General features: G+C 35.7%; 2 protein-coding genes across 2 annotated transcripts; one reads left to right on the forward strand and one right to left on the reverse strand.

The window, feature by feature from the left end:
- The first annotated feature begins 21244 nt into the window (after window positions 1–21244).
- Window positions 21245–23310, forward strand: LOC131151937 (probable N-acetyltransferase HLS1). Its single transcript, XM_058103442.1, has 3 exons — window positions 21245–21427; window positions 21716–21849; window positions 22455–23310. Exons 1-3 carry the CDS (start codon window positions 21245–21247, stop codon window positions 23308–23310), a joined length of 1173 nt encoding a protein of 390 aa, XP_057959425.1.
- Window positions 23311–24050: 740 nt separating this feature from the next.
- Window positions 24051–31757, reverse strand: LOC131151938 (protein high chlorophyll fluorescent 107). The gene is made up of 8 exons (XM_058103443.1): window positions 31167–31757; window positions 30830–30973; window positions 29664–29969; window positions 29489–29548; window positions 29112–29357; window positions 25592–25702; window positions 25199–25375; window positions 24051–24739 (listed from the first exon to the last, which is right to left on the reverse strand). The coding sequence occupies exons 1-8, from the start codon at window positions 31707–31709 to the stop codon at window positions 24386–24388; spliced, it is 1941 nt and encodes a 646-aa protein (XP_057959426.1). The 5' UTR covers window positions 31710–31757; the 3' UTR covers window positions 24051–24385.
- Between the last annotated feature and the right edge of the window lie 39865 nt (window positions 31758–71622).

The following is a 71622-nucleotide window of genomic DNA, read 5'->3' on the forward strand; positions in this document are numbered from 1 at the left end:
CAGTTTACCCGTCGAGGTTCGAGTGGCTGAACCGTGGTTCGGTCGCCCAAACAGACACAATTATAAATGTCCTTTAAATTAGTTCGGGAGCCTGAGTGTAGGTTCGGTAGCCCAAACAAAAGTCAGAAACATTTGTTCGTAGGTTCGGGTGCCTAGTCCTAAGTTCGATTAACCGAACTAGCCAATTCAGTCCCCTGAGCCCTATTTTGAATATGATCGTGCGGGCACCCGAGTAGTTGAAAAGGAACCTGACACAGGTTCGGGTGCCCGAGGGAGATATGCTCAAAATATGTTCGTTCGCCTGAAGCATGGTCAAACTGTTGGTTTCTCAACAGTTCGGAAGCCCAAGGTGATTTGTTCACCTAGGGTTCAGTCGCCCGAGCTCTCTCATACTTTCCCTATTTTGTCCAATTTTATTTAATTTTTTCCCTGATAATGTAAGTGATTATGGGGACTTTGTGCACAATATGTAAGAATGTAGGGTCTTTTCAAGTACGCCCAAAAACCTGGCATCGGTCGACCGGTGCCCTAAGATCATTCAGCCCCTATGGTCATTCTACGGTCATTTTGAGCTTACAATTACCTACATGCATGATATGCACAGATTATTACAGACCAATATCCTAATTACTATTACAAACCCATAATATAACATGAATTATAATATAAAATAGATCTTCTGGGTCTTTATTCTTCAAGCTTTCACGTGCCATCAAATGATCAAACTAATATGAACCTGCACACAAACTTGATAGACATTAAATACCAGAGTATTTGTCATAATCAAAATAGGGTATGACCCATAAGGTCAACATTCTCCCCCTTTTTGATGATGACAAATACACCATGCAAAAAGTGGGTATATCCTTGAAAGGCTCCCCCTGACAATATGCATAATGTTAAAGATTTGTCAATGCAAACATTTTTCAATTTTCAAGTACCCGATTTTTGCCTCTTCTTTCCCTTTTGGCAACAGTAAAAAAAGATATGAAATAAATAGCCATAAGCATTGGGTACGATACATTAGTATACAAGATAAGTTTGGGAAATTTTAGAAATTTTGGCAGCATGCCATTTGAAAATAGGACATTTCCCAAAAATTCCTGCATAAAAATGACCTGTTTTGAGTTTTAATATCTAACAGTTTATCCACAAAGATAACCTCAGCAATTAAGCACACAGACAATATAACTAGTCATTTAAAGATTTAAATGACATGAAAACTAAATTAAACCATAAATATGCACAAAGCATGGCAATTGAAACATATCATTAGACCCGTGAAAGATTTGAGTTTAAAACACACGGCATATGATACCAAAAAGAAGATTTGAGCATAAAAACAGTCTAACTAGTTCGCATGCATTTTCATGTTTAATTACTGAAACAGTTATGCTACTTTAAAACACACACACACACACACACACATATATATATAGTAATAATGAGGCAAGAGAAAATGTTTTAGTTTTGAAATTAGTTCTTGCCATAAAGTATTACAATATATATATATATATATATATATATAAATATATATCCCCCTTATGATGTTTGCTTAAAATACTAGGGGTTGCTTGCCAAAAAAAAAATTTGAAGATCATGTAAGCAAGTCTTGTTTGTTAATTAAGCACACAAACTGAAATATAATCAGAAAACCAAAATCATAATGATCCTAAAAATTCAACAATAATGATCTTAAAAATTCAACAATCACATGCAAGATCATATGGCAAATCAAATTACTGTGGCAAATCAACATAATTCAACTCAAGGTTTTCAATATAATCATTTTATTTAAGCACAAGCCACATTTGATTCAAAACAGATCTAAGCAAAAAGTATTTAAGAGCATAACAAGATGAATATTTAATTTTAGATGCTCCCCCTATCATTTGGAATTCATGCTTAGATACAATAAGCTACTTATACTAGTTAAAGACTATTTTCAATATGCTTAGTAGTATAAGCCATCAATCCAAATCTTTAAAATCAACTATACTAAATATTAATCAACTCTATTTATCCCTATTAGTATAGTTGTCCCTATAGACCATAGATGCATCAGAGAATATATATTAAGGCATACAATAGAGTTCATGACCCACAAACATTCCTTATCAAATCATAAAACCTCAAGTGCAGGATATATTGTTTAGGGATTTCATAAGAGCCTCAATATTTCAATAAACAAAAGTGATGCATATGGATCATTTATGTGCTTCCTATAAGGATGGATCTGACCCTTTCTAAATGGTTGATGATTATGCTAGGATGAAGTCTGATTATCTATTTGGTTTCACTCATCCTTTCAAAAATATTTTAATGTTAATTTTATCATAATCATTTTTAATACAAGGTTTTATATGGAAAAATCCTGGTGAAATTTCGGCCGCATGCCGTTTGTATATAGGACAATTTCCCATAAAACCAGTACCTGATAGTGGGTTGTTTTCAATAGATAAACCATGTAAAGCAAGCAACAACCTAATATCCACAACTAGCATGCAAATTATATCACTGCAACCGCAATGCAGGAGCCTTTTAATACAAGCATGCAATCCAGTAGTAGTCAACAATTCATTAAATATAATCTATCCATTAAGGAAATTCAATCATTCATTACAATATGGATAGTGGACAACAATGTTGATTTCATAAAGGCATAAAAGCATAAAAGGTATAATATCAAGAGAGCATTTCAATATATATAATTATGAAGACTAAAAGCTCCCCCTGAGTTATACACTCAACTCATTTAAATGCCTTCTTCATTTTCTAATTCTTTAGCCAAAAGATATAAGATTTTCAATAATTTATGCTTGGCTTTGGATGAATAGGCTTTGATGGACCAAAAAGTCATAATGAATATTTGTTAAAGTAATAAGTCTATGTCTGCCTCTTTTCTTATGATTTCAATACGTGTGAGAGCCATGAGTTAGAATGACTTTTAAATTTAACTGATCATGCATGGGTTTCTTTCAATCTTCATTTCATAATCTAGATCTGAAACCTAGTGCAAATAATTTTAGCCATTCAACACATATCTAGGTATATAAAGCTCTAATAGATTTGATTTTAACTTGAGAGCTTATGAAAATGATTCAAATGAATACTCTTAATAATTGAATTATCATTAAGTTCAGAGGAGTATTCAGAAATGAGCACATGTGGACAGTATTAAAATAGTTTTATGATGGTGCATATGTCCAAACTATTTTGACAAAGAGCTACAAGGAAAATATGATTTTTGAACATTGCTCTTCGGTGATTGGAAGTATCCTTTAAATACGATAATAGTTTGAAACAAGGATACAAACCAAGAAAAGGATGAATTTTTACCTAGTGTGATTATGATATGGTAAAGATTTCCTATGGAAGAAGTGAACCAAGATTAAAGGATTTACAATCTAAACTTAAAGAGGAACCCTCCCCTGATGGATGCCTCTCATTTTGATTACAAGGAGGATGGCTTTTTATTAGCACTTGATAGATATGAAATTTATTATCATTGGTGCTTATACCTAGAGTGATGACTCCAACTTGTTCAAGACTTTTAATTTCAAGGATGGGTTTAGGATTATGTGATATATAGTGTGAAATTCCCCAAACCACAAGGCTGTGCAATGGACAATATATGCTTAACTTAAGAATTGTACATTCAAGTATGGATTAAGCATTTGAAAATATTTACCTAACAATGATGCCTAGTCCATCTAGAAGTGAAGATTATTCAATTTCTTAGTATGGGAAAAGTATGTAGTGAATACATATACTAAAAATTTTCATTTTAAGCACAAACCACTTCCTAAGCCGACGGTCATCGAAATCCCTAAACCTAGGAACTAAGGGAAGATTAAAATATTTATACAATTTCTATTGGAATTCGATCTTCCTTAGATCCTGAGAGATTCACCATCATGATAATCCAATTCATTTTCTTATCTAGGCCTCTGGCACAACTAGATGGACATGAAGATAGAATGTGCCATTTTCTTTTACAGTGTAAGCAGGTTTTGTAAATACGTGAAAGATTATGCTTACATACCCTATTTTTACTAGATGAGGCATGAAAAAATTTATGATGATAGGATTTATGAAGTGACCCCTTTTTGAAAAGATTTTTCTTTTTACGACCTGAGGATTTATCATCTCCCATTTCTTCCTCCTGGTATATTATTTTCAATATTTTCTTTATGCTTTTCTTCTCTAACGTGGCATGATAATTTCTCAGATCTCTTAATTGATTTGCCAATCTTTTATTTTCATTTTTCACCCCAATTTCCTGCTTAGATAATCTAACTAGAAAGTTATGAAATTTAAATGAAGCCTTTTCTAGTTCCCCATATGAGGGCATGCTTTTAACATTTAGTTCATTGCATGATTCATCATAAGATATATCATAGTAATTATATGAAACATTGCATGTAGTAATATCATCAGAAACAATAGATGATTCATCATAAGTTATATCACAACATTTTTCATATGAATCATCACATACATTAACAACAGAACTATCATGAATTTCAACAGATGATTCATCATATGACACAACATAACATTCTGCACAAGAATCATCAATCGAGCTAGAGTGAGAATCATATACCTTATCCCTAATTACTAGCTCATGATTTACCTCCTTTTCCTGGGTCTCTCTATATTTGTTTTCCAGCTCAACCCAGATCTCCTGTGCACTACCACAAGCCATAATCTCATGAAGAATATTAGTATCTAAAGCACAGTATAGTAGATCCATGGCATATGAATTTGCATGCATAAAATTAATATCATTTTCTTTACCTGGCATACAAATTCCATTCACAATCACCTATCAGGCCCTCCAGTTCATAGATTTTATAAACATGCTCATTCAAATTTTCCAGTGTGTGTAGTTAACACCACAAAACAATGGAGGACTGGTGGGTGACTGTCCCTCACCAAATGGGGATACACCAAATTGAGCCATTGGGATCTTTTTGCAAAAACGTTTAAACAACGAGGCTCTGATACCAATTGATAGACTTGGTGTATTCCCAAGAGGGGGGTGAATTGGAATTTAAAAATTTTTCTCCTAGGTTAAACTAGTTTAGCAACAGTACATTCACAACCTAGGTCTGTCTTCCCAAATGCGTAGATAAGTATAATATGTAGAATCTAAATCATGTACATCATTCACACAATAACATACACGTGTGGTAAATATAAAGTGCGAAAATATAAACAGACACACGATATGTTATCGGGGTTCGGCCAAGTGTGCCTACGTCCCCGCCTCTAACTCGCAAGCCCGAGGATTCCACTAATGGCTCACTTAACGGGTGGAGTAGCACCTAATACAACCAAGTCAATTAGCACGGGGCTGACCTAAACCTTTACAAACTCTCCTTGCGGGGCGGAGAAGGCCCTAGGTCAAATTCACAGGGCTGACCCCAACCTGATCCTTCCGGGCTAGATCAAACCCCCTCAGGCCATGCCTGGAAATACGATTGTATTTTCACTCAAATGGTATAGTGATTATACTTTCATGTAAAACAGATATGTACCCAATACACACAATCACATACACATCAACAATGTAGGTAAATGTAAGTTCAGTTATGTGTATTTTTGTGCAGGCTACACTCAACAAGATATGATCTGTTGGCCTTACAAGGCTTAAAATCTTGTTATCTTGTTTTGATGCTAACAAACAAGTGAAATTTAATGTATTTGTGTGAGTAATGATATTCCAGGGCTTATATATGAGAAAGCAAAGGTCAAAGTGTTCAAGAGGATCAAATGAAGCTTAAAAGAGTCCAAGCATGGATTTAAAGATGATATATTAAATCTTGAAGAATATGAAGACATGAATGAGTTTTTGAAAGCCAAAGAATACTAAAAGATCCAAAAAAAGGCAAAGTGATAAAGCTCAAAGAAGATGGAAGCTTAAAGAAACAAAACATGAAGACTTAAGAATGAGAAAAGTTTTAGAAGTTTTCATGTAAGTACTTTAAATGTTTAAAATATCATTTGCAATATTTTGAAGCTCTTAGGTTAACTTCTTGGACCTAAATACCTTTTAAAATATCTGTAAAATAATTTTATAAAGTCAAAAATTATTTTAAAAGGGTTAGAATCATTTTTGGAATAAAAAGCACCAAAAAGGGTTTTTCTGTTTGCTGTCAGCTTTTATATAGCCGTATTCAGGTGTATTGTTTACTATCAAAAGTTCATTATTTTAAAAATTAATTAACATAAAAGTTTTAGGATTTTCTCTTAGCTTTCTTTTGACACCAAGAACACCTAATTTGGAATTATACATAAAAGGTTATGGCTAAAACACTGAAGCGGGATCACTGCTATCAGTCAACTAAACACTGTTCACGGGAGGGACTTCAGATGACTGAACAGATGACTTCGGTCGACTGAAGAATAAGTTCAGCTAACTGAAGTATTTCTAGAACAGGCAGAAAGTTGCAGCAGTGAGTTCAGTCGACTGAACTTATGACTTCAGTCAACTGAACTTGCGACATCAGTCAACTAAATCCTACTTCAGATGACTGACCCTGTATCCAGCTCTATTTTAAAGGGGTTTAAGGAACTTCAATTGACTGACCACGACACTTCAGTCAACTGAACTCTGTTCAACGGGAAAATTTTTTAAATTCTAATATTTTAAAATATAGCCGTTTGAGCTCCAAACTTTCTATAATATTGGAAAACACTTAAAGGAAACTTTTGCAACATGGAAACAAGTTTGAAAGCCTATAAATACATGGTTTTGCAAATCAAAACACATCCAAGAATTGAAAAATCTTCTTGTAAAGCTTAAAGCACTCTTGTTTTTCCAAAAGCTCTCTTGCTCACTCATTGCAAATCTATTTTGCTGAGAAATTCTAAAGTGCTAATTCTTCCTCCTTTGAATTTCTATTTCTAATCCTTATCTAAGATGGATATTGGTGAATTTTACACTTGATCTTCATTGTATTTCATATTGATATTTTACATTCAAAGTATATAGTGCTGAAATTGTACTAACTTGCTCTTTGAGAGAGTATATTTGTATGCAAATCTTATCTTGTGTTTCTTATAGTTCTTTAACGTTCCAAGGGTCGTTTGGATCGTTGGCTAAGCAAGGGGAAATTGCTTAGGGAGGCGGATTCTAGCCTATGTAAGGAGGGACCGAACGAGGGAATATCGTTTGGAGAAAGCGGACTCTAGCCTTAACCAAGGAGTGTTGTAATCGGCGTTGTTTCACTCGTCAACGAAACTGAACTAGTGAATCCTTTGGTGGTTTGCCAAAGGCGAGGATGTAGGCTGGGTATAAGCTGAACCTCATAAAAATCTCCGTTTCATTCTCTCCTTCCCTTACTCTTTATTTTCAACATATTTAAATTGTGTGGATGGTTTAAAATTTGGGAATCATAGAAACTACATATATTTGGAAAATCAAACAAACTTAAGGTTTAATTTTGATTTGGGTTGCGGAAACCGAAAGGGAATACGTTGGGACACCATATCTTGCGGAAACCTTACGGGAGTACGTTACTTGATTAACATCCCAAAGATAAATTTACCAAGAGTTTATTTGAGTTCTAAATATTTGGAAAGAGTGATTTGATTCATCTATACAGGGCTTTACATCAGCAAGCATAAATTTTCATTCATTACAGGGCTTGGTTCAAATTTGGCAAATATAAACAAACAGCCATCTTGAGTTGTTATATTACCAAAGTGCTGAATACTTTATATCTTGGTTTGATTGTTTGTTGTTTGAGTTATACTTGGAAAATAAATTAATTGTTTGGTCTGAAGATTGCGTTTAATTGATTGGTTGTTTAACTAAGTTGTTGTGTGATTGGTGAAATTAAACAAATAAGTTAAAGAATTGGTTAAGTGTTTAAAGAAGTTAAGGATTCTTAAAAGAAGTTAAAAGAAAGTTTTAAAAGCCAATTCACCCCCCCCCCCTCTTGGGAAGCTATTCCTAATTTCATGATCGTTAATATGCTCAAAAGTTTTCTAATCAAGCTATTTCTTTGAAACAGTATATATCAAATCTCAATAATAATCAGGGCTTCAAAGATGCTGCAAATACTCAGAACAACTCAAAAATATTTTCTTCAATGAAATGTGCTCAAGAGTTGTTTGAAAGAATAATATAGCTTGTAGAAAAATATTTTTGCACAATAAAATCAAGCTATAGGAATCTTTGCAATGACAATGCAAAGATTCTTAAGCTAATGAGTTTTTCCCAACACTAGATTTATTAAATAAAAATTTGTGGGAAAACTCTTGCTTGACTCCCCAAAAATAGATCAATCAATCAAATAAGAACAATGGGAGTATTACAAATCTAATATACACTAGCACAATCAACATACTCTCACAAAACTATTATGTATCAAGGGAATAGAAATTTGAGAGTATTTGGACAAAAAAAGTATTTGAGATAGAGAGAATTTTTACTAATGATTTTGGCTAATCTCTCACTAATCCTCACAAATGAACCCATATTTATAGACAGGGGTAAAATTAACTGTTTGGGATTTGTTGGGAATTATTAGAAAAGATTCAAAATGTTAAAACACACTTAACCCAACTTAACCCAATTTTACCACAGTTAAAACAGTTTAACCCGCCGAGGTTCAGGTGGCTGAACCGTGGTTTGGTCGCCCAAACAGATACAGTTATAAATATCCTTTAAATTAGTTCGGTAGCCTAAGTGTAGGTTCGGTAGCCCAAACAAAAGTCAGAAACATTTGTTCGTAGGTTCGGGTGCCCGATCCTAGGTTCGGTTAACCGAACTAGCCAATTCGGTCCCCCAAGCCCTATTTTGAACGTGATCATTTGGGCGCTCAAGTAGTTGAAAAGGAACCTGACACAGGTTCGAGTGCCCGAGGGAGATATGCTCAAAATATGTTCGGTCGCCCGAAGCATGGTCAAACTGTTGACTTCTCAACAGTTCGGGCGCCCGTGATTTGTTCACCTAGGGTTCAGTCGCCCGAGCTCTCTCATACTTTCCCTATTTTGTTCAATTTTATTTCAATTTTTTCCTTGATAATGTAAGTTATTATGGGGACTTTGTGCACAATGTGTAGAAACTTAGGGTCTTTTCAAGTACGCCCAAAAACCTGGCATCTGTCAACCGGTGCCCTAAGATCATTCAGCCCCTATGGCCATTCTACGATCATTTTGAGCTTACAATTACCTACATGCATGACATGCAGAGATTATTACAGACTGATATCCTAATTACTATTACAGACCCATAATATAACATGAATTACAATATAAAATAGATCGTCTGGGTCTTCAGTCTTCAAGCTTTCACGTGCCATCAAATGATCAAGCTAATATGAACCTGCACACAAACTTGATAGACATTAAGTATTTGTCATAATCAAAATAGGGTATGACCCATAAGGTCAACACTAACTCATGCATTCACTAACTCATGCTAACTCTCATATACTAACTCATATGCTAACTTATTTACTAATTCATTTACTAATTTGTATACAAACTCATTTACCACCTTGCATACTAACTCATGCTAACTTGTTTACTAACTCTTACTAACTTGTATACTAACCCATTTACTTACGTGTATACTAACTCTTACCAACTTGTATGCTAATCCATTTACTTACTTGTATACTAACTCTTACTAACTTGTATACTAACCCATTTACTTACTTGTATACTTACTCTTACTAACTCGTATACTAACCTATTTACTAATTTGTGTACTAACTCGTTTACTTACTTGTACACACATTCATGCACACACTTACACATTCTCATGCACATGCCAGCCTTTACACATATCATGCACACACTTCTATACACACTCATGCACACACCGGTCTTTACACACATTCATGCACACACTTCTATACACACCAGCCTTTACACACATTCATGCACACACTTCTATACACACATTCATACACACCCTTGCACACACTCATGCACACACACTGGTATTTACACACATTTATGCACACACTTCTATACACACTTTTGCACACACTCTTACACACACATTAACACACACCACCACACAGCTACATGTGCCGAGATTAGGGCGATCAATGCCCTTGATCTTGGCTCATCAAAACGGTCATAGCTAAATTGACACCGAAAGGTTAATTGGGTGTTCACCGTGAGATCTTACGATTTCCATTGGGGAGTCCCCCCCCCCCCCAAAGCCTCTCACGTACACTTTTATTTATCATTTTCCTTCTTTGTTTATATTTTTGCTTATGGATGTTCCGGTGCTGGTTAAACATTTCTTCAGCACCTGACATGATCGTAAGCTATATTAACAGTGACCATCCTCCCTATAACACAACACATAATCGCAAACACTTTCACGGTGGAGCCACTAGACAGGTTTCAAACTGATTTTTCTTATTGTATTTATTTATTCATTTTTGTATTTTTTTTTTTTTTTATTGATTTGCTCAAAAACTTCAAATAAATATGAAAAATCACAAAAATTCAAAAAAAATAAAAATTAGAAAAAATGTTTTGGAGGTCCAGAAAATTGATTTTGCAAACTTTTCATCCCAAATGGGTTTAAAAACCTCCTAGAAAAATTTGAAAAATACTATTTGATGCTTTGAAAAATTTTATGGAGTTTGTGAAACAATTCTGGGAGTTATTGTTGTAATATATTTTCTTGATTTTCCTTCCCTATGATTGCAACGAAAGGGTATGAGCTTTTCAAATTTCGTGTACCCTGGTTTTGAGGGAATATGTACATATTGTATATTTGTATGATTCATTTATTCGAATTTTTGTTCATTTATTTGCATTTTGTAAAATTCACAAGAGGAGTAAAATAAAAGGCTTTTTGAATTAAATTTGGGATAATTTTCGATTAATTAGGTATCGTCTATAAAACGGGCGTGTAGGGGGTGTTAATACCTTCCCCTCGCGTAACCAAACTCCTAATCCCGACTCTGGTAACCCAGATCGATTCTACCCTTAATTGGGTAGTGATCAAGTATTTTAACCACGCTCCAAAAGGTTAGTGGCAACTTCATTACACCTTGTTTTACAAGAAAATATTTTCAAAACCACCTTGTCCAAGTTCGCCTCGAGAACGTTGCGACAATAATAAATATACTCTCTCAACTTACAGGACACTGCACATGTAAGCTAGTTGTCTTGCATCATTACAAATTAAAGACAGATAATAAACAAAAGGGAGGCCCAATCTGTGTAGGGTCTAGAGGATCCGTGTGGGGTCCAATGGATCTATGTGGGGCCCATAAAGGGTCTTGAGCTCGGACTGGCAATGACACATCACTCGGTCTTTTTATGCTGAAAATCTTCAAGATTCTTCTACGTGTTCTTGCCAAAACTACCGACCATTGTGGACATCCGGGGGCTATCCACATGTCACCATGTCGGCGAACGAAAGAGGTAATGGTTGTCGATCCCCATCACAGTTTCTACTCAGCAAACTCTCGATGCTTCTCGGTGCACCATCGTGAGTTTGAAGGGGGATGTTAGATAATATATATTTAACTAGGGGCATTTTAGTCTTTGTACATTTATTAGGTTTAGGTTTATTTTATTAGGCATGATTGTATTTTATTGTTCAGAGAGCTATTGGCTGAGAGTTGGCCTGCGTGCGGCTTCTCTCCCTCCCCTCTTTGCAATCTCCTTCTCCCTCTTTTTGTATTTTGGATCTTGAATGTTTACAATCCTATCGTTTGATATTTGCTATTTAGTTTATTTTCATTCACTATGAGAGTATGATAAGAGGATCACGTTGAAGGACTTAATTTTTTTTCCTTACAATGCAGTTTTGATAAATTAAGAATTACATTTATAATATCTTGAGTTTTGGAGCTAATTTTAATAAATTCGAAGGTCGTAATCACATCAACAATCACATCACAGATGGCTATATGACCAAATTTCCTTTATTTGCAATATTTAAATTGGCTTGAAATTGGAGAACAAACATCTCAAGGTGTAGTGGGGATAGGCAAGAAAATATGACTATCAATATACTGTAAGTTGTTGTATGCACAAAGCAATCACTCAACTTGGAAAGCTCATTTTTGCAAGCTGAGTAGCTCTTGCTCAATCAAGTATAACCATTATACCTATCTATTTCACGCATGCAAACCACTTAGTTACCTTGCAACAAATAAGATAATGTTTCCATGAATTTCACTTGACCGTTCTCAAGAAGTTTAAGAGGTTTGCATCTTTTGAATTGGGAAATATCTACAAGGTTAAAGAAAATGGGAGGCTTGGGATTCGATGTGCTCAATAGATTAGTACTGTATTGAAAAATATATATATCATGGAACATTTTTTTCAATGTTAAGAAACCCTAGGTGAATTTAATAAAATCCAAATATTAGAAGGATGAGCAGCTCCTCTATCATACACCTCTAACACACTTTTCTCAAGTGTAGTGTTCAATAGTTAAAAGCTTTTTTTTTCGAAGTTATAGTTAAAAACTTTACTCTTCACAATTTGTCTCTATGGTATGATGCTTGGTCAGAAGGTGAGCCTTTAGCCAACAGCATAGAAATTCATGAGAATGAGAAACATTTAAAAGTGAGGGACATTATCTATAATGAGGAGGCCAGAATGAGATCTTGGAAATATCTCTTCTATTCTCCAACTAAATTTCCAAACAAAACATTAATAAGTGAGTATTCTCTTCTAATCTACAAGTTGAAGAGTTGATCTTTTATTATTAGAATTCCACTTGTGAGATTGTCCCACAATGGAAAATTAAAGTGAATGATGGGTGTTTATATACATGGATGGACCCAAGACCCAATTAGCTTGAGCTTTTGGGTCAAATTGGTCAAGCCCACCCATGGGCTCCTCTGGTCCTAACAAGTGGTATCAGAGCCCGGTTGGAGCAGAAAAGCCAGATTGGAAGTGATCTCGAAATTCAGAACTTTGTCTAGTTGATCAAAACTGCATTTTGAGGCCACCATCACATTCAGCTCACCGAGACGAAGAGAACCGTGCCAGTCGAAGCTCTAATGGAGCTCAGAAGAATGTTCATGCGCCCACACACGTTTTGCCTGAGCAAGATGCCTCTCCACACACCGGCGACACGCCGCACGCGTCTTCTTCCCCCGTTCCGTCTCGACCTGACCCAGAAGGTGTCTCAGGCCAGGGCTAACCCGAGATCCGATCCTTGACCCAGATCCGACCCACCGCTCAGAACCAGCCACATCAGCACTGTAGCGTCAGTTAACACGCCAGCCAGGCCACATCAGCAAAAGTGTGCCACGTTAGCAGGTTCTACCACTTCAGTGGCCACGGCGTCATGAGGGCCCCACCTTTGCCACGTCAGCAGGTGCACACGTCAGCACGCCACGTTAGCCTGCCACGTTAGCAAATTTGACCAGGTTTGACTGAGCTTTTCGGAGTTGTTTTGGCTCCGTTTTTCGAGCGACTTAAACCATTTCTAGGGTTTTCCATTGTTATGGATCCAACCGCACTATCCATTTGAGCTAATTCCATCTCTAGATCAACGAATCGAGATGTCAAATGAAAAGAGCTCAAAAATCGAAATGTTCAACAAAAACAATTTTGATTTTTAGAAGATGCAGATAGAAGATTATTTGTTTGGGAAGGAATTACACTTACCATTGAAGGGTAAGCCAACATCCATGAATGAGGATGAGTGGGAGTTGCTAGATCGAAAAGCCCTCGAAGCCATCAGAATGACGTTGTTGAAATTTGTGGCATTCAATATCAAGCATATAACATCCACCAAGTCTCTGATGGATGTGCTCTCTAATATGTACGAGCATCTTTCAGCCGCAAACAAGGTACATCTCATGAAAAGACTATTTACGATGAACATGTCTGCAGGTGAGAGTTTCAGCAAGCATTTGAATAACTTCAATGAGTTTTCTAATCAACTCGCCTCAGTCGGGATAACGTTTGATAATGAGATTCGGGTTCCACTAATTCTTAGTCAGTTTCTTGAAAATTGGAATGGTGTCGTCACTGCTATCAGTAGCTCCGCTGGAAAATCGAAGCTTGTATACGATGAGGTCATCAGCATGATTTTGATAGAGGAAATAAGAATGCAGTCGAACCATAGCTCCAATTCGAGTTCAGCCTTGAACATGGAGAGTTGAGGCAAAGGAAACAGGCAAGGACGATCAAACAATCGCCGCAGATCTAGGCCTAGGCGGTCTAAATCTGAAAATCCCAGAGGTACTTAGGACACAGGTTCCCAGAGCACAAAAGTTATTGAGTACTGGAACTATGGAAAGACTGGTCATTATAGGAACTAGTGCAAGAGTCAGAAGAAAGAATTTGAGACGAAGGCAAAGACAGAAGCAAATATAGCTTCCAAGAATGATGAAATGTTGATATGCTCTTGGGAAAGCAAGCAGGAGTCTTGGATCTTAGACTCCGAAGCCTCATTTCATGCCATATGCTGCAGAGATTGCTTAGAGGAGTACACACCAGGTAATTTTGGTAAGGCGTACCTTGGCAACGATCAACCTTGCGACATAACCGGAAAGGGAGTTGTGAAGATCAATATAAACGAGTCAATATGGAAACTGAAGGATGTCAGGTATATTCCAGACTTGAGAAAGAATTTGATCTTAGTTGGTTAGCTGGAAGATGAGGGATACACGACAAAATTCATCGGTGATGAATGGAAAGTTTCAAAGGGTGTACTAACAATTGCGCGAGGTAAGAAAAGTGGAACACTTTTTCTAACCTCAAATTCCTCCATGTCTATTTCAGTTACTGCAGGAAATGACGACAGCAACATCTAGCACCAACAACTTGGTCACATGAGCGAGAAAGGACTCAGGGTGATGCACTCAAAGGAAAATTTGAGTGGTCTACAGTCAGCGTAGGTTGACATGTGTGAGGATTGTATAGTCAGGAAACAGAAGAGGGTTAGTTTCCAGATAAACACTCATGCCCCAAAGAAGAAGGGACTAGAACTGGTCCATTCAAAATGTGTTGGGCAAAATATCGAGAATCCTCAGCTGGAGGAACCTGTGGAGCAGATCGTCGCACCACTGTCTCCTATTCCAGATCTGGAGCTTAGGAGATATACTCAGTCCCATATACTAGACAGAAGGTATATTGATTACTTACTTCTTACACATGGAGGAGAGCCCGAATGCTATGATGAAGCATGTTAGGTGGCAGATACGAGCAAGTGGGAGCTTGCGATGAAGGATGAGATGAAGTCCCTCGCCTCCAACAGAATGTGGAAGTTGCCCAAAGGCCTTCACAACAAGTGGGTGTACAAAATCGAAGAGAAGCATGACGGCTCTAGAAGGTACAAGCCTCAGTTGGTAGTCAAAGGCTTTGAGTAGAAGGAAGGGATTAACGACACCGGCATTTTTACACCAGATGTGAAGATGACAGCCATCAGATTAGTCCGCAGAAATCAAGCAGACAAGAAGATGGTGACTACAGAGAAACTGAAGTTGTGTTCAACTTCAGTTGGTCTTCATGCTTGAAGACACATATTATAAGCACATCATGTATTCATGATACTCTGGTTGAGGAGGCGTCTCTGTCTCCAAGTGGGAGATTGTTAGAGATGGAGCCAGAAGACAGCCAAAAGTTGAGTTGGAGACGCATATCATTCATGGAGATGAGTTGGAAAAACACGTTGAAATTAAGTGCAATTTATCTCTCCATTATTAACCCCATTGTAACTCTCATTCTTGATTAATTTTTATCTTAATTGTAATTTAATCCAAGCCCAATAAATAGAGGGTTGTGGAAGATGTAAGATACAACAACACAGAGAGAGTGCAGAGAGAAGCGTGAGAAGCTCAGAGAGAGCTGAGAGGAAGAAGGGAGGAAGAGAGAGAGAGAGAGAGAGAGAGAGAATTGTAATATTTTCCGGCGAGATAGTGAATTATGGTGTGTGCTCCGTGGACGTAAGTCGTTATTGACCGAACCATGTAAAATCTTGGTGTCACTTTAATCTGGATGCTCATAGGTTCCTAACAATATTGTTAGAGATGGAGCCAGAAGACAGCCAGGAGCTGAGTTGGAGACGCGTATCATTCATGGAGATGAGATGGAAAAACGCATTGAAATTAAGTGCAATTTATCTCTCCATTATCCACCCCATTGTAACTCTCATTCTTGATTAATTTTTATTTTAATTATAATTTAATCCAAGCCCTAGAAATAGAGGGTTGTGGAAGATGTAAGATACAATAGTGCAGAGAGAAGGGTGAGAAGCCCAGAGAGAGCTGAGAGAGAGAGAGAGAGAGAGAGAGAGAGAGAGAGAGAGAGAGAAAGAATTGTAATATTTTCCGGCGAGATAGTGAATTTTGGTGTGTGCTCCGTGGACGTAGGTCGTTATTGACTGAACCATGTAAAATCTTGGTGTCACTTTGATCTGGATGCTCACAGGTTCCTAACAAGTGGTATCAGAGACGACGGTTCGTAACTCTGGGTGAGAGACATCGTAAAAAGTCGAGACGGAAAGCTAATTCTCCTGACGTGCTAATAGTTGGAGGACCAAGTGTGTGGCTGAGGCCAATAGGTTGCGGATGGATCCGAATAGGGTCAAGACGTGGGAGGTAGGATTGGTTTGAAGGCACGTGGAATGCAATCTAAGGCACGTAAGACGCCAGTGGTAAGGCCCACTTGAGCAACTGTTGGAGAATTGTCCCAGAAGGGAGACGATTTCCATTCAAGGGGGAGCAGGAACTCACAAGTGAGGGGGAGATTGTTGAGAATTCCACTTGTAGCTTGTCCCACATTGGAAAATTAAAGTGAATGATGGGTGTTTATATACATGGATGGACCCAAGACCCAATTAGCTTGATCTTTTGGGTCAAATTGGTGTTCACCCATGTGTATCAAGCCCACCCATGGGCTCCTCCAGTCCTAACATTTGGTCCACTACTAGCACGAGGATATACAACCCAAGGACGTGTATCAATGGCTTCATAAATTCCCTTGCAATCTAGATGTGAAGGAATGTTTGTGAATTTGGAAACAAAAACTTCCTAGAAATTTTCAGCCTTTATTTGTCTAGCATATCGCAATTGGCTTCTCGCGATTAGAACCACACAAATTAAAAGTGAGACTCACTGATTTCAAGATGTTGTACGTGTTCAATGTATAAAAAGAATAGCTGCCCAAAAGTGAAGATATTTGGCTTGCATCATCTATCAATTTAACTAATAATTTATTCACCTAACAACTTGAGACTTCTAGGTTAAAAGGCAAAGTGCCTCTTTTCCTGGAGCAATATTATGTGTTGCAACCAAAAATTGAACGATCTTTACGATCTCTAATCACGACCACCTGAATACACTCTGGAGTACATCCCGAGTCCTCCAAGTCTTACCTTATTTATCTCTTTTCAGGTGGTCGTGATTAGAAATGGTGAAGGTCGTTCAATTTTTTACTGCAACATTATGACTCCAAAAACTCAAGAACCTTTGTCATTGTTTGTTGGGTAATATAGAGCACAATTATTAATTGGAGCATTAGGACTACCCCAAGCATGCATGAGTTGGACGAAAGTTAATGTTGATGGTAGTTTAGTAGGCAAACCAGGAAATATTGGTGTGAGTGAGCTCATTCGTGATTGTTTTGGCGAGTAGAAGAATAGATTTCAAGATCAAACGGAGTGGCATTGAATATGACAAACTAAGTTATTTGTCATAAGATATGATCTTCAGTTGGCTTGGAGATAGGATTTCTTAAAACCACTTCCTAAAACCACATCACAAGTAATTAGCATCGATATTGCAGTTGCGATTAGGGAATATATACCAACAGTTTCCACAACTGCTGGCAAAGACTTTAACTATGGTACACAAAAAATCGAATGTAATGGATGGAATTTGTATCTATATTTTTACGTACGCATTTTCTATACAATCTTTTATTTCATTTCACTCTCAAAATATTCCATTCTATTAGACATCTTGCGATGAGTGAGTTTTAAATACTACATGAAAGAATTGTTATCTGTAAGCATTTTTATTTGGGATGATTGACAAGTGATGGAAGGCTCTACGCAATGCTCTCATATATAGGAAATTCCAAGGGAGGTAAATATGCAATAATATAGGACAAGAGTTACAGTTGGAACTAGGACAAACCAAATTCAATGAACAAGGCACCAAAATATTAAGGTGTATATGATAAGCCAAGGACAACATCATGATTTTATATAATAACTATTCCAGTCCTATCTTATTTTATTTCGCGACCTATATGTAATATTAGTTTTCCTTCATGCGATTTTTGTATGACATGAATTCCTTTTTAACTTCCATCTTGAAACCCAAGGTTATCATGAATATTTTCTTAACATGAATAATGGTTTTCTTCATGCAATTTTCTTGAAACCCAAGATTATAGGCATGAAAATTGCAAATGATGCCTTTTCAAACAAACACTGTCATTTAAAGAGTTATATCTATTAATGACAATTAATTTTGATAGTTGGCAGTTATTTTTCAACAACCATGTTACCTAAATTAAATTACTAAATTTTGAAAAATAATTTCAAATAAAGGTCTTCATTAATTCCACAAGCATGCAAAATATAGCCGATAAACAGTATGCTCAAGCATCCAAACATTTAAGATGAAAGTATCTTAGAAAAAAGCTTTATCACCAGAGTGCATGACTAGTCAAGTTCTAAAGCCATAATATTATTCAAAATACTTGCAGATTGATTTAAAAGAAAAGTGCATTGACTGAACCATGTGTAGTTTGACTAGGAGCCAAGGTTGTACATGTCGAAGTTGTTTAGATTGTAACATAAGTAGTAAAACATAAACTTTTGTCCCACATCGGAAGTTTTGAAAGAATCGGGTTTGGTTTTTAAAGCACTTTCCATCCCAGTAGTGAAAATTGAATTTGAAGGCAAAGTCCGCCAAACTACACATAAGCAAAGAAATTTAACACATATTTGTAATATTTAAGCTCCATTGTTTGGTACAAGTAGCCACCCTCACAGTATTGCCTTTTAATAACCTAAATCAAACTTCTTTTTATTTTCTTGCAAGTAGACCTATCTCAGTTTTAATAGACACATACACAACCACCACTAGCCTCTTATATTTTACATTTCCCAGATGCTTTTTCCTTAAAATTCTATGAGGGCTCTCAGCTCTGTTTTCAAGCAGGGGTGCATGTGCATACAGGAGGACTGTTCCCCACCTAGCCAGTTGGGCATATATCATGAAACAGCTGATGCAGTACTCCTACATAATTTCAGAACAAATCTTAGAGAGTTAAAAGTAAAACAAGAATTACAGAAGTCTCCAGACACACACACACTTGTCTATCATTGTACGAAGAGAGACACCTGTTGATCAAATTGAAGGTGAAATTCTAAAACAATGATTCCTTCCAACAGTGATCGATTGATGTCAGACAATTAAATTCAAACAATTTTTTCTTCTTCTTTTCCTTTGAAAAAATTGCTTAAAATTATTGCCCTGCTGCCCCATGTATATGTGTTGCATCACAATAATCCAAAACTTGCAATTTAAATCCTAACATGTTGAAAGGAACAGAACATAGTGGATGCATGCAGCTAGGGTTAAAGGACAAAAGGCAATTATAAATTGGATGACTAAGTTACTGGAAAAGCCAAGATGTGATTGGAAACTGGCAAATCAAACACTTCTAAGCATATCTGAATGATTGATATTATATTCCTTGTCTGGGCAACATCTTCACATGGTCTCTTGAACTCCTTGTTTAATTGTCCACATCTCAATGAAGTGGCTATCAGAAAATAAAAGAATAGCATGAACAGCAGATTTGTAAGTGAATTAAAACACTTGAATTAATGATTCAATCCCTTGCTACACTGTTGGCAAACTGTGCTGACATTGATAGATATCTTTCCAAAGCTTATCACAAACAAAAGAAATTTTTTTGGTTCAACAACTTCACCCTACTTGAGTACATAGCAACATTCCTACTCAAAAAATATATGGCTAATTAATTTTAAACATGAATTGAATGGTCTAAAAAATTTAAATAAATATGTATCCACACACACACATACATATATATATATACACACGTAAATACACATATATACATATGTTTGTATGTTTATGCCAGAATTGTATGACAATACTGTAGTTAGTATTAGTACCACTAGAAGTAAATAGCTTCTGTTACCTGCCCTCAGAATAGAAACCCATTTTACCATGAAACACTTCCCTAAACCTCATGTGTGTGTCTGTGCGCATGTGTGGTAGGGGGTGAGTGTGTGCTCATCCACGTGACGAACAGAGAAGATAAAATAAGTTAGATGACTGAGAACTGAGACAAATCCTAGAAGTGCATACATAATACATATGTATATATCAGTTTGTTTGCACTCACAGAAATTCTTTATTCCTTTGATAAGTCTCACTATATATAAGTGTGTGTGTGTAAATAAAAGGGTTGTTTGACAAATCCTTGTCTATGCCATATTTGTTTGGTAATCTGAAAAGGATTCAAAATAATGACAACTTGCATTGCTTGAAAGAAAGGATAAGAGGATCTAAAACATGCAAATGCAATGCATGATGACCAAGATCCACTGAATCAATGGCAAAACAACATTTTTTCTCCGTATTTATTACCTTGGCTACAGAAACCTTGAGAAAATTACAAGTTGCTAAAAAAATGAATAGCTATATCTTTTCTTTTACTTTTTTTTCCACACAAGATGCCGCCCTGGGGGGGGGGGGGGGGGGTGTTGTGTTGAGCCTAATATGACTTCAGAAAAATAATGTGACAAATCACCAGTACACTGGCTCAAATCTTCCATTTCTATCATCACTTTTAAACTAAAGTGAACTAGAAGAGGTAAAAAAAAAAATGCACATCGATATAGGTAAAATCTTGTTGAGGTTGTGGCGTGCAGATATATTAAGTTCAAGCCTTCCCAAAAGCATCCCATCTTCAACCTCTTAACAACTAAAGAGCCGACAAATAGTTGATGGTGGCCCCAGTAGAACAGGAAATGCATCAGGTTTTGCTATAAATTTGAGAATGAAGTGGTATACATACATATATATATATATATATATAAGTATATAAGAAGCAAATAAATAATAAGAGAAGATTGAGAAATCAACAGAAAAATACATATCCCACTTGTATATAAGAGCACCGATTGGAGGTGAGTGGTGGCAGGTAGCTAGCTAGCTAGCTGGAGCTTCTTCAAGAAAGATTCAGTGATTGGAATTCTTTCTTCTTCTCTTTTTGACCTCACAAGCTTGAAGATATGGTTGACAATATAGAGAACAGGATTCTAATAAGGGAATTCAATGAAGACAGAGATATCGAAGAGGTGGAGAAGCTTGAGAAGAACTGTGAGATAGGGTCTAAAAGGGGAATCTCCATATTCACTAACATGATGGGTGACCCTTTATGTAGGATTAGGCTCTACCCTGTTCATGTTATGCTGGTGTGTGCCTGTGATTCAAGTTCTTTTTTTAATCCTTATACAGATGTTGTAAATTATATTCAAGCATGGGACTCAGCTCATCGTATACACTATATATATAGTTATTTCATACCTCTCTCCTTGTTGCATTTATAGCAAATGCCCATGATTTGTCTCTCTGTGACTCTACTGTTTTTCTATAGTGAAATATACTGTTTTTCCATAGTGTAACCCCTTGTCCCCTAAGGACAGCATACATACAGATGATGGGAATACTTGATTACTAATATGCTTGAAAATGGCCTACAGGTTGCTGAGTTGCTACAAAACGGGGAGCTTGTCGGAGTTGTTCGAGGTTGCATCAAGTATGTGGGGACTGGTTTTATGGGAGCACATGTGAAGATGGGTTGCATATTGGGCCTTAGAGTTTCTCCTAGGCACCGGTATCTCTCTCTCCTTCACTCACTTTCTCACTATGTCTCACTCTCCAGTCTCCCCCATCCACAACCCAACCCTCCAAAAAAGAAAAGGAACAAAATAGGTTCTTTATTGGTTTCTGAAGCAACACAATTTATCTGCTAATTAACAGTCACAGGACTACAGTAGTTTCTTCAAGATTTGAATTTAAGGGTTTATATGGCATATTTTTCAGTTGGAAAGCAAAACTGTTTGATCATGCAAGAACTGCATAACTATAAACATGTCATCATATACAGAAACGTAAATAAAAGATATGTTTGGCATAATTCAGAAAATGTCATAACCAGAATAATAATAACCTGCACAATAAAGATGGTTCAGATACCTTAATTTACGAAGAGAATAGTTGAATATTACTTTTTAATTCAAGCTCTAAATTCTTGTTCTCCAACATTTCATGTGGCATCAGGGATCCAATATGGGGCAATTTCATAGCCATGAAACCGAACTTCTATGTTTTGCATTTGCATTATGTGGGGTTCCCCCCCTCCCCCTCCCCCTCCCCCAGATAAAATAATTTACTGCTGTAAATTAATTTTTTTGTACAACTGTCTGTTGATATAATTAGGCGGATGGGCATCGGGTTAAAACTTGTCAAATCAATTGAAGAATGGACAGTAAGGAATGGGGCACACTACATTATCCTAGCCACTGAGGAATCCAACATTCCCTCTAAGAATCTCTTCACAGTAAAATGCAATTATTCAAAGTTCATCTCTCTAGTCATAGTTGTTCAACCAGTCAGTTCTCCCACCAAGCACCTATGTCAAGACATAAAAATTGAGAAGCTGCACACAGATCAGGCCATCTCCTTCTACGAGAACAGGTTTGGAGGAAAAGAGATGTATCCAATGGACATTGATGCAATCTTGAAGGGAAGACTCAGCCTTGGCACATGGATATCTTATTTCAAAGAAGGGAACTGGAATGGAGAAATGATCTCCAGTACTAGAACTCCGAGCTCCTGGGTGATCTTCAGCATATGGAATAGTTGCGAGGTCTACAAACTTCAAATAAGGAAGTCCCTTCCACTGAAGTGTTTTCATGCAACTCTTAGCCATGCAAGGGATAAAATCTTCCCTTGCCTCAAAATGCCAATTATCTTTGATTCATTTGAGAATAAACCCTTTGGTTTTCTCTTCCTATATGGGCTCTACGGAGAGGGGGAGAGGCTTGCGGAGATCATGAAGTGCGTGTGGAGCTTTGCATCAAGAATGGCAGAGAATGTGAAAGACTGCAGGGTGATTATGGCTGAGTTGGGAGCCTCTGATCCTCTCAGATGGCATGTTCCCCAAGGATCCTCCATGTCCACCATCAAAGATCTCTGGTACTTAAAGAAAGTTTGTAGCCCCGCCAGTGATGAAGATGAGTTGATGATGATGGGACAAGTAGGGGATATGTTTGTCGACCCAAGAGATTTCTAGGGTTACTGGTTCATGCCCACAAATCAAGCAAGAAATTAAAAGGGCTAGTTCATAAAACCATGTGTGCAAAAATAAACCCTGAAGCAAGTCAATAGACCCAGTATGCCTACCTAGCTTTTTTTTTTTTCCTACCAAGCAGTGGTACACCTTAATTAGTTAAATTCTAGTTAAAAATCAGTAACTTGTATGTTGACGCATGAAATTATGAGTCAACTTGCATGCTCTCTCTACAACTGTGCATACACAAGGTCCCATTCCATGGTGAGGTTTTTTCTACTTGGAAAACTTTCACTGGAGCTGGGATCAGGGTTATGGATCAACCTCATGTGGAAGTGCTTACAATCTCAGAGTCTTTTAAGACAATTTTAAAAATCCCATGTGTTTTATAAATGCTTAAACAAACTTTTAGCCTATTTAATGTATGCAATTACACCAGAAAGCACAAAGTTTTGAGGTGTTAGGTTCAATTTTTTACCTCCTTCAGAGCCATCCTTCAATAAAAAAATGAACATCTCTAGATATATGCATGTAGAGCCATGTCTAACTAAAATGCATAAAAAAAATATACCTGTGCCTGCACACACAAAGGATCAGTGGATGATAAGAAGATGATCAAACTTCAATTCAGAAAAGGCGCTAATTCTCAATATAACTAAGATTAGTCAATTCAATTTCTACTGTAAAGCTGTAACTAAATTGAATTAGCTTAAACACTCAAAAGCATTAAAAAAAAAAATCTATTTCTGTTCAAGAACAAAAGCTAGTTTATTTGGCTATAATTAAAATGGTTGTTTACATTCCATACCATTCGGAAATACAAATAGAGCCTCCAATTTGTTCTTGATTTCATGCTGTTTCCCTTGTTTTTTTTTTCTGTGGGTATTGTTTAATATTTGCGTCCAATTTGTACAGCTTTAGTCCTGGGCGATCTCCCAAATATTTCAGTAACAAAGGTAACTCATTTCTGCTTCTTTTCTCATGTGCGAACAGAGGACTGCCCATGAAGGGTTCCACCAGGACAAGCAGAAAAAAGCAAGGCAACCTCGCTCCAGTCATTATTCTGCACTGAAAATGATCAAGCTCTGTATTGGGGCGATCCTGCAGCGATTCCTTTTGCTGATCTCCACACCTTTGTCAGGGATTTAGTTTTCCTAGGGGAAGGTGGGGTTCTTGATTCCATCAGAATGTCCAGTTTGGATGGGTCAAGAGACAGTTTCTCACTGATGAAAGCATCCAAATTGAAACTGCCTCCACTTGCCATGTTGCTACCATCATCAGAGGGCAGGGTAGCGAATTCTTCATTTATCCTATTTTCTTTAGCTCTGGAATTTTGGTTGAAGTTCAAGAATCTCTTTATGCTATCAATTGTTGGGTCAAAGATGTCTAAAAGCCCTGTAGCCCATGATGCATCGTCGACAACTTCAGTATGCTGTTGCATATGAAAAAACAGATCTTAGTCTCCCAGTTGGTTTTTTGCTAAGCAAAAATTGCATACAATTAATTGAAAATTTGAAACTAATATACACTAGTAAATAAGAAAAATTGTTTAAGTGCATCTTGTACAAGAGATTGCCATTTGAAAGTTGATTCACTGTTGTGAATAGACGCATTCACAGAAAATTGTAGCCAAGTTGAAGATGAAAAAAAAACTGGCATATTTTTAGAGATAGAAGTATCAGTTACTGATATCCCCCATAGTCGCATTTCCCTTCAAGACCCCTTCTGAATGACTCATATTTTACATCAATCACTACATAAAATACAATAGTATAATGGGACACCCAAATGCACTCTTTATAGTTTAGAGAATCAATTCCAAGTTCTTATGTCATTTGACAAGATGAGTTCTCGGTGCAAGAGATGGCAGTGGCTCATGCAAACTACTGACCTGCTGAAAGTAGAGGTTACGGATTTCATCAGCTCGCACAGAATTTCCTTGATCTTCCTCCAAAGATGCCCATGTCCTCCATGTTACATAGCTCTGTGAGTTTATGCTTAATGATGATCTAAATAATCTCCGAGCTGCTGATAGATTACCAACTCTCTGCTCTAAAACACCCCAAGCCTGGAATACATGCACAAAGGCACAAGTTATGTATGATAAAGATCCAATTATTATAATCATTACTTAAAGAGACGGTTACATAAGCAGCATTTAATCTATTATAACTCTCACAATGAAATAAAGAGAGTAAAATTCCAGTCATTTGAATGCTGGATAAATTTCATGTTTATTGAAATAAACAGCAATAAAATACAATTGTTCAATCTTAGTTGTAACCTGAAGGCAGCGAGCTGCACTCTCACTTGTTGGATTGATTGACAATGCTTTTTGGTATAGTTTCCTTGCCGTGGCTATGTTTCCTTCTTTCCATTCCATCCATCCCCAAGCCTAAAGCAACGCCAGATTTCAATTTGTTTCAGGTGGATGTGCACATTTAAACAATAACACAGAAATTCTAAATTTTCCAAACACGGAAATCTTATCCAAAATAAAGAGGGAAGGAAAGCATGCTATTTCTATCATCTAAAATTGTTATTCTTTCTTTCAACAATAACTTTCAAATGTGACAATGTATATTGGTGGCTGCGGTGAAACTCTAAGGCAATTTCATTTTCAGTATAGTGGATATTTTTCAAGGGCTCCATGAACACAGACACATCATCAAAACACGTAAATCTGTTGTGTTCTTCTCTCCTCTCTTTTCTGTTGTTTATTGCTATCTGTGTTGCACATCCCAGGTTCACAACAAGGAAAAGAGAGAGAAATGGTGAAGTCAAATGGATTGTTAATAGCTTGAAAAACAAGATTAACAGAGTAAAAGAATATAGGGAAAAATATTTTGCCAGCACACAGGAAAAATTGATTCAAAGTGATTCCAACCTGATGATATGTGCAAAAAGGATACACTATATGACCCCAAAAACTATATCCAAACCAGTATGTCAAAAAACTATCTTTATTTACAGTCAACTAAAAGCAAGAATGCTACTCAACAATCAACATACAAATGATGAAAAATGATCCTGTATATTGACGTATGAGGTTGTGGAGCAATATCTCACTGCATAAAATAGTTCCAATTCCAAATTAAAATAATAATAGAAACATGCTTCATGTATTCTTGTCCTTCCTAAGATCTTGCCACTCTGGTGATATCAACTGAATAACATAACCTGCCTATTCTTCTGAGTAAAAAGAAGCAAGTTTTGCAGGGTTTGCCATTGGATAGATGTAAAAACCAATTAAACCCGTACAATACTTTTTAGGAAGAATCAACCTCATATATTAAGCAAGCTGGGAAAACAAAAATAGGCATACAACAATACATCTAAGCATACAACAGTAAAATACCACCTGATGTATACTCACAGTAAACTCAAAACAGGGTTTCTACAACAAAAACAACCACTGTATACTCAAGGTGCATTCTTCTATTTCTCTATACTCCAAATCAATCTTCTCCAATCAAGAATTCATTCCTTTATGCCCATGGCATACAATCTTAACATCTTTCACTGCCTGACCAGAAATCACATCTGGATAAGCATCAATGCCTTCAAAGCTAAGGAGTCCCTGGCTTTCCAGGAATGATTAACTGTAGCAACCCATACCAGCTTGCAGACAATTTCTTTCTTAGCATTACCTCCCTCTCACAGCCTTATATTAAAATTGACTTCTTGATAAGCCTGACTCAGAATAGGTCATAAAGAATAAGTGGTTTCTTGATTCTATGGAGCTGCCACATAAATCTGCAACTAGCATCAGAACATCTCCCCCAAGCTACAATGTTATCCAAAGTACTCGATTTGTTTTGTATAGCAAGTCAACTTCAAAGGCATGCTTTAATATGCTATATTTTGTCCAAAAAACTTTAGCCAATTAGCCCAACATACAGGATTTTTCTTATCACTTATACAGTCCCAAGCTGAATGGAATGTGAAGGCCTTGATTATAAAGTTACTTAATTGAGGAAAAGTTATCAATAACGACAATGTTTAATTAGTATGGCCATTTTCTAAAAAAATAAAATCTAAGAGAAAAATATATCAAGCCAAAAAAAAAAGATGAACTTTGCATAATAAAACAAGATGAGATTCATAATAAGAGGATAGACATTGTATATTAATATAACAATAATTTAGATGAAAAAAGTTACATAAAAAATTTATGTTATTCCATTCAATATGAAATAGGATATAAAGTAAAACTTCTCATAATAAAATTTAGAAGTAATTATTGCTTGTCTATTTTATTTTTTTGAAGGGTAAAAGGCTTTATTAAGGAAAATAAAGAAGTTAAAGGAAGTGAATAGAGAGAGTTGTTGGGCTACTAGGACCACCCACACATAGGTAAAGAGAAAAAATAAAATTGTATGAAATAAAAAGATATTGAACAACCACAACACAAGAAGTTTATGTGGTTCTACCATAATCCTTTTCTAGCCTTGAGAAGAGAAATGTGTTAGAAGAAGAACTTAAGATTTAATCTTTTTTGCAAAATCACTCTATTGTCTTGAACTTACACTTCATAAGGCACAATTCATCTCTTCCTACAGAACAATGAGGTCCTACCCTTTATATAGATAAAGTATTCATATAACGACAAACCACTTGGTAAATAATCATGCTACAACAATAACCAAACAAGGAGTCTTTGAGAAAAAACTGCCAAGTTGCAAAGTCTACCATGCGTGTCTAAGAAAGATATGCTACACTAATGCATAAACAAGCTTAGCATGGAAATTCTATCGGTGTCAATAGATTATTTATGCTCCATGCAAAGATCAATTTATGTCCAAACAACCTTCTTTCTTTTCCTTTTCATCTTTATTTTATTTCACTTCATCATTTGAATAAGTTGAGACCACTAAATGGGCCAAACCAATTAAAAAAATCTCCTCTTTAGACACATGTGGTATAATTGTCGATCTCATATCCTCAACCTTTATAAAAATCCCTACTTGTCAGCCAGCATATTTCATCTTCATGCTCACTACTAGGATTGAAGTTCAGAGTATCTTTGAATGCATTTACTTTAACTGATGGTCTCCTCGGCCAAACGCACGAGTAATCATTAATAATGTCATCAACTCTGGAATCTTCTCGAACTCCCAGCTCCACAGAAAAAAAAGGACCATAATCATAAATGATAAATAAAAAAAAGGCAGTGCATATGCCAATTATAGAGCAAGTGGACTCTTTACCATTTCCAATTCTGTGTTTAATGTGAGGATACGCAAGATCTCTTGCTTTGAGAATTATCCTCCAAAATCCAAGAGCATCCTGAAATTTCCTTTACTGCCCATAAGCCCATACAATATTGTGCATATGAGTTTTTTTTTTTTTTTTTCTGGCTAGGTCTAGTGCATATAAGTATTAAAACAGCTGCTTAGAAAGAAATTGCTAAAATGCAGTATCAAATCACCCCTAGTTCTGCTTAGATCATCAAACATGAATTAGAGACAGTGCAGGACTGGACCCCAACCATACAGTGCATACCCATGGGGACCTGCCTTGTTAAAGCAGCTATGCGTCAAGATCATTCTCACAAACAATTGAAGGATCTTGCAGTGATTTCACTTCAAGCAATTTAATAATTTTGAATCTTGAAAATAGAAATAAAGATTGAAATGGCTTAGTTTGTTAACAGATTGACAAACATCACGCAAAAATTGGGCCATTCACCAGTTAATTTATTAAGTTGCTAACTCTTGGAGAAGAGAACATGTACATAATTAAATCCAGTTTGTTTTCATAAAATCAGAACAGACTTTTGTAATAAGGAAGGCATTTCTTACAATCCATACTGGCTGGTGCTTGGGATCCAAATTGGAAGCTCTCCTGAACAGCACACGGGCTAAATTTGCAGTTGAGTGTTTGTATTCTAATAAAGCAAGAGACTGAAGGAGGACAGGATCCCTTGAATTGAGTGTGTGGCCTATCTTTAGAAGTTTCCTTGCTTTGTCAATATTTCCGAGATTAGCTTCAAAGAGTCCCCATACATGCCATGCAAACCTATTCTTGGGACTAGCTTGAATTGCTTTCTGCAAATTAAAACTGACATGCAATTACAAGACTGGATATCAAAATATGGAAGTATTACAGTTCTGTTATATGACTTTGCCACAAGGAAATGACAGTTTTCAGAGCATGTGATCAGGGTAGTAACAAAAACCTCGAATAATTGCCTAGCAGCCCACTTATTTTCCTGCTGCGTCTCTAATTGCGCCCATGCCTATACCAAAAGAAGGGATAAAATAAATACATGGTTCATTTAAAACCATGTTCATAAAGTGAACAAGAAAGCCTACCTACAACTAACCTTCCTAGAGAAGACAATGAACACTTACTAGCCAACTTGCGCAGCTTTTGGGATTGCAACTGGTGGCCTGTCTCAATAAATGACGCGCTTGCTCATAGCGCTCTGCCTTAGCTTCAAGGAGTGCAAGAGTTTGGTATATGTACTCATTTCCACCACAAATTTTCAGACCTTTACCGAGAAGCTTCCGAGCCTTCTTGACATTTCCTTGTTTTAGCTCCAAAATGGCCCATCCATGCCAGGCTGCAATGTGTTTCTTATCAGCAGCCGTGGCAGCATCAAATAATTCCCTAGCTTTCTTTATATTTCCCAGCTTATTTTCCAGCACAGCCCAACACTATTGCAAGACAATGGTACTCATTAACATAAAGTTTGGGTGGGTTGAAGGCAGTCAAACAACTGCATTGCATCTACTGAACTCAGTTCAACTAAATCTAAGCCTGATGGCAATAAGCCAACAATATTCAAGATTTATCTCCGGTGCAACATTCAATGAAGTTAGAAAAAAATGAATACCTTCAAAGTTAAGGCATACCCACAACCCACCAAACCTATGCATGAAGTAGACAAAGATTGTATACAAGGTGAAATTCTGGATGAAAGAAAAAATGGGAATTGGAACTACAGTCATCATACAGGAGACTAGTAGAAGCACAAGCACCCCATTATCCACTGTTAAAAATTATCTGACCATTCAGATGCTATTGAAACAATTCTTTCTCTTCTAGAAGTGGACTGAACCAGAAATATATATTCTGCATCATGACAGGAATAGTTCCATTATTCCAAACAAATCCTGTAGATAAGGCAGAAAAATACAGCTACATGACTACTCAGTGCTCAGCATTGAAACTGAACACTGCAAGAAGATTCATAGTTCATGAAGAAGTAGAAGTCAAAAGATCAAATATATTTTCCATCTCCATTATCTATCATTGCAAGTGAATAGCATCACAAATTTGAAAGGGCAAATCAAATTCTACTAGCAAGATAAAAGCTTCCCATTTTTAGTAATTTCACAACCACTTAAGTTGATAATCACACAAGCCGGATTTTAAATCCGAGGTCGCAAGAGTTTGGCATCTCTCTGCAGTTTATCTTAGTTAAAATCACAAGTTTCAAGTGAGAAATCCGTGACACTTTTTTGTAATTGGTATAATAAAGCTAATATAACAATGGAAAATATACAATGCCAACCTGCCAGATGTAAGGATTTTCCCCCTGCGTTGCTTGACATCCCTTCTCATAAACAGCTCTAGCTTCAACTACCTTTGACTGCCTACTAAAGATCTTCCCTAACAACACGTACGGCCGCCCATCCTCTGGCCAGTAATATATACACTTCAAAAATACCAAAACCCATTAATCAGAACAACAAAAATTCTTCAAAATCGCACATAATTCATCAATCAGAAACACACAAACAGCAAGATGCTTCAAAAAATCCCATAACTCACTAATCTAACTAAACAACAAAAAAATGGCCAGAAGTAAATTAAAAAGCACACCCAAAGGAACAAATTCAAAGAAAAACCTCCTCCAGCACTCTTTCTGCTTCTTGGAACCGATGATTCCTCGCCAAAACCTTCGCTTTATACAACGCCAAATCCAAATTCACCACGAGAGGCTTCTTTTTGGAGCCCAGTTCCACCCTCTTCGGCTCAAAAATCTGAATTTTCTTAGCAATCTTAGAGAGACCTACGTCGATCGGGGACAAAGACACCTGAGCCTCCTCCACACTATCTCCATCTCTTCCAGTGTCTTCACCCAAAAAATCCATTACCGGCCGGCGAACCACAAGTTGCTGTTCGTCCAAAGATTCTTCTTTGCTCTTGTCTTCTTCTTCTTCTTCTTCTTCTTCTTCTGATGGGGATGGGGATGGCGATACAGGGGAGAGAGGGCTTTGTTGGACGAGAGTTGAGGATTCATGGGAAGAACAGGGGGGTAAGATGGGATTAGAAGAAGAGTAATGAAGGGTGACCCAGAAGCAGGATTTGGAGGAATTGAGATTAGGGTTTTGAGAATTAGTGTGAAGAGGGAAGTTGGGTTTTGGGGAAGGAGAAGAGAAGAGCTGCATCTCTCTCTCTCGCTCGCTCTCTCTCTCTCTCTCTGGATCCTAACGGATAAAACTGTACGTTCTCCAGGGAAATATTAAGGGTGCTCGTTCTTGGGCGTAATTTGACTTATATGCCCTCGGTGATTTTTTAATTTCTTTTTTTTAATATATTTCTCCCTTCTTTAACAGTTTTATGAAAAAAAAATTTAAGAAAAAAATTTCCAATGGTTGGTTTCTCAAGCTGAAGAAGGATATAAAAGTTATTGTGAAAGTACAGACGTCAGCGCTCGAGTGGTCTAGCTTCGACCACGTCATCATCTTTTGGGTGGCCTTAGCTTCGGTTCTTTTGCGGAGATTTTTTACCACGCTGAATTCATTTATTGGGGGAACTACTGTCCTAGGTGGGCTTAGATTTTTAGCCCATGGCCGACTGTATTTTATCCCCTATTTTGAAGTAAACTATAAAATAGATTTTATAGGGGTTTTTTTTTTTTTTTTCAAAAAAGAAGGACGGGACCTCCATTTATTTTTTGATAAACCCTCACTTTTGGTAGAGGAATTCCGTGGTTACAAGATATTTAAAGGAAGGGGCAAAAGACAAACCTTTAAAGGTCTCCCAAATAACAATACCAACAATCAGCCAAAAAAAAGATTACAAAATCAAACAAATCAAAACAAAACAAGGACCTACAAATCAAATATCACGCAACAAAACAAACAAAAGATAAATAACATAAAGCATAGACCAAAATTAACAGGAAATCAGTTAAACATACCTCAAATAAGCCGTACTCATCTTCTCCAATTTATATAACTCACTGATAACTCTAGGGAGTTGACTATTATTTGTAAACAATCTATTCCTCCCCCTAACACCTTGACGAGCCAAGGCATCTGCCACTTTATTTCCTTCTCTATACCAATGCTTTATCGAAAAGTCTACTCTCTCTAATAAACCAATCAGTTGCTCCCAAAAATCTCATAAATACCACAAGGAGCACCTCTTTGTTCTTATCCAATTTACAACAATCTTCGAATCACATTCAATATCAATACTAATATGTCCCAAATATTTGCAAATCTTTATTCACTCTAACACAGCTCTCAATTCAGCTTCATTATTTGAACAAGAACCAAAATATTTTGAAAAACCAAACACAAAAGTACTTGTATAGTCTCTAAGGATACACGAATTAATCATAAATAAACGGAGATAAGCATAAAATAATGAAGACAAGCAAAAAACAAATAAGAAGTGAGACCGGATTTACGTGATTCGGTTTATACCTACTCCACGGGCGGATGATATCAGTAATCCACTATATTAAGAGTAATTACAACATGTATCTGGATTTGTACAAATTTTCCACTATCTTACGTTATATGAAATATCTCACTCTTTTCTCTTCTTTCTTTCTTTTCTCAATTTCTGCGTGTTTTTCTTCCTGCATTCTACTCTCTACTATTTATTTTGTGCATATATTCTTCTCTGCGTCCGCTCCTCCTTATATAGTTGTTGGAGGAGCAGAAGAAAAATAATTGAGTGAAATTAAGAGAGGGAGAGAAGAGGAAGACAAATGGAAGAAGACATAGGAGTGATGTGAGAGGGAGACAAAGGGGACAGCCATCACTTCATTCACAACACAAGTAAGATTTTTACTTTTATTTTTTCTTTCAAGTGACAATCACTATTATTGGCAGCTGGCAGCTATCATTTATAAACTGCTAAGCTGCCTGTTATTCATAACACTCCCCCTTGGCTGTCACTCATATATTAACTTATCCTGTTAAGATCTTTATGATGTCTTATTCCAATAAGATGTACTAGTCTTTTGTTATAGTTGGCAAAGCCTTGGTGAAAAAATCTGTTACATTATCACTTGATCGAAGCTGTTATACATCTATATCCCCATTCTTCTGGAGTTCATGTGTATAGAAGAATTTCGAAGAGATATGTTTTGTTCTGTCACCCTTTATGTATCCTCCTCTCAGTTGAGCTATACATGTGGCGTTGTCTTCATACAAAACTGTTGGAATATCTTTGATTGATTGAAGACCACAATTTTCTTGAATATGAGAAATCATTTATTTGAGCCAGACTGTGACACCCCGATTTTCATACAATTTTTTTTAACAATAATAAATAAATATTCACTCGCCATCAACAACATTCACAAATCGGCCACGTCAACAACTCTATTACCATTCAAATGACTCAACCCGCATTGGGTACCGGGTAAAAAGTCATTTTATTTATATAACCTAATAGCGGAAGATAATACATACTTAACAACATAATACAATATCCAGAGTATCCACATACATATATGTACATACCCATCACATACCCAAAAATAACTCAACTCTAGGGGAATTACACCTCCCTAGTCCAAGAACTCACCATGTGTGTCAGGGTCCCAGCTTCCTATGGTCCCGGAGCTTTATCACCTGGCCTATCCCTGTTTCTTGAAAAATTTAGATAATTTTGGGTGAGACACATTTCAGTAAGAAGGAACAAATTATTTACAGTGTGTAGCCAAATGAGTTCAGTTATAATACACTTTACTTTTCAAATCAACATTTCATCTGAGAAAAATACACTGATAAATATATTCTCATAATCATATAAATATACAACACAAGTTTTTATAAGCTTTAAAATCATTTCTCAAACTCAATCATTCCAACACATATTTACCTGCGAAGTTCTTGAGAATAGGGAAGATTACCCGCCCATACAGGTAGTTTCCCTCTGCCCTAACACGTTATGCAGCCAGGTATGGCCACATCTGATACCTATCAGGGCACTCACCTTACTCAGTAAGCCCTTAGGCAGAGAGTTTCACTTCGCCTCAATTATTTATATTATTAACTCACACGGCTCCATTTCTCAATTTCACCATTCTCTATTTCTCAATTTCTATTATTTCTTTCATTTCTTATTTTAGTCAATTTTATCATTCTTTCACTTTCCGTTTCCATTTTACTATCCAGCTCATGAGTATCCTTGGTACCTCGTACCAACATCACGTATGTAACTCTTGGCTACCCTGAGGACCTTTCTTTCCACACCATGCTTCCCCCCATGGTCAAGTTTGTGCGGCCCAAAGGCTGGATCTAACCGCGGTTGACCGACCCGGTTAGATCAAAATATCATATCACATATCGCGTATGTAGTATGATTGGTCGGCCTATAGCCCTGATCCGGACTCAGGGAGCCCAACAACTCTACAAAATAGCTCAATTGACTGTCACGCCACATGCTCCAAAAGTCTGTGTGGTTGTACTACACTACTAGCAACGGTATCGTGCTTAATATCACAACCATCCATCAGGTTCATTGCCATATACCCGCAATCATTATGCGGTATTGGCATTTCATCAATCATATTTCAATTCCATATTGCAGCATTCATATTTCCCATTTTCACATTTCAGTATTTACACATCAATACACATCATCATTCTCATATCAGTATTTCTCAATTCATCTCAAAATAAATGTTCTCATCGTTTTCTGTATACATTTCATCATCTCATAATAGTATATATCGTGTTTCACGTATTTCAACATTTCACAAAATACCCATTTCAGTAATTCTCAAAATCTCATTTTTTACGCAAATCATTTTTTTTACTCACATATAAACACCATATTTCATTATTTTCCACTAATTACAACAATAATTCTTATTTCAATATTTTCTCAGAAATTACTCATCGTTATATTTCACATTTTTCAACCTACGTCATATGCCACACAATTTTCATCTATTATTCATAAAATATTAATTTCACACTCCAAAATATCACAATTAAAAATTACTCAAATGCCACACAATTTATCTGATATTTACAGCATAATAATTTTCAGACAAAATACCATATGCTCATTTTCATATATTAATTCAAATAATAGTTCTAAAAATACTGTTATAATTTATTCCCCTTACCTGACTTACTGAGAGTCACGTTAGAACCCAGATCCTACACTCTTGGCGCCCGAAACTCAACTCCTGCAATTTGCATTTTTCCTAGATTAATTAACTCATTTACCCAAAATAATACCCAATTAACCTTCCTTAGGCTCCATATACCCCAAATTAACATTTAAACTATTATTTAACACCCTCACTTAATTTTTCGAATTATGCCTTCAGGTCCCGAAATTACACCCGTGACGCTCACCCGGACCCTAAATTCTGAAAATCCTACTTCAATTTCAGATGGTCAATATTTTAGCATTTTTAAATTAATACTAATTAAATAATAATAAGCCCCTTAATAACCCCCTTATCCCAAATTTGGGGTTATGCGTACGACAACCCCACGAGAATTCCGTTCTGTTAGACTTGTAGAGAATCATCCTTAGATTCTCATTGTGGTGTCCAATCACCGATTGGGCTTGTAATTTGCAAGAAATTAAGAAAAAATGAAAAATTAGCTTACCCTAGGAGTTACACTTACGCCGCTCCTACCACCAATCCGCTCCGGTAGAAATGACGGTAGCGAAAAATGGAGCCCAACAGTATTTTATGATTTTCGATCGGGTGAGAATCTGTCACGAAACTGAGGAAAGAGGGAGAGAGAACGAGGAGTGAGAGAGAGAATTTCGAAGAGGGGGGGCTCTCTGCGGCTTTTCCTCTCTACAACAACAAAGTCCTGAAGCTTCAAAAGAAGCTTCAGGTAAATGAATATATAATAATAATAATAATAATAATAATTTTTATTAATAAAAATTAAAAAATTTAATAATTAGTTTTTTATTTTTTTAATTATTTAATTAATTAATTAATTTTTTTTTTTGAATCACCCCACTAATCTTATATAGTCATTTTTAGGATTATTACACAAACGCATTCTCTACTAGCTTCATGAATAGCTAGTATTTCAAAATGATTGGATGATGTTGTTGTAATCGTCTGCTTCACTGATTCTAAGATATAGTAGTTTTTCCTTAAAGAAATACATACACAGTTTGAGATTTAGCATTGTGAGGATCAGATAGATACCCAGCATCTGCATATCCTACTAGTTGAGATTTGGAATTAAACGAGTAAAATAGACCCAAATCAGATGTACCTCTCAAATAACGTAGAATGTATTTAATTCTATTTTAGTGTTGTCAAGTAGGAGCTATTTAAAAACCCAAAAATAATAATAATTAATTAAAAGAAAGGAAGGAAAATTTCAAAAGGGTCAAACAGGGTTCGTCGACGAACGCCTTAGTTTCGTCAACGAACTCCCTATAGGTTTTGTGGTTGAGGTTCAGTGCCTCGTTGACAAAGAAATACCGAGAGGGGAGCATGCAAACCCTCTGGTTTGTCGACGAACTCATTATCCTCGTCAACGAAGCCACATGTTAAGTCGTTATAAATACGCGAAAAATCATATTTTGGCAAGAATTCAGCTACAGTTCCCTTTCTCTCTCTAGAAATTCATTGTTCTCTTCTTCTCTCTAGATTTTCGGCTCCGTTTCTTCCCGGTTCGACGATCAGAAGCTACCATTGTGATCATGGGGAGATTCTCTACAACTTAACCAAAGCAGAATGTTGATTTGAAATTTTGGGGATCATCCCAATTTCAGGGTAAGTAGATTATTTTTGTATTTCCAATATTATCAGGTTTATCTGAGCCCAGATCTTGTATTGTATAAGAATATAATGATGTTTTGTGGAGCAAAATTAGGATGTTATGATTTCAGGGTTAGGATGTTTTTGGAACCCTGCAGGCATGGGTTAAGGACCTCAACGGTTATTTTTTTAGGAACCGAGACAAATTATAGTTTAGGAAATTACAAATATGCAGATTCAGGAAATGTGAGTATGATGATTTTCTGGAAAATTCAGTGTTTTACTGGAGAACTTGTATATATGTAATTACAGAATTTTAAGGTTGGTACACCGACGGTGTGAGGGTTGAATTGGAGGCAAGCCTCTCAGTCAGATAAGTAAGGGAAATATGCTATGCTAGGAATTTAGGAATGTTTATCAGTAAATTATATATTTTTTCAGATTATTATCTAGTACGCAAATTATTTGTATATTAGAAGATTCAGTTTTCAAGATATGGAATATTTATTTATTTAACTGTGTGGCATGAGACATTATCAGATCAGTATAGAAATCCTATAGTTTTCAGATTACTATGATTCACAGTATTTATGCAGAAGTATGTTTATCAAATTTTATAGAATTATGAATTACAGTATATATACAGATAGATATTTTATAGCATGTACAGATTTTCGATTCACAGTATTTATGCAGAAATATATTTATCAGATTTTACAGAATTATGAATTACAGTATATATACTGTTAGCTTTGGTGTATTCCCAAGAGGAGGGGGTGAATTGGGTATTTAAAAAATGTATCCCTACGTCAACCAATATAGTAGCAGTATTACACAAACCTAGGGTCTTTCTCTTTAATCATAAACTCAATTAACACATGTACAACATATAATGAATTAAACAAAATACATACATGTACTGAAAATGAAAGTGCGGAATATAAACTGCGAAAATACAAAGTACACGGATGATATGTCATTGGGGTTCGGCCAATACTACCTACGTCCCCCGCCTCTAACGCATAAGTCTAAGGATTCCACTAATGCTCACTTAACGGGTGGAGCGGCACCGGTTACAAACAGGTCAATTAGTAGGGCCAATCTCAACCTACACCTTACTAGGATGGTACACCTATCTTTCCTAACCGGGTTTAAGCCAATCCAGGATTATTTACCAGGGCTAGTCTCCCTCTTTAGGCTCGTGCCTGGAATACAAAAAATTTGAAATTTTTGGTACAAACAAATGCTTCTTACACTAAACCGATATGTACCACTATGCACCAGCACTAATCAATGCACATCAATAATATAGGAACATATAAGCTCAGTGATGTAAATGTGTGCAATCAACACCTAGTTTAACAATTATTCTCAAGCAAGCACTAGAGTGTGTAACCTAGTTTTTCTTTGAAACACAATATAGAATATTTCAATATCAACCTAAGGTTTCGAAGATTCTAGAAAGGTTATTCAAACAGCCTCAAAAATATTTTCTTAATTTACTAGGCACAAGAGATGTTTGAATCCTAACTTATAAAAATGATTTTGCACACAAAAGAATGGGCTAAGGTAATTTGCAACGTGAATGAAAAACCTACAAGCCACTGAGTTTTCCCCACACTAGATTTATTAGATTAAATATGTGGGTAAACTTTTGCTTAACTCTCAATGTCAAACATAATCAACAATCAACACAAGTGAGAGTGTATGTGTTAGCAATCTATCTTTAAAACAATATGCATATTATAATTTCAACTGCAAATATAGTTTCAAAAATTTCAATAGCTCAATCAAATATCCCAAACAAGATTTTCAAAAGTTCAAGCACAAGAGATAGTTTTGAAAAATAAGCTTGTCAAAAATATTTTTCTTCACAACACAAAACAAGCTTTTGAGTCTTGCAATGAGAATGCAAACAGTCACAAGCTTAAGAAGGTTTCCCCAAAATTGAATTTATGAACTAAATCACTAGAGAAATCCTTTGGGCTTAACTCTTAAGAAAATCAACAAAGCAATCACAAGTGTGAGAGTATAAGCTAGTGTAGGATCTCTTAAGATACTCTTACTCAAAAGGATTTGGAAAAAGAATGATCATATGGATGAGTATATGGATTGTGTATGAAGAAAGGGCACTCAAAAATTCAGAGAGAATTTTCTTAATTTAACTCCCTAATCTTATCTTAATTTTAGCAAATGATCTCATATATATATATATGGGAAGAATTATGACCGTTAGGGATATGAAGGGTATTATTAAAATTGTTTTAAAACATTTTAGCAAAGTTAACCCTTTTTAAAAAATTTAACATCGGCAAAAAAAAATATCCAACCCGAGATCACCGGTCAACTGAACTTGAGGTTCGGTTGACCAAGTGACGAAGTTTGGTTGACCGTGTAAAAAATGAACTAAAAGTTCGGTCAATCGGACTAAGTGTCCCAAAGGCAATTTTTCCATTTCCACGCGATTCGATCGACCAAGTGATTTTGAATTATGAAGTTCGGTCGACCAGGCAGTTGGATTCTCCCACATAGGGGTTCGATCGACGAGGGTGTTGCCTGTATAAATCTAGTCCATCGACCAAGGAGTCAAACGTTCACTCAGTGGGATTTCAGTCGATCAAGTTGTATGAACTTGGCACGGTACGATCGACCGAGTTATGGTCAAACTGTTGACCGTTGATCGATTTGGTCAACTGAATATTTTTATATGATTCGGTTCGGTCTATCGAAATGCATTCTTAATGCATTTTTGTTCAAACTCCCTTATATATTCATCATATTCATATAAGCACATTTCTTTATGTATGTATGTGGGTCCTAGGGTCATTCTAGGTCTTTTTGAGGATACCAAAATCTGGGGTCGGTCGACCAAAGTCTTGTCTAAGGTCATTTGATTTTCAAGTGAAGAGTAGGGACCTAGAGTCATTCTAAGGCCTTTGAGCTTGTGGTTCCTACATGCATGATATACATTAAATATTACAGACCTTTTTTCTCCTAATTACTATTACAGACCTGAATTGAATAATAATGAAATACAATAAAAATGATCTTCAAAGTCTTCATGCTTTACTTCATGTGCCATCAGTGTATCTGCTAATATAAACCTGCACATGAACTAGATAGCCATTAAATATTTGAGTATTTGTCGTTATCAAAATCGAGAAATGACCCATAGGGTCAACAATCTCCCTTTTTTTTATGATGAGAAATACTTGTCTACTTCTCCCCCTTTTGGCAATAGCAAAAAAGGCCTAAATAAACATTTAAGTATATAGGCTAATAATCATTTGAATACAAGATATGTTTGGGAAAAGGTTTTTAGAAAATTCAGCAGTATGTCGTTTGAAAAAATACCTGTATGCAAGTGACTTGATTGAGTAATATATTTACAAGATATCCTTAACTACTTACTCAAACAGTTCAGTATTCTCAAAACATAAATATAACTATCAATCATGCAAGAGATATGATAGTCATGCATTTTATAGAACAAACAAATTCATAAAGTATAAAGCAATAACAGGTTTAGCAATAAAGCACACAAACTATATAACTAGTTATTAAAATATTTAAATAACATGAAAAACGTAGTTAAACCAGAAATATCCTCAAACCATTGCGATTTAAGCATTTCATGAGACTCACAAAAATTTTGAACTTAAAGACATGCGTTATATAAGGAATAGGTTTGAGCATAAACCATATCTGACTAGTTCGCATGCATTTTTATGTATAGTTACTCAACCAGTTATGCGATTTTAAAAACATATATGTATATAATAATAATAATAATAATAATAATAAGGCGAGAGAGAAAAAATTTAGTTTTGAAATTAGTTCTTGCCATGAAGTATTATAATAAATATATATGTATATATACAAATATATATTCCCCTTATGATGTTTGCTTAAAGTACTGGGGGTTGCTTGCCAAAAACCATTTTAAGATCATACAAGTAAGCAACATTTTTTTGGGTTTGTTAATTAAGCACACAAACTGAAATATTACCAAAAAACTACAACCATGATAATCCTAAAGATTTAACAATCACATGTAAGATCATATGGCAAACACAAACAACCTGTGGCAGAGTAATATATATCAACTTAAAATTTTCACAAAGATTATTTCATTTAAGCGCAAGCCACAGTTAATTACAACAAAGATCTACGCCTCAAAAGTTTGTGAGCATAGTATGATAGGCATTTTAATTTTAGATGCTCCCCTTATCAATTTGAATTCTAGTTTAGATGCAATAAGCTACTTATACTAGATAAAGAATTATTTCATTAAGCCTAGTAGTATAAGCCATCAATCCAAATCATTAAAATCAACTATACTCAGTATTTGTCAATTACATTTGTTACTTGATTAGTATAGTTGTCTCTATAGACCATAGATGCATTAGAGAGTATATATTAAGGCATACAATAGTGTTCATGACCCAAGAACATTCCATATCAAATCATAATCCTTTAAGCACTAGATATAATGTTCAGAGATTTCATAAGAGCCTCAATATTCAATAGATGAAAGTGATGCATGTGAGTCGTTTATGATCTTTCTATAGAAGTGGAGCTATGCTTCTTAAATACCTGATGATTATGTGAGGATAAAATTTAATTTTTATTGAGTTTTCACTCATCCTTTCAAAAATATTTTAACGTTTATTTTAACATGATCATCTTTGTACATGGTTTTAAGTTGGGAAAATTCCTATCGAGATTTTGGCAGCATGCCGTCTGTAAATCAGACATTTTCCCATAAAACATGTGATAGGTTCAATCAAGTAGTTTATAATTCAATTCAAGGCATACGAAACCCTATATCCACTACCAGCATGCAATACACATCACTGCATCCGCCATGCAGAAGGCTTTCAATACAAGCATGCAATCCAATAGTATAATAAACTCAAAAAATATACAGTATAACTCAATAGTAGTTCGTGCTAGGAAAAGATATAAACTATCCAAAAAAAATTTAGTCCAATCATGGATAGTGTGCTGCAATGCTATACACATATGAGCATAAAAGCATAAACGATGTAAGAATATGAGAGCATTCAAATTTATAACCATGAACGATAAATGCTCTCCCTGAGTTATGCACTCAACTCATTTAATGTCTTTCTCATTTTGTAATTACTTAGCCAAGTGTTTATATTTTTCGTGATTTAATCTTGACTTATCATGCTTAGGCTTGGATCAAAAAGTCACAATGAAAATTTCTTTAAATGAACTAAGCTTATATTGCCTCTTTTCTTTTGAATCTCAATACGTGAGAGGCTCGAGTTTAGAATGACTTTTGACTTAAACTGCATATGCATAGGTCTCCTTGATTAAGACCTAGTGCAACCAACTTAGCCATTCAACAACATTTGAAACTCTAAAGGATTTGACTTAAAGTTTGAGAGCTAGTGGAGTGAATTTGAATGAATACTTTTAAATATTAAATCTCCTTTAAGTTCAGAAAAGCATTCATAAATAAGGACATAATTAAAAAAAAAAAAATTTTTGTTCTAGTAAATATGTCCCACTCATCTTACCAAAGAGCATTTAGGAGTATACAAATTCATGAACAATGCCCTTTAAATGATGGAAAGTATCCTTTAATTATGATCACTATTTTGGAGTAAGGATACAAACCAATGAGAGAATAGATCTTTACTAGATGTGATCATGATGTGGTAAAGCTTTTCCTATGGAGGAGATGAACCAGAATCAAAGGATTTTTATTTTGAACTCAAAAGGAACAATCCCCTAGTGGATGCCTCTAATCTTGATTTCAAGGATGTCTTGTGAAAAGCACTCAATATATGTTGGTCATTTATGATCAATAGTGCTTTAAGCCTAGAGTGATGACTTGATTTTTATTTAGGCTTTTCATATTCAAAAGTGAGTTTAGGGTATAGTGATATATGATACAAGATGGAACTCTAACACTCAATTTTGTGCAATGGATAACAGTGGCTTAAGTTAAAGTATTATATTTAATCATGGGTTAAGCATTTGGAAATATTTACCTAGCAATGATGCCTAGTCCATTTGGAAGTGGATTTTATTCAATTTTTGAATTGACTTGAATTCGCATGCATTAACCTAATATCATTTTCATCCAAGGGCATACGAATTCCATTAACAATCACCCGCCAGGCCATCCAATTCATTGATTTTATAAATACGCTTATTCTAATTTTTTAGGTGGTGTAATCGACACCACAAAATAATGGAGGACTGGAAGGTGATTGTCCCTCACCGAATGGGGATACACCAATGTGAGTCATCTCGACTTTTTAGCAAAAACATTTAAGTCAATGCTACGAGACTTTGATACCAATTGTTAACTTTGGTGTATTCGCAAGAGGGGGGCAAATTGGGTATTTAAAAAATTTGTCCCTAAGTCAACCAATCTAGCAGAAGTATTACACAAACCTAGGGTCTTTCTATTCAATCATAAACACAATTAACCCATGTACAACATATAATGAATTAAACAAAATACATACATGTGTTGAAAATGAAAGTACGGAATATAAACAGCGAAAATAAAAAGTATGTACACGATATGTTATCGGGGTTCAGCCAATACTGCCTATGTCCCCGCCTCTAGTTCGCAAGTCCGAGGATTCCACTGATTCTCACTTAACGGGTGGAGCGGCACCGGTTATAACCAGGTCAATTAGTGGGACTAACCTCAACGTACACCTTACCAGGATGGTGCACCTAACTTTCCTAACCGGGTCTAAGCTTATCCGAGACTATGTACCAAGGCTAGTCTCCCTCTTCAGGCCCGTGCCTGGAATACAACAAATTTGAAATTTTTCGTACAAACAAATGTTTCTTACACTAATCCAATATGGACCACTACGCACTAGCACTAATCAATGCACATCAATAATATAGGAACATATAAGCTCAATGATGTAAATGTGTGCAATCAACACTCAGTCTAACAATTATTCTCAAGCAAGCACTAGAGTGTGTAACCTAGTTTTTCTTTAAAACACAATATAGAATATTTCAATATCAACCTAGGGGTTCAAAGATGCTAGCAAGGTTATTCAAGCAGCCTCAAAAATATTTTCTTAATTTACTAGGCACAAGAGATGTTTGAATCCTAACTTGTAAAAATGATTTTGCACACAAAAGAATGGGCTAAGGTAATTTGCAACATGAATGAAAAACCTACAAGCCACTGAGTTTTCCCCACACTAGATTTATTAGATTATATATGTGGGTAAACTTTTGCTTAACTCTCAATATCAAACATAATCAACAATCAACACAAGTGAGAGTGTATGTGTAACGACCTCAAATTCCTTAACATAAAATGTAATATATTAAATGGAAAAATCAACCCGAACCCGTCAATAACGAGGACACCTATCAATCACAGCGGAAACCTAAGCAGCAGCAAGTATAAAATCTCAATCATCCAACCATAAAACATAATACCAGAGTTTATTACAATATCATAAGACTGTATTTTTACACATTCTCATAAACATCAAAATAACTCTAGGGTCAATCACAAAATAACTCTGACCCTAGTACAAAATCTTACCCTCCTAATGGGGTAATAACATTGACTTAATAGCGGCCACGACCCGCTGGTCACTCTGGGTCTCCTGAAAAATACATTTAGTTTGAGGGTGAGACACTTCTCAGTAAGAGAAAATAAACTAAATACAGTTGTGTGATAACATGAATATTTAATTCAATTATACATATACAGTACATTTCATATTTTCGTAAACGTTCATCATATCATGCTGAATAATCACATGCTTCCATACTTTCTAATAAATCATATTGTACATAAAACATCTGTTATAACTGATAATACTGAAAACATACCCAGGATGAATAGCTAGCTAATGTCATGTATTACCCCCCATGACGGGTTGTGCGGCCCGAAGGCGGGACCCAACAATGGCTGGCCGACCACTACCGAGTCAAAAATATGTCTGTAAGTATGATGGGCCCACCTCACTCTAGTCCGGACTACTAGGTGGACGTCTACAACTCTACACTGAAACTCACATCGACTATCCATCTCCCACCCCCTTGTGGAGTGGTTAGCACTAATCTGAACATAGATATCTGATCTATATAGCTACGATACCGAGCTCCTGAAACTGAACTAAACTAACATCCAAGTTCTGATAACATATAATACGTGATATTATAGCATCTTTCATAATTACAGCCTGAAATGAAGAATAGCTTCCCAAGAGGGGGGGTGAATTGGAAATCTTTTAATTTTATTTGATTTTTAAGTTTTTTAATTTTAATAACCCAGCAAAATACAATATATAACAACACTTAAGAAAACTGGAATTTAAAATAATAATTCAATCAATGTAATCAATCAATCAATAACATTTAGGCTTCCGTTGCTTTCCCTGTAACCTTTTATTATTCACTTTACTTGATTAAGATTTCTACAAATTAATCAACGTACTCCCCTTTTGGGTTTTCGCAAAAGATTAAACAAAACGTACTTTCAATTGATCAAGAACTTAATTTAAATTCTGCAACCTGCACTCATAAATTTTATAACAAAAGCGAATAAAGTATGTAAATTAAAGTAGAGAGAAGGAGACAAGAGTTTTTACGAGGTTTGGCTTCAACACAGCCTACGTCCTCGCCTTTGGCAAAAACACCAAAGGATTTCACTATCTCAGTTTCTTTACCTGGTGGAACAATACCAACTTACAATGCACTACTTTAATTAGGCTAGAGCCCTCCTCTCCAAATAACAACCCCTTATTTGGTTCAACGATTCAACAACTCAGAATCGTTTAAGAAAGATAACGAAGGAATATGTGTACAAAAGAGAACTCTCACAGTAGAGTGAATTAATACACCAATCAGCTCACTTTATACCTCAAAGTAATTTAAATATAAGAAATTTCAAGCTCAATTACTTGGTATGGATTATCAAATAATTTTCCAAAAAAGATAAAAATTTTGATCGTTGGAAAACTTAATTTCAGAATGTAAATCGATTTCAGATCAGAGAGTTTATCTTAAAAGAATTTCAGATCCTTTGAAAACAAAATTTTGAATACTTGAAGATTAGTTGATCTAAAACCTTTAAAAAAAAACTTACTTTGATCTAAAAGCCTTTGAATATTTCTGGATCAAAAAAGTTGTTGAAAAGCACTTGATTTGGAAACTTTAGAGGATTTCTCAATTTCAAAATTCTTTTGAATATTTCATGAAAGTTCTTTCTCTCTTTCTTTGTACTTTCTTTTCTCTAATTTAAAATGTTTGAGATTAGAACTGTTTATGGAGTTTTTTTGAAATCATCCATTACTCCCAAGGATTCCTAAAATTCATTTCCAAATATTTTGAAATAAATATGTTTAAAAACAGGGTTTAAAAAATCTTCTCTTTTTAAGCCCTTTTTATTTATTAAAAAAAATACTTTTTAGAGTATATATGTTTAAAAAAATATTTTTGATTTTCCAAATATTTTGAAATAAATATGTTTAAAAACTTCATTATTTCAAAAAAAATTTCTTTTCTTAAACCCTTTCTTTTTATGGATTTAAGAAATATTCTTTAGAGTATATATATAAAAACATATTTTTGAATTTTTATGAGCTTCAAATTTCTTTATACTTAAGATTTACTTTGAAGTACTTACATTTGAGAATATCCTTAAAAGTATAATCTAGTCTTCAAAACTTGTTCTTCCACCATCTTTGTAGTTGCATTCTTTCCTTTGAGTTTTTCACAATATGACTTCATTCTTCATGCTCTTTGTAATCCATGAACTTTCTTATACACTTGAGCTCTGTTATTTTCCTGAACACTTTTATTTGAAACATATTAAATATATCATTTGACTTGTTCTCATCAAAATAAGAATTGTAAGCCTTATTAAGCCAACACGGCCTTGTGCCGAACATTTCATAATTATGGCCTTGCGCCGAACATTTCATAGATACGGCCTTGCACTGAAATCATACATAAATACGGCTTTGCGCTGAAATCATACATACATACGGCCTTGCACCGAAATCATACATACATACGGCCTTGCGCCGGAATCATACATAAATACGTCATTCTGAAAATAATCATTTAATCATATATTTGTCAGAATCATAATGTACTGAACACTTTCATAACTTCTCAAATCATACTACATTCATATCATTATCATATCATAATATTTTTCCATGTAAAATAATATTCATGCCACACATTTGATGTATAAAACCATAATTGCATTTTAAAATCATACTTTCTGGCATCTCATACATATATATACATTTCAACATATCAGTAGTATTTTTCTTAAGCGTACATTTCCTTCGTAATTTATAGCTATAATACATGTTTTTCAGAAAATAAATTTTCTCATAAATATAATAATTTACATGAAAATGACTACTTTAATTTATTCCCTTACCTAACTACTAAGAAAGCCCCTAAAATATATTAACCTGACACCCGTAGGATTTCCTAATCAAGACCCTGAAAATGAAAACTCACAGTACTAAACTTCAGTATTTCTACGTGTACATCATTTCCTATAACTACAGTAAGATCAAACTTGGCTTAAAAAATCTTACCTCAACTTAGGGATGATTTCCAACTTACTTTCACCAGCGTTCCACTCTGGCAGATTTGGAGAGAACTTCCCCAAGAGCGTCGTGGTGACTTCCGATTGTTGAACCGGCGTAAATCCGACTCAAAATTGATGAGAGAGAGAGAGAGAGAGAACCGAATGGAAGAGAGAGAAAATGAGTTGCTTAGTTATGAAGTAACAAAAATTTGGATTTTTAGTATTTATAGAACTGGATTGGTTGACGAGCCACATCATTCGTCGATGAATCCTTTAATAATTTCGTCGACGAAATTCAGTCCTCGTCAACGAAATTCAGTTGGCTCAAAATCTCTCTCGGTATTTCTTCGTCGACGAATCCTCTTATACCTTCATCGACGAATCCCTTGTATTCGTCAACGAAACCTTTTATACCTTCGTCGACGAATCCCCTGTATTCGTCGACAAAGCCCTGATGATTTCCCTCTGTTATTCCTTCCAAAGTGTAATGTCATCGACGAACGCTTTGACTTCCTCCTTTTGTTACTGTCTCCATTTCTTTTCCTCTTTATTATTTAAATCCCATTATTATTCAGGTTGTCACAGTATGTGTTAGCAATCTATCTTTGAAACAATATGCATATTATAATTTCAACCGCAAATATAGTTTCAAAGATTTCAATAGCTCAATCAAATATCTCAAACAAGATTTTCAAAAGCTTAAGCACAAGAGATATTTTTGAAAAATAAGCTTGTCAAAAATATTTTTCTTCACAACACAAGACAAGCTTTTGAGTCTTGCAATGAGAATGCAAAGACTTACAAGCTTAAGAAGGTTTCCCCATCAAGGAATTTATGAACTAAATCACTGGGGAAATCCTTTGGGCCTAACTCTCAATAAAATCAACAAAGCAATCACAAGTGTGAGAGTATAAGCCAGTATAGGATCTCTCAAGATACTCTTACTCAAAAGGATTTGGGAAAAGAATGATCATATGGATGAGTATATGGATTGTGTATGAAGAAATGGCACTCAAAAATTAAAAGAGAATTTTCTTAATTTAACTCCCTAATCTTATCTTAATTTTAGCAAATTGTAACGACCTGCTTAATTTTCATATATTTTTTTCCTTTTATAATAGAATCAATATAATAAATTCAGTAGATCATAATCCACCTAGACCCGTGGGTACTAGGGATACATTAGAAAATAGCACTAAAGCCTAAGCAGCGAGAAACATAAAATCATAAATAACTCATAATACCATATATAATACCATTCGTCACAATACCAGAGTTACTATATCCATTGTAATTACATATGTAAACCACCCAAAAGAGTCCTAGGGTCATTTCCCACAAAAATCCATGACCCTATCACAAAATGCATACCCTTCAAAGAAGGCAGATCAGTCGTAACTATCACAGCGGAGCTTTATCCGCTCTCCTATCCGGGGCTCCTAAAATGTTTATGAAATTTATGGGTGAGACACCTCTCAGTAAGGGAAATAAACTAATACTAGTGTGTGGTAACATGAGTTTTCCGTGTTGTACATAAACCATACATAAACATATTTAGTAAACTGTTATGTCATATATGGAAAAACATATATCATCATAGCATGGAAGAACATACTGCATTTTCATAAACATAATTCATTTCATATAATAGTAATAATAAAAACAACTCTAGTAGGTTAGCTGGCTGTTGTCATGTTTTAGTCTCACATGACTAGGTTGTGTGGCCCCGAAGGCGGGACCTAACAATGGTTGGCCGACCACTGCCAAGTCAAAAGTATAATCTGTAAGTTCGATGGGTCTGCCAAACCTGGTTTGTACACCAGGGGCACTCACACTTCTTAAAACTACATCGACTATCTGTCCTCACGCTACTCCATACAGCAGCATTAACACAATATCGTGATGATCAAAAACACATAGCAGCGGTACCGTGCAAGTGCTAGCCTAAATCAAGCCAACCAGGTTCTGATATCATATAGCATATAATGAAACTGTGATACATGGATATTTCATACTATTAACTGTCAAATCAATATCATCACATCATTTTGCATATATATATACATCATGAAAAATCATCAGCTCGTACGCCGGCATTTCATATTTTTACTATAGCTCGGCTCGTACGCCGACAAATCATATCCATAGTTCAGCCCGTATGCCGACAAAACATATCCATAGCTTGGCCTGTATGTCAGCAAATCATATCCATAGCTCGGCCCGTACACCGGTTTTTCATTATAAAAATCCATAATATTATCATGTTTCCAGAAAATAGTAACTTATCATAATTTTTACTCATGCCACACAAAATGGGTATTATATATGTCTAGAACATATCATCATTTTTAATAGTATTTTCCAACATAATGCATAATCATATATATATATATATATATATATATATATATATATATATATATAAAAACATATATTTCCCTGAAATCAAATACTATAAAATTATACTTATTTTTCATAAAACATCTAGTTTAGTTTATCCCCTTACCTGGTTCCAGAAAAGCCCCTAAGAACACATTCCTACACCCACAGGGTTCCCCGTTCAACACCCTGAAAATGATATTTCTCATAACTAAATTTCAGTGCTTCTATGCGCACTACGCTTTCTACAACTGTCGAAAAGTCACATACTGAGTAGAAAGCCTTACCCTGAATCGGGGATGAATTCCAAACTCGACCCACCGACGATCTCTCCAGCAGATATGTAGAAAACTTCCCCAGGAGTGTCGTGGTGGCTTCGGATCATCAATCCGGTAGCAGACGGACCCAAAAATTAAGAGAGAAATGTAGGGAATCGAAGAGGAGAGAGAAGAGAGAATCTGCACTGAAATTCCAGCCAAAAATGAGGTTTTTACCCATTTATTGTAATGCCTTTCTAAAATTCTATATATTTATATATTAAGTTAAACAGCGCTGATAACTCCTAATGGAATAAAACATCAGCTTAAGCAGGAAAAGGCTGAAGTCAAGTACCACAACCATAAATTTACAATACAATACCAGAGTACTAGATCATTCTCTGATCTCACGTGTATAACTGAATAAGGCTATACAAAAATACTCTCCACCCCAAATACTCACTCTTCTGATAGGGCGATACCGAAACCACTCTACCTGTGAGCCTAATCTGCTCGTCTAGCTGGAACACCTGAAAAATATTAATTTAATGGGATGAGACGACGCTTAGTAAGAAGAAATATGCTATTGCTAGTGTATGGCAAATAAGTTACAAAACTATGAAAATTTGATTCTATATAATCATATATAACTGAAATCTGTAAATATGGTACAAGACAATATGAACCACCCCCTTTATCCATGTTGCTTACATACCCATATTACTAAGTTTATATTCATATTACTTCTATTGTACAAAGGTATACTCCCAGTTTCTGTAAATTGTACATACATAATAATAACTGAAAACTTCCATGGATGAATAATTGTATGTCATGATTTAACCCCTCATGATAGGGTTCTGCGGCCCGTAAGCGTGATTTATCACTGGCTGGCCTACCAGGATAAATCACTATACTCCGTCAGTCAGATCGGCCCTCCTTAACTCATATATGATGGGGAGTCTGTCCACAACATAGGCATGATCAACTTATCTACCACGTATTATCTAAATATGTGGTTGCACTCTGAACTGTATATAACTACGGTACCATGCTCTGTAAACTGTATATGTAATAGTCCATCAGGGTCTGATACCATATAGTACGTTTTTGTATATAACTATCTGTTTTACCATGATTCTGTAATAGCTGTATTAACCATGACGTTGAAATAAATTGTTTCTATAACAACTGTATTTTTTAAATTAATTGTAAATTTGTATGTCATGGTACTGTAAACTGTATAATCATGGTATTCTGAAATTGCTGTAAAACATATTTCCTATCTGTATATTCAGTAAACATAATCCTAAAAATTACTATAAAACATGTTTCTGGACTATATCTATATTCTCAAGCCACACAATAATTTAAAACATATTAAACATAACTAATAAACTGTATAAATTTCTGCTGTGAATGATAATCTGGTAAAAATGTATAATTTATACTAAAAACATACTAAAGTTGCCTAGCATAGCATATTTCCCTTACCTGATTCCTACGAAAATCCCCTACTATGACGAGTCCTACACCCGCAGGGTTCCCCACTCAACACCTTGAAAACAATATTTATCAGAACAAAATATCACTATTTCTACGTCTACTACATTTCTTACAACTATTGTGAAGCCTAATTTTGAATACAAGGTCTTACCTTGAATCTGGGATGAAATTCAACTCAGCCCCACCGATGATCCGCTCACTTGGAGAGAACTTCCCCAAGAGCATCGTGGTAGCCTCAGATCGTCGATCCGGCGGTTGACGGGGCTGAAATCGAGGAGAGAGGGAGGAGGAACCGTAGAGAGAGAAGAGAGAGAGTGTCATATTTAATTTTTGCGTAAAAATCCTCGTTTAACACTATTTATACACTGGCCCTCGTCGACGAGCCACATCACCTCGTCGACGAGGTCAAGAAGAAAACTCTTCGACAAACTTCCACCCTCGTCGACAAAATTCAAAGTCATCCAGATATATTCTTGGTATCTACTTGTTAACGAAGGACACCCTCATCGACAAGCCCAAAGGGCAACGTCGTCGACAAAGTCTGTTGCCCCTTCTGTTTCTGTTTCCATTTCCCTCCCTCTTTATTATTTAAATACCATTATTTTTTGGGTCATTACATTTATACACTAGCCCTCGTCGACGAGCCACGTCACCTCATCGACGAGGTCATGAAGACAACTCATCAACGAGCTCTCTCCTCGTCAACGAAATTCAGAATCACCCAAAACCCTTTCTCGGTATTTTCTCATCGACAAAAGGCACCCTCATTGATGAGCCCAATACGTCTCGTCGTCAACGAATGCAAAGAACTATTGTGCCCCTTTTTAATTTCATTTTCTCCCTTTTTAAATACTATAATTTCTCTGGGTCGCTACACAAATGATCGCATATATATGTACATGGGAAAAATTATGACCGTTAGGGACATGAAGGGTATTATTATGATTATTTTAAAACATTTTAGCAAAGTTAACCTTGTTTAAAAAATTTAACCATGGTAAAAAAATTGTCCAATCGGAGAGCACTAGTCAACCGAACTTGAGGTTCGGTTGACCAAGTGACGAAGTTTGGTTGACCGTGCAAAATATGAACTAAAAGTTCGGTCAATCGGACTAAGTGTCCCAAAGGAAATATTTATATTTCCACGCGGTTCGATTGACCAGGTGATTTTAAATTATGAAGTTCAATCGACCAAGAAGTTGGATTCTCCCACGTGGGGGTTCGATCAACCAAGGCATTGCCCGTATAAATCTATTCGGTCAACCAAGGAGTCAAACGTTGACCTAGTGGGAGTTCGGTCAACCAAGTTGTATGAACTTGGCATGGTACGGTCGACTGAGCTATGGTCAAACTGTTGATCGCTGATCAGTTCGTTCGATTGAATGTTTTTATATGACTCGGTTCGGTTGACCGAAATGCATTTTTAGTGCATTTCGATTCGAACTCCCTTATATATTCACCCTATTCATATAAGCACATTTCTTTATGCATGCATGTAGGTCCTAGGGTCATTCAAGGTCTTTTTTAGGATACCAAAATCCAGCGTCGGTCAGCCAAAGTCTCGTCTAAGGTCATTTGATTTTCAAGTGAAGTGTAGGGACCTAGAGTCTTTTTAAGGCCTTTGATCTTGTGGTTCCTACATGCATGATATGCATTAAATATTACAAACCTTTTTCTCTTAATTACTATTACTGATCCGAATTGAATAATAATGAAATACAATAAAAATGATCTTCAGGATCTTCTTGCTTTACTTCATGTGCCATCAGTGTATCTGATAATATAAACATGCACATGAACTAAATAGTCATTAAATACTTGAGTATTTGTCATTATCAAAATCGGGAAATGACAAATACAAACAAATATTTTATAGCATTTACAAATTTCCATGATTTTCAGAATTTTAAAGTCATAACACTATGATATTACAATTTATACAATTTAGATATTATAGATCAATTATTACAGCTATTACAGTTTGGATATCAAAGTATTTATAGAACATTTTTCGGTGTTATGGTTATTTTGGAATCATGATGAAACAATAAGATATATATATAGAAAATAGTATTATACAGAATTAGACTTTGATGAATCAGTTCAGATATCAGCAGAGCACGGTACCGTTGCTATTTACAGATCAGAGTGCAACCACACATCTCATATAGTGTGTGGAGGACTCCATCAACCGTGTGTGAAGAGATTGCAGGCTCCCCATAAAACTGGGTTGAGGTGGTCGGTTTGACAAGGTAGATACCAGCACTGTGCCTTAGAGGGATTGCAGATGGTCAAGCTGATGATTGGTGGAGTTTCAGATGACTTATCCTGGTAGGCCATCCAGAGTTAAGTCTCGCCTACGGGCTGCACAACCCTGTCATGAGGAGTTAAATCATGACGTACAGTTTTTCAGGATAAATATCACAGTTATGTATATGTATATAAATTTACAGAGTATCAGTAGATATATTATGATACTAGAAGTATGAAAAAGCAAAAAACTTAGATATTATAGTTGTATTTTAAACTATAATAGATGCAAGTTGTATTGTACATTGTTTTTCCAACTTTTACAGTTTCAGATATTTATCAGTATAGTATTTATGGAACTCAAACTCCTTACACTAGTAATAGTATATTTACTCTTACTGAACGCTGTCTCATCCCAGTGATTTAATATTTTTCAGGTAATCCAACTAGATGAGCAAATCAAGCTCACTGATAGAGGGATTGTTGCACTGCTATGGTTGTGGGGTAAATGTTTTCAGGGAGATGCGTTTTTGGGTAGTTTTCCATGGTTTTTGGTGAATGTTACTAGGAGATGTGTTTTTGTGTATGCATATTTTGGGGAATTATTGAATTCTAGTATTGTAAATATGGATATACAATTTTATATTTTTCGTTGCGTAGGTGTGCAAAATGAACAGGGTTTCCTTAGTGCACATTTGGGGCCTGAGTTGTTATAGTAGATAATCTAATGGTATCTGAATAAATTAAGTTTTAGTATATAGTAAAGTTTAATTGGAAAAAAAATGGTATAGATTTTTGGGTCGTTACAAGCAGAGCTATATCTTGCTAGTAGATGCACAGCAAATGCAATGTCAGGTCTTGTACAATTTGCCAAATACATCAAAGAATCGACAGCACTTAAATATGGTACTTCAGGACCAAGTAATTCCCCCCCCCCCCTTCATCACGAGATCGAAATGGATCTTTCTTAACATCAAGTGATTGCACCATCATTGGAGATCCCAAAGGATGAACTTTATCTATATAGAATTGCTTCAATACCTTTTCGGTATATTTGGATTGATGAACAAAAATAACGTCATTTAAATGTTCAATCTGTAGGCCAAGACAATATTTTGTCTGTAATGACCTGCTATTTGACTTGTTTTTTTTTTTTTTTTATACTGTAACATTTATCATGCTCTGATACCATACTGGAGTAAACCTAATCATCAACCTAAGCAGCAAGAAGCATAAATCCAATAAAACAATAACCATATGTAATTATATACAATACCAGAGCGCTAAATTGTTTCCCAAAATATACATATATAATTGTTCCCCAAAAATATTCTCAACTGGCTAGGACTATACAAAAATACTTCAAAAAATACTCACACTACTGTCAAGGCAATACTGAGGCCCCTTTATCTACGAGCCTGATCTGCTCACCTACTTGGATCACCTGAAAAATATTAAAGTAATTGAGATGAGCCAACACTCAGTAAAACAAAATATGTTATTATTAGTGTGTCGTAGATGAGTTACAATATTATAAAAATTTGTTTCTATAAAATCATATATAACTGGATTTGTAAATACAGTACAAGTAATAGAAACCACCACCATTTCCATGTCACTTAACATATCAGTATTTTAGGTTACTATTTAAAATACTTCTAATGTACATAAGTATATTCTCTGTCTCTGTAAAACTGTATATATATAATAATAACTGAAAATTTTCCTGTGAATAACTGTGTGTTATGATTTAACCCCCCATGACAAGGTTGTGCGGCCCGTAGACGGGATCTACCCTGGCTAGTCGACCAGGGTAAGCTACTATACTCCCTTGGTCTGATTTAGCCTCCTCAATCCATATCTGATGAGGAGCCTATCCATGTTAGGGCACTATACGATCGACCTACTACCACGTATTATCTGAATAAGTGGTTGCACTCTGTAAACTGTATGTAGCTACGGTACCGTGCTCTACTGTATAGTCCAACAGGTTCTGATACTATATAATATATTTCTATATACAACTAACTGTTTTACCATGATTCTATAATAACTGTAATTACCATGACAATTAAATAAATTGTAACTGTGTCAACTGTGTTTCTGAACTGAACTATAATTTGTAAGTCATGGTACTGAAAACTGTATAATTATACTACTGAAAACTGTATAATCATATGGAAACTATATAATCATGGCATTCTGTAATTACTATAAAACATAACCACTGGATGTATATTCTATAAAACTTATCGTGAAAATATTGTAAAACATGTTTCTTTACTATACCCATATTCTCAAGTCACATAAAAATTTTAAACATATTATACATAAATGGTAAACTGTATAGATTCCTATCATAAATAATCATCTGATAAAAGCGTATAGTTTATACTAAAACATAGTAAAATTGCCTAGCATAGCATATTTCCCTTACCTGATTTCTACTAAAATCCCCCTACTATAACGGGTCTTACACCCGCAAGGTTTTCCACTCAACACCTTGAAAACCATAAATTCCAGAACAAAACTTTACTATTTTTACATCTATTACATTTCTTACTAATGCTGAAAATTCAAATTCCAAATAGAAGACCTTACCCTGGATTTGAGACGAATTCCAACTTCATCCCACTGACGATCCGCTCCAGCAGATTTGCAAAGAACTCCTCCAGGAGCGTCGTGGTGGCCTCAAATCGTCGATTTGGCGACTAACGGGGCCAAAATCGAAGGAAGAAGAGGTAGGAGCCATAGGGGTAGAGAGAGAGAGAGGGTTTACGGCAAATTTCTGCGATTAAAATGAGTTTAGGGCTATTTATACTGCAGGCTTCGTCGACGAGCCACGTCATCTCGTTGACGAGTCCTTAAGTAATTTCGTCGATAAACCTTACCCTTCATTGACAAAATTCAGAGTAGCCCAAATTCTTCTCTCGGTATCTTCTCATTGACGAGGTCCCCTTATGCACTTGTCGACGAACTCCCTATGTTTGTCGATGAGGCCTTGTGGAAAATCTTTCGGGTTATTCCATCTAAAATGCAATGTCGTCGACGAAATTCAACTACCTCATTCTATTACTATTTCCATTTCTCTCCCTCGTTATTATTTAAATTCTATTATTTTTTAGGTCACTACATTCTCCCCTCCTTTTAAAATTTCTTCCTCGAAATTTACTGTTCATATAATTCATCATCCCTTAAAGGAAAATGGTCTACTTATTTTATTACCCACCCTCACTTATGGCGAAGGAATACCGTGGTTACATGGGTAGTTCTGGGAGATTAGAAGTATAAAAGAAAATTCTCCCAAAACCAAAATACTACCTATCCTATACTCTATATTACAGTTACACTATACTGAACAAAAGAAAATTACCATCATAATATATACATTATCATTATAACTGCTCAAAACAAGTGGGGATACTTTCGTCTGATCTCATCTTCAAGCTCCCACGAGGCTTCCTCAACCGTGTGATTTCTCCACAGAACTTTTACTAACGATATCTTCTTATTGTGCAATTCCTGATCTTTTCTGTCTAAGATCTGAACTGGAGCTTTCTCATATGCTAGATCACCCCTAAGTTCCAAGTCTGCATAGCTGATGATATGGGAAGGATCGGGGACGTATTTCCTTAACATAGAAACATGAAAGACGTCATGAATCCTGGACAGAAATGGTGGTAAAGCCAACCGATAGGCCACTGCCCAATCTTCTCGAGTATCTCAAATGGACCAATGAACCTAGGGCTCAACTTACCCTTCTTCCCAAACTTCATGATCCCCTTCAATGGTGCTATTTTCAGGAAAACATGCTCACCCACTTCAAATTCCAGTTCCCGATGGCGAGTGTCCGTGTAGCTTTTCTGCTGACTCTGTGTTGCACTAGTTCTGTCTCGAATAAGTTGGACTTTATCACACGCTTGCTGAATTATCTCTAGACCCAAAACTCTCCTTTCGCCTACTTCATCCCAAAAAAAGGAGATCGACATCTCCTACCATATAATGCCTCGTAGGGTGTCATGCCGATGCTAGTCTGATAACTGTTATTATAAGCAAATTCAACTAGTAGCAAAAACTGAATCCAGCTACTTTCAAAGTCTAGCACACAGGCACGAAGCATATCTTCTAATACCTAGATTGTTCTCTCAATCTGACCATCGGTCTGAGGGTAAAAAGCGGTGCTACATGCTAGCTGAGTCCCTAATGCCTCCTACAAACTCCTCCAGAACCGTGATGTAAAACGAGGGTCACGGTCCGAGACTATGGATACCAGCACTCCATAGGGTCGAACAATCTCCTATATGTATATCATTGCTAACCAGTTCATAGGGTAGCTAATCTTAATGGGCAGAAAGTGCATTGTCTTCGTCAACCTATCAACTATTACCCAAATGGCATTCTGACCATGCGGTTCTGGCGGCAGCCTAGTAACAAAATCCATGGATACATGGTCTCACTTCCACTCAGGAATGAATAATGGCTGCAATTGACCAACCGGTCTTTGGTGCTCAGCCTCTGCTAGCACGTAAAACACTGCTATACAAATTCTGCTATTTCTTTCTTCATGCCACTCCACCAGAAATAATCTCCAAGATCCCTATTCAATTTCATACTGCCAGGATGAATAGTGTATAGGGATCTGTGTGCTTCTTTTAGAATCGTTCTTCTGATGCTGTCATCTGTAGGTACACACAATCTGGTGTGAAATCTCAAAGCACCATCGTCAGAAATGTTGAATTCTTCCCCATGACCATCCTGTATTCTGGATATCACTCCTGCCAATTCCGGATCATCCCTCTGAGCAGCTTTAATTCTCTCATAAAGTGTAGGTTGTACAACTAAACTGGCAATAAGCGCTTGAGGATTATCTTCCACTAACTCCACATCAAGTCTTTCCAAGTCTATTTGAATTGGATGTTGAACTACCGCTGCTAGCTGTGCTGTGTCTTCTGATTTATGGCTCAAAGTATCAGCCACCACATTTGCTTTACCTAGGTGGTAATTGATGGTACAGTCATAATCCTTGATAAGTTCCAACCACCTCCTCTACTGCATGTTCAACTTTTTTTGTGGGAAGAAATACTTTAGGCTCTTATGATCAGATAATATCTCACACCTCTCACCATATAAGTAATGTCTCCAGATCTTTAGTGCATGTACAACTGCAGTCAATTCTAGATCATGAGTAAGGTAGTTCTTTTCATATTCTTTCAACTGCCTAGACGCATATGCTATCACCCTACGATGCTGCATCAATACACAACCGAGCCCTTTCAAAGACACGTCACTGTAGATAACATAACCATCACCTCCTGATGGAATCGTCAATACCGATGCAGTGACGAGCCACTGCTTTAATTCCTGAAAGCTCTACTCGCACTCTTCATCCCACACAAATCTGGTATTCTTCCTAGTCAAATGCGTAAGAGGTCCTGATAAAGTTGAAAACCCCTCAACAAATCGTCGGTAATAACCTGCCAATCCCAAGAAACTTCTGACTTCCTGTACGTTCTTCAGCCTGGCCCAATTCACCACCGCGTCAATCTTGCTAGGATCCACTTCTATATCATCTCCTGAGATCACATGGCCTAAAAATGCAACTTTCTCAAGCCAGAACTCACACTTACTAAACTTAGCGTAAAGCTTCCCCTCCCTGAGTGTCTACAGCACCTGCCTCAAATGCACCTCATGATCCTCAAAACTCCTTCAGTACACCAGTATATCATCAATGAAAACTACTACAAATTGATCAAGATACTGGTGAAAAACTCTATTCATCAAATCCATGAACACGGCTGGGGCATTCGTCAAACCAAAAGGCATAACGAGGAATTCGTAGTGCCCATACCTGGTCCTAAAGGCTGTTTTCGCGACATCTTCTGCTTTTACTCTCATTTGATGATACCCGGATCTAAGGTCAATCTTGGAATACACTTGTGTACCCTGGAACTGATCAAACAGATCATCAATACGGGGTAGAGGATATTTATTCTTAATAGTAACCTTATTTATTTCCCTGTAATCAATACACATCATCATGGACCCGTCTTTCTTCTTTACGAATAATACTGGAGCTCCCCATGGCAATACACTGGGTCGTATAAACTCCTTATTCAACAAATCCTGCAACTACTTCTTTAATTGTCCCTATTCAACTGGAGCCATATGAAAGGGAATCTTAGAAATTGGCGCGGTCTTAGGAGGTAATCCAGGTAACTCCTCTGGAAAAACATCTGAAAATTCTTGTACCATTGGGGTGCTGTCAATCTTCAATTCATTTTCAGATACTTCTTTCACAAACGCTATAAACCCCTTACCTCCATCCATGAGTAATCTGCTCGCTAGCACGGCTGACACCAGCTGTGTTGGAGCACGTACCCGTGAACCAACGAATCTGAATTCTTGCGTACTAGGGGGTCTGAAAATTACCTCTTTCTGACGACAATCAATGCTAGCGTGATTGGCAGCCAACCAGTCCATACCCAGTATTATATCAAATCCACATATATAAAATACAATCAAGTTAGCTGGTAATACTTTCGCCTAAATTTCTATCGAATAGCCTCTAAGTACCCTCTGACATCTGATCACTAACCCTGATGGTGTAGCTACTGACAGCGCTATATCTAATGACTGCGTCTCACTCTCAGATAATTTAACACAAGATGTAGAAATAAAAGAATGAGTAGCACCCGAGTTAAAAAGAACAATAACTAGATATGATAAAACAATAAATGTACCTGTCACCACATCTGCAGCAACCTCAGCATCACCTGGCGTTAGAACGTATACTCTCACTGGGGCCACATTCCTCTGTGGGCCATCACGAGGCGCCTGGTATCCTTCCTGAGCTTCCTGATGTCCTCTCTGATAGAGCCTTGGAGCTGAGACCTGGTTTGGCTGACCTGGGCATTCACGTTCCATGTGGCCGGGTCTCCCACAGCGATAACATACACCTCTGCCTACCCGGCACTCCCCAAAATGATGTCTCCCACACATCTGATATACCGGGTAAGTCGGCGTACCCTGATTCCCACGAGGTCCTATCAAATGCCTCTGATCTCCCCTATCACAACCTCCTCTCCATGGACCCCTACTGGATCCAGCCTAAAAACTCTAAGGTGTCGGCCTCTTCCTCTGACTCTAAGCTGCTAAACCCCTTTGAATACCACTCTCAATGATCGCAGCTCTACCTACAACCTCTGTGAATGTCTGAGCCCTGAAACCAATCACCTGCTTAAACAAGTTCTGCCTCAATCCCTCTTCAAACTTCCTTGCCTTTTTCTCTTCATCAGGTGCCAGATGTGGAGCAAAACACGACAACTCGATAAACCGAGCCGCGTACCAGGATACAGTCATCTGCCCCTGCACCAAATGCATAAACTCTGCTGCCTTCGCGCTCCAAATGATAGTAGGGAAATACCGCTCGAAGAACAACTCCTTGAATCAGTCCCACGTCACTGGAACTGGAATCAGCCTCTACTCCTCTATCAGGCGCCCTGATCTCCACCAACGCTTCGCCTCCCCTGTTAGTTTGAACGCTGCAAACACCACCTTCTGCTCATCTATGCAAGGAAGCACAGCTAATGTCTCTTCAATGTCCTGGACCCAATTCATAGCTGCAATCGGGTCATCTCCTCCAACGAAGGATGGGGGCTTCATCCACCTAAGCTGCTCAATCGAACAGCCACGCTCCCCAGAGCTCCTGGCCATCTCAGTCATCACCCGTTAAGTGACGCTACGCAGTACAACATCTGTATCTCCTCCACCTATGCTGGAAGGTCCTGGCCTATCCTCCCCGACATTCATGCCACTACTTCTTGCGTCCATCTTGAAAACAAGAAACACACTTAAGTACCTCATCTCCTACACTGACCTATCCCATACCAATTCAAAATTAATTGTCTTCCCCGACCTTAACTCAATATCCAGTTCTGTCACCTAGACACACGACCCGACAATAGTTTACTATGATTTTCCTAAAATCGTCACCCCAGGAAAAACACAGAAACCGTCATGGTAATCATGTACCCAGACACATAACAAATCTCAAATCCTTTTCCTATACTCTAGTATTGCTTCTGCTGCACTCTAAAGTCTACAGAACCTAGTAACCTAGGCTCTGATACCAAACTGTAACGACCTTCTATTTGGCTTGTTTTTTTTTTATATACTATAACATTTATCATGCTCTGATACCATACTGGAGTAAACCTAATCATCAACCTAAGCAGCAAGAAGCATAAATCCAATAAAACAATGACCATATGTAATTATATACAATACCAGAGCGCTAAATTGTTTCCCAAAATATACATATATAATTGTTCCCCAAAAATATTCTCAACTGGCTAGGACTATACAAAAATACTCCAAAAAATACTCACACTACTGTCAAGGCAATACTGAGGCCCCTCTATCTACGAGCCTGATCTGCTCGCCTACTTGGATCACCTGAAAAATATTAAAGTAATTGAGATGAGCCAACACTCAGTAAGACAAAATATGTTATTATTAGTGTGTCGCAGATGAGTTACAATATTATGAAAATTTGTTTCAATAAAATCATGTATAATTGGATCTATATATACAGTACAAGTAATAGAAACCACCACCATTTCCATATCGCTTAACATATCAGTATTTTAGGTTACTTTTTAAAATACTTCTAATGTACATAAGTATATTCTCTATCTCTGTAAAACTGTATATATATATAATAATAATTGAAAATTTTCCTCTGGATAACTGTGTGTCATGATTTAACCCCTCATGACAAGGTTATGCGGCCCCGTAGGAGGGATCTACCCTCGCTGGCCGACCAAGGTAAATCACTATACTCCCTCGGTCTGATCTGCCCTCCTCAACCCATATCTTATGAGGAGCCTGTCCACGTTAGGGCACTATACGATCGACCTACTACGACGTATTATCTGAATAGGTGGTTGCATTCTGTAAACTGTATGTAGCTACGGTACCGTGCTCTGTTGTATGGTCCAACAGGGTCTGATACTATATAATATATTTCTATATACAACTAATTGTTTTACCATGATTCTGTAATAACTGTATTTACCATGACAATGAAATAAGCTGTAACTATGTCAACTGTGTTTCTGAACTAAACTGTAATTTGTAAGTCATGGTACTAGAAACTGTATAATTATGGTACTGAAAACTGTATAATCATGGTACTGGAAACTGTATAATCATGGCATTCTATAATTACTATAAAACATAACCACTGGCTGTATATTCTATAAAACTTATCCTAAAAATACTGTAAAACATGTTTCTTTACTATACTCATATTCTCAAGCCACATAGAAATTTTAAACATATTATACATAAATGGTAAACTGTATAGACTCCTATCGTGAATAATCATCTGATAAAAGCGTATAATTTATACTAAAACATAGTAAAATTACTTAGCATAGCATATTTCCCTTACCTGATTTCTGCTAAAATCCCCCTACTATAACGGGTCCTACACCCACAGGGTTCTCCACTCAACACCCTAAAAACAATAAATCTCAAAACAAAACATTACTATTTTTACGTCTATTACATTTCCTACAACCGTTGAAAAGTCAAATTCCGAATAAGAGACCTTACCCTGGATTTGGGATGAATTTCACCGATGATCCGCTCCAGCAGACTTATAGAGAACTCCGCCAGGAGCGTCGTGGTGGCCTCAGATCGTCAAGCTGGCGACTGACGGAGCCGAAATCGAAGGAAGAAGAGAGAGGAGCCGTAGGAGTAGAGAGAGAGAGAGGGTTTACGGCAAATTTCTACGATTAAAATGAGTTTAAAGCTATTTATACTGCGTGCTTCGTCGACGAGCCACATCATCTCGTCGACGAGTCCTTAAGTAATTTCCTCGATGAACCTTACTCTTCGTCGAAGAAATTCAAAGTAGCCCAAATTCTTCTCTCAATATCTTCTCATCGATGAGTCGTAGCTTCGTCGACGTGGTCCCCTTATGCACTCGTCGAAGAACTCCCTTTGTTTGTCGACGAGGCCCTGTGGAAAATCTTTCGGGTCATTCCATCCAAAATGCAATTTCGTCGATGAAATTCAGCTGCCTCCTTCTGTTACTGTTTCCATTTCTCTCCCTTGTTATTATTTAAATTCTATTATTCTTCGGGTCACTACATTGTATTTCCTAAATCTTTCATCTCAAATTTTGTCATTAAATAATTAGCAGCTTTAGTGAGCTCTTCAAGAGTCCCAACTAAATTCAAATCATCAACATAAACAACATTTATAGCAAATCCGGATTCTGATCTTTTAATAAAAACGCATAGACAAATTGGATTGTTTATAAATCATTCTTTCACTAGGTACTCACTTAATCGATTGTACCACATGCACCCAAATTGCTTTAATCCATATAAGGAACATTTTACTTAATATAAATTACTAGGTTTTGCTTTAGGCAATTCAAATCTTTCAGATATTTTCATATAAATTTCACTATCCAACAATCCATATAGGTATGTTGTTACTACGTTCATAAGACGTATACTCAGTCGTTTAGCGACTATTAGCCCAATAAGGAATCTAAAAGTGATTCCATCCATTACAAGAGAATATGTCTCCTTATAAACAATTTCATGTTTCTGCGAGAAACCTTATGCCACAAGCCTTACTTTATATCGATTAATTTTATTATTTTCATTTTTCTTGCACACAAATACCCATTTGTATCCAACGCGTTGGACATCTTCTGGTGTTTGGACTACAGGTCAAAAAACTTCTCTTTTCAAAAGAGAGTTTATTTCTGATATGATAGCATCTTTTCATTTTGGCCAATCACTTTTATATCGACATTCATCCACAAATTTCAGTTTAGGATCCTCATTACTTCTGGTAATGTCAGTAGCTACTGCATATGCAAATGTACTATTGACAACAACTTTATTTCTATCCCACATTTCTCATGTGTAATGTATTGAGATCTCATTATTATTTCTAGGTACCTATTCCTTTTCAAGGGATGCCTCTTCATGAATTTTCTCTTCAGGAGATTCCTTTTCAGGAGGTCCCTCTTCAGAAGGAGATTTCTCTTCAGGAGATTATATAATAGGGATTTCATTTTCAGGAGAAATGAGTGTATGAATGTCGATTGGATTACTTACCTCTATAACCTCTTCTGGTGCGTTTACAGATTCCAATTTTCTCCTTCTATGAGTCTTATCTTTTGCACCAACAGGCCTTCCACGTTTAACTTGCAGGTTAGATTTATTAGTCGGATGTTGTCCTTCAGGGACATCAATATGTTATGGAGTATTTGCAGCAGGTATATGAGATTTTAGTATTTCCTTGGTATCTGCAAAAGAACCACGTAACTAATTTGCAATCCCTTGCAAATGTATAATCTTTTGAACTTCAAGTTTACATTGATTTGTCTGAGAATCTAAATGAGATAAACTCATGGCATTCCATGTGATTTCATGTGGTGCTTCAGGCACTAATTTTTCTCCCCCTAAAGCAGGGATACCGTTTCATCAAAATGACAATCTTAAAATCGTGTTTTAAACAAATCATCCGTTAAAGGTTCAAGATATCGAATAATAGAAGGAAAATCAAAACCAACATAGATATCAAGCTTACGTTGAGTACCCATTTTAGTTCTTTGAGGAGGGGCAATAGGAACACATACTATACAACCAAAAGTTCTTAAATAAGAAATATTAAGTTGTTGCTCAAAAACTAATTGTATAGGTGAAAGATTATTGTAAACGGTTGGTCTTATATGAACTAAACATGCAACATGAAGAATAGCATGTCCCCAAACATATATAGGCAATTTGGTTCCCATAACCATGGGTCTAGCAATAAGTTGAAGTCTTTTAATAAAAGATTCGGCTAAACCATTTTGTGTGTGGGTATAAGCAACAAGATGTTCAACATCTATTCCAAGTGACATGCAATAGTTATCAAAATTTTGGGATGTAAACTCACCAGAATTATCCATATGAATCAATTTGATTAGATAATCAGGAAAATAATCTCGTAATCTAATCAATTGAGAAAGAAGTCTAGAAAAAGCAACATTTTGAGTAGAAAGCAGAGAAACATGTGACCATCTAGTAGATGAATCAATTAAAACCATAAAATATCTAAATGGTCCACATATATCTCCATGAATTCTTTGTAAGAAACTGAGTGACTCAAAATTTACTTTCAAAACAGATGGTTTGACAATTAATTTCCTTTGAGAGCACGAAGTACACATGAAATCTCTAGACAAAAGAATCTTCTAGTTCTTTAGTAGATGACCATATAAGATCTCAATGATTCTTCACATCATTACATCTCCAGGATGTCCAAGACGATCATGCCAAAATGTAAATAACTTTGGGTCATTGCACTTCTAGTGCAAGACATTATATGATTCAATTGCTTTAATCTTTGTATGATATAGTCGAGAAGATAAGGTTGGCAACTTTTCTAGAACTTGTTTATTCCCGTAAATAATGGAAGTAATGTAAAAAAATTCTTTACTGCCTTCATTTGTGGTTTCAATTTGATACCCATTGAGTCTTAAATCTTTAAAGCTAAAAAGATTTTTTCTGAATCTGCTAGAATATAAAGTTTCATCGATTTGTAATAAAGTATCATTGGGTAAATTTATACTAACTCTTCCGGAGTCTTCAATCAAATTTGTAGACCCAGATATTGTATTAACATTTGTTGATGATATTTTCAAATAATGGAAATATTTTCTATCTTGAAGAATTGTGTGTGTTGTAGTACTGTCAACTAAACAAACTTCTTCCATTGACATGTTAGACTTGCTCAAAGCTTTAATAAAATTTACACTACAACAAATATTTTAAAAACTCATTACTATAATTGATAATAGCAGCAATTTATCAAATACAATATTACTTGCTATATATATCCTAAAATATTTCATCATTATTTTCTTATGGATTTACAAGGAAATCAGCAACATCAAGATACATAGAGTTGGAAGGTTCAGTATCAAGGTCCATTGGAAAAATATTATTGGCAAAATTTGTTTCAATTTCTTTACTCTTTTCCCTTTCTTTTATAGATGCTTAGTATAGATCTACCAAGTGTCTGAGCGTACGAAAGGTACACGACCAATGAGCTTTTCCTCCGCATCTATAACACTCAGTTTCGTGATGTCTGGGTCGCCAATCTAATCATTTGCCCGCTTCTGGAGGCCATTCCTCTTTTGGGGGCCATCCCTCTTCTAGGAATTGTTACCTCACGTCGATGCTAGTAATTATTTTAACCACAGTCTCGACCATACCCATGACCATTCCTATGGCCTCGCCCTCTACCACGAGATGTGTTTACATTCACTTCAGGGAATGGGGTCGAGCCAATTGGACGAGTTTGGTGATTTCTCGTCAAAAGCTCGTTATTTTGTTCAGCGACAAGAAGACATGATATAAGTTTGAAAATTTTAGTAAATTTCCTTTCCCTATATTGCTGCTGCAAGAGCACATTAGTGGGATAGAAAGTAATAAAAGTGTTTTCTAACATGTCTTCATCAGTAATATTTTCTCCACATAACTTTAGTTTCAAGCTAATTTTATGTAGAGTAGAGTTATATTCCCTGACAATTTTAAAATCTTGCAACCTTAAGTGCAACTATTGATATCAAACTTTTGGTAAAATCACTATTTTTTTATGGTCAAACCTATCATTTAAATTTCTCCATAGGACGAGTGGGTCTTTAACAGTGAGTTATTCTGTTTTTAACTCTTCTTCTAAATGATGTCGAATAAAGATCATGACTTCAGCACGATCGTCCAAGGAGGCGGTATTTCCATCTAATATTATATTTCATAAATTCATTGCATTCAAATGGATTTTTACATCAAGAATCCATGAGAGATAGTTGTTGCCTTTGATGTTAAGGGGAACAAACTCAACTTTACTTAGGCTTGACATGTGAATAAATTAACAATAATAAAACGATTTAGAAAAGCGAAACATACTAGCTGAAATAATACAGAAATAGTAATATAATATTTTTTTTTGGAAGATTACAAATATACCCTTTTTAAGAGGTAAACAATTACTATCTCTTCTGCAGATTAAATATATTATCTCTTCGGGAGATTTATCTCTTCGGGATATTAAATATATAGTCTCTTCAGGAGGACTATTTTACCGTCTCTTCTGGAGATTGGTAATATATATATATAGACAGCATAGAAATAAAATCAGCCATTGAGGCGGTAATAATAAACAAATAGATCAGTTGGGTAAAGCATCGTGCTGATAACGTGTTATAAAATAATACGGGCATTAATAAGAAATAAACGAGGATAAGTAGAAAGTAATGAAGACAAGCAAAAAATAAATAAGAAGTGAGATCGGATTTACGTGGTTCGGTTTATACCTACTCCACGGGCAGATGATATCAGTAATCCACTATGTTAAAAGGAATTACAACATGTATCTAGGTTTGTATAAATTCCCCACTATCTTACCTTATATAAAATATCTCACTCTTTTCTCTTCTTTCTTTCTTTTCTCAGTTTCTGCGTGTTTTTCTTCCTGCACTCTACTCTTTGCTCACTTCTGCTTATCTTGTGCATATATTTTTCGCTGCGTCTGCTCCTCCTTATATAGTCGTTGGAGGAGTAGAGGAAAAACAATTGAGTGGAATTAAGGGAGGGAGAGAAAAGGGAGACGAATGGAAGAAGACATGGGAGTGATGTGAGAGGGAGACAAAGAGGATAGTCATCACTTCATTCACAACACAGGTAAGAGTTTTATTTTTATTTTTTTTTTTCAAGTGGCAGCCACTATTATTGGCATCTGGTATTTATCATTTATAAACTGCCAAGCTGTCTGTCATTCATAAAAGTTTTTGAATTTTTAGTACCTTATTTTTTAGTTTTTAATAAAACTATAAAAATATAATATTTGAAATTTTAATCAAAATATTAACCTTTTTTTTTTTTGCAATCAATAATATTTGAACACATTCATCGCTCAACTATAGGAGCCATAAAGATGGAAATTTGAATTCGGAGTCAATATTAAGTATTGTTTGAAAAAAAAAAAAAAATTTACACGAAGGAGTCAATTTACAATTTTCTTCAATTTACAATTTTCTTACTAGATATGATTATGTTTTTTCTTTTTTACAATTTCTTTCCTAGACCAAGATCAATTTTTTTATAATAACATGAATTAATTTATTTTCATATTTTCGATTATATTATTTTTTAAGGTCGTGTTTGAGAATACAAATTCCAAGATTAAAAAAATTAAATGTAATTTTTTTTTATGTTTAATCCAAATTCACACAAGTTCACATCTCTGTCCTAAAATTTATGTTCAAGACATTTCATTAGCCTTATAGATATCAAAATAAGTCCTATCATCCCTTTATTCAAAAACAAAAGGTTTGCATTCACTAACCTTTCCAATTTCCCAAGTCCAATAAGTTTGGCTTGTTAATTCGGGTTTTAAAATAGGTCAATACCTAATTGATTATCCATGACTTCATTTAAAGTAAGTGAAAATCTAAGAGTGACCCTTTTATTATCTGGTTAAAACAAATTAAGTCTATAACTTAATCAGTTAGGTGGGTTTAAACTCGTTGGATTACCCGTTTAAACTGCAACCACTTTAATTTTTAATTTGAGCGGTAGAATTTTTTTTATATTTTATAGCAAATGAAAATAAAAAGTAATTGCAATGTATTGGTAGTACAAGTATGCCTATCATATTTGCTTATTTGTATATTATAGCAGTTATTTTTAAAATGTTTTAACTTACATTTGATGAATTAAAGGAGAAAAATATAAATAGGTGTTGTTTTTAAAATTTAACTCTCATTTATTAAAATATTTTTTTTTTTTTAAAACAATATGTTCTTCTGGGCATTTGAAAAAATTGCCAATGCCAAAAATTTTTTTAATTGGTCAAAATAAATATCAATTTGACTTATTATCTTAACATGTCTAATTAATTTCAGTCCAATATTTAACTAAGGACCTAACTAGTAAATATGATTATCTAGCTCATCAGTCCAAGTCCTATATATATAGACGCATGTGAAGACAAGAAAACTTCTAGGATTTCATTTAAGCTTAATTTCTCTAGTGAATAGTCTTTATGATTTTGAAAGGCCCCAAAAATAAATAACAAAAATTAGAGAGGAGATACACATCAACCCATCATTCGCTCTTCTTCGATAATTCCAGTGATCGTAAATCATTCAAATTCTCAATCATGCTTGTGCGATCTATTCTTTGAAGAAACATTCATTGTTTGTAATCAAGCTTGCACCCACAAAGACTCAATATGAATTCATCTTCCAATAAATCACTAATTTCGTCATCGAAAGATCCACTACTATCTTGTTTCAAAATTCAGAAACACGCTTTTAGAACTCTTGAGTACTTTTAAGAAGATCAAATAAGAGAATACTTTTAATTTGTCCTTTATAAAAATGTACTAACTCTTTATATAACAAAAATTTTAAATATTTGTACAAAATTCTTTTGTCTTAATTTTAAGGCACAAAATTTTCCGTTACTGTATTATCTTTAAAAAATTTTAACCCGTCTCTTGTAATGCTACAATAAATATGTGTTGTTCTTTTAAATACTGACTAGCCTTAATTGAAATAATAAAAAGATCAAAATAATTTCTCTGAAAAAACATTAACTCAAATTAATGGAAACATTAAAGAGAAATGTAAAATAAATTAATTATATATTTATTAATATATTCCTTTGCATAACTAGTTAATTAATTGAGCAGGTCTAAGCTTATTTTTTACTCATCAATTTACAAACAAGTCAACACGATTCCAACTCGTACTCATTAACAATCTAATCTTAATCTCAATAACCCATTTTGTCACCCCTACTCGCTAAAAATGCAAGTATTTTGATAAAAAAATTTATTTAAAAAATAAAGGAAAAAGAAAAGAGCATTAGCTAAAAAGAAATTGGTAAATGAGCAATGAAAAAAAATGATTTATAACTTTTACAACAAAATCCCCATTAAGAAAAGCAGTAGGAAAGATGCATAAAAAATCGGCTCCTATATGTATCACAAATTGAAAATTTAATATTCTTACGAATGGATTAGTTTTATTTAGTTACAATCAATTATATAAAAAATTATATTATTATTATTATTATAAAGAAAATAATAATGTGAAATATTTTGCAAGTCCATAATAACAAATAAACAAGGAATAACTATTTTCAAATTTCATTATGACGATGCCTAGTATTTTCTTATTACATATTGAATTAATTAAAAATATATAAAAAAATAATCATTCCGCTAATTCCCAAAATTTAAACTATATCTCATCTTGTTTGATTTACATGATCTCCCCAATAAACACAACTTTCTTAAAA

The sequence above is a fragment of the Malania oleifera genome, chromosome 3, assembly GCF_029873635.1.
Source record: "Malania oleifera isolate guangnan ecotype guangnan chromosome 3, ASM2987363v1, whole genome shotgun sequence".
Taxonomy (NCBI): Eukaryota; Viridiplantae; Streptophyta; class Magnoliopsida; order Santalales; family Ximeniaceae; genus Malania; species Malania oleifera.

Coding starts and splice junctions, on each gene's coding strand:
- LOC131151937 (XM_058103442.1), top strand. CDS start 21,245: ATGGTTGACAATATAGAGAACAGGATTCTAATAAGGGAATTCAATGAA. Junction 21,428..21,715: donor ACCCTGTTCATGTTATGCTG/GTGTGTGCCTGT, acceptor AATGGCCTACAG/GTTGCTGAGTTGCTACAAAA. Junction 21,850..22,454: donor AGAGTTTCTCCTAGGCACCG/GTATCTCTCTCT, acceptor TGATATAATTAG/GCGGATGGGCATCGGGTTAA.
- LOC131151938 (XM_058103443.1), bottom strand. CDS start 31,709: ATGCAGCTCTTCTCTTCTCCTTCCCCAAAACCCAACTTCCCTCTTCAC. Junction 30,974..31,166: donor CAGAAAGAGTGCTGGAGGAG/GTTTTTCTTTGA, acceptor GTATTTTTGAAG/TGTATATATTACTGGCCAGA. Junction 24,740..25,198: donor GTAACCTCTACTTTCAGCAG/GTCAGTAGTTTG, acceptor CATATGCAACAG/CATACTGAAGTTGTCGACGA.